Source organism: Balaenoptera acutorostrata, chromosome X (genome assembly GCF_949987535.1).
Source record: "Balaenoptera acutorostrata chromosome X, mBalAcu1.1, whole genome shotgun sequence".
In the NCBI taxonomy this organism is placed as follows: Eukaryota; Metazoa; Chordata; class Mammalia; order Artiodactyla; family Balaenopteridae; genus Balaenoptera; species Balaenoptera acutorostrata.
In genome coordinates this window covers 24,237,784-24,309,872 of record NC_080085.1, presented here as the reverse complement: position 1 = coordinate 24,309,872, position 72,089 = coordinate 24,237,784, and positions in this window count along the sequence as shown.

Below are 72,089 nucleotides of genomic sequence, written 5' to 3'. Positions count from 1 at the left end.
TTTTGACCTTGACACACAGCAGCTACATACCTCTATGTCATTTCTCCTAAGTTTCCTCTTCTTACAAACCCTTCTATCATCTTCTTCCTGACCACTTCATTATCAACTTTTGAGACCTAACTCAAGAATCATTTCCTCCAGGTAAACTTCTATAACTCCTGGAGGTCCGATTAAATAAACTCCTTTTGTTAACCTATAGGACTATTTAAATCCCTCTATCATAGCACTTACCAAGTTATAAAAAAATTCTTTAAGCATCTGTTTCTCCTACTACTATGTGTGTGCAATGAACTGAATGCTTGTGTCTCCCTAAAATTCATATGTTGAAATCCTAACCCCGTAGGTAATGGTATTAGGTGGTGGGACCTTTGGGAGGTAATTAGGTCATGAGAGTGGATCTCTTATGAGTGGGATTAGTGTACTTGTAACAGAGACCCCAGTGAACTCTCTAGCTCTCTTCCCACCATGTGAGAATAAAAGGAGAAGTCAGGAGTCTGAAACCTCACCAGAACCCAACCATACTGGTACCATGATCTCAGACTTCCATCCTCCAAGAGTGTAAGAAATAAATGTATGTTGTTTAAGACACCCAATTTATGATATTTTTGTTATAGCAGACCAAACTGATGAAGACAGTGTGGAAGAACAAATCTTCACATTGGTTTTGAATAGAAATCTATTGATTGCATGCTTTATTTACTTGTAGTTTGCAAGTCTGCAAATGGAACAGAGACTCAGGGGATTGAGGTTTTCTGACTAGCAGAAGGAGTTATATGAGAGAGAGAGAGAGAGAATAGACAAATTTAGATAGAAATAGTGGTGGATCAAATTAGTACACGGCCAGTGGCTTATTTTATGTGCTAAGTGATCAATTTACATTTCTAAAAGAAATATTTAATAATATAAGTAAACAATATTTCCTGCAACAAACATGATTTACAAGTTTACATGGATAAACTGTTACATTTATAAATCTTGCTTCTTTTTACTACCTATTATGCATAAGAAGAGGTTCTTGTAACTCAGACAATAGATTATGCATAGTTTGATCTTAAATAGATTTTTCTTACATAGTCCTTTCTTTACAGTATTCTGAGTTAATCAGAATATGTTATCTAAAATTTACTTCCTTATTTTTAATGAGATATGTTGTACCAATTCCAGCATTTTAAGTCAAACAATAAGTATAATTGTAATTCCCCTTTTCTTTAATTACCGGTATAAAATAAAAACAGTTTATAATTGTTAATGTCCAAAATAGGAAACATCTGAATATCAGGGATTATGTCAATCATTTCTATACATTCAGTACGTAGATAATACCTAGCCTATATCAGATACTCCATAAATATTGTTTACACAAGAGTGAATTGGATCAAATGATGGATCAATGATATCACTAATATATTAACACATCATATATGGGCTAATATGAGTAGATTATAATTTATTTAAGGCTTGAGTTTTGATCCAGTTATCTGAGAAAATAATCATTACAGACTAAAACATATTTTAATAAACTGTACACTGTAGCTTAGATTTGCAACAAATTTTAATAATATTGATTAGGGTCACGCACATGGTGGTTAGTGACATCAATTCTAAGAAGTGAGAGAATAAGTGTAACTGATCCCACGAAACACTTTTCGGGGGTTGGGGAACGAAAGATATATGCAGGTGTAATGAGGTCATTAATTTAGGATGATGTCTAAAATATTAAGTAGGATTGTTGATCTGTTCATTTCCTATCAAGCGTAATATCTTGCTATGATAATGAGAACATTATAGATATAGATGAAAGGGAAATAAGAGAAGCCTCCTACCGAGAGTGACAGTTGACAAGAATGGAGAAAGCAGAGATATCAACAACTACGTCAAAAAACATTACAATTGGGAGAATTCAGAAAGTAATTTAAACTCTGAAAAATTTAATAATGCCAGGGAATATTATTGATTTCTAGCATAATAAAATAAATCATTTTCATAATATTTTCTTCTGTCATTAATAAAAAGTAAAATTAGATTTAGTGTACCCAGTTATAAAGTAACTGAAAATCAAGAGAATGCACTGAAAATAGTTTATTTCTAGAAAATGTTGAAGACTTAATTATGCAATGAATTCATCAAATAATGTGTTATTTCTAAATTACATAATATAATGTCCTTCTAAAACAAATATAATACATAATAATTTAAAATAGATGCATAGTATAAAACACAGAAGACAAAGATAAAATGTATTTACCTGCTTTATCTTTTAAGGATATAAAATACGCACAACTCAAGTCTCACCTTTTATCTCCTTACCATTTCTGCCTCCAAAAGTAGCCCTTATATAGCAATTGGTATGTACCCATCCCATGCAGGTTTTTAAATTTTTCATAAGCATGAACATACATACAACCATAATAATTGTAGTAAATAAAATTGACATTTATTGAGCATAAATCTGTGAGAAGCACCATTCTATGTACTTTACAAGCATTAATTTATTTAAGCTATGTAAGTAACTCCTTATGAGATAAATTTTATTATTCCTATTTTATTTACTTATTGAAGTATAGTTAGCTTACAATATTATATTAGTTTCAGGTGTACAACATAGTGATTTGATATTTTAATACATTATAAAATGTTCACCACTATGAGTCTGGTTACCGTCTGTCACCACACAAAATATTACAATGTTATTGACTATATTCCCTATGCTGTACATTACATCCCCACGATTTATTTATTTTATAACTGGAAGTTTGTAATTCTTAATCCCCTTTACCTATTTCACCCACCATTATTCCTTTTTTAAGCATGAGGAAACTAAGATACAGAGAGGATAAATAAATTTACCCAAGGTGACAGGATGTAGTCTCAGGATTTGAACCAGATAGTCTCTATCTAGAGTCTGAAATTTTAACCATTAATTGCACTTATTTTTTAAATTAAAAATTTTATTTTGAGATAATTATAGGTTCATCTGTAGCTATAAGAAACAATATAGAGAGATCCTGTGTACCTTTTACCCATTTTTCCCCAATGGTAACACTTGTAGAACATTACTACTCTATCAAACAGGATACTGAAATGAATAAAGTCAAGATACAGAATAATTTTATCACCACAAGGATCCCTCATGATGACTTTTATAGCTACCACCTGCCTGTCCCTGGCCAATTGAAACCACCAGTCTCATCTTCATTTCTATAATTTTGTCATTTCAAGAATGTAATATAAATGGAATAATATAGTTTGTAATCTTTGGGGGGATTGCTTTTTGTTAATCAGCATCATTCCCTGGAGATCATCCAGTTGTTTTGCATATCAATATTTCATTCCTTTTCATGCTGAATAGTATTCCATGATATGGATTACCACAGTTTGTTTAACTATTCACCGCTTGAGGGACATCTGGGTTGTTTCTAGTTTTGGCTATTACAAATAAAGCTGCTATGAGCGGTTAATTAGTGTACAAGCTTTTGCGTAAACATAAGTTTTCACTGCTCTGGGATATGTATTGCTGGGTTGTACAGTAATTGCATGTTTAGTTTTATAAGAAACTGCCAAACTGTTTTCCAGAATGGCTGCACCATTTTTACATCCCCACCAGCAACCTATGAGTGATCTAGTTTCTCCACATCCTAACCAGCATTTGATGTTGTCATTATTTTTTATTTCAGCCATTCTGAGAGTTGTGTAGTGATATCTCATTGTGGTTTTAATTTGCATTCCCTTAATGGTTAATGAGGTTGAACATCTTTTCATGTAACTATTTGCCATCCATATATCCTCCTCAGTGAAACGTCACTTCATATCTTTTGCCCATTTTATGATTGGATCTATTGGCTTTTCGCTGTTGAGTTTTGCAAGTCTTTATATAGTATATATAGTATTCTAGATATTAGTCCTTTGTTGGATAGCTTGTCTTTTCGTCCTCTGAATAGGATATTTCATAGAGCAAAAGTTTTTAATTCTTATGAGACCCAATTTATCAGTCTTTCCTTTTATGGAACATGGTTTTGGTCTACAGTCTAAGAACTCTTAGCTAGACCTAGATTCCAAAGAATTTTTCCTATTTTTTTCCAAAGTTTTATAGTTTTCCTTTAACATTTCAGTATCTGTTTTTAAGTTAATTTTTGTGTAAGGTGTGAGGTTTAGGTCAAGATTCTTTGTTGTTATTGTTTTGCCCAGGGATGTCCATTTGCTATAGCACTATTTGTTGAAAAGGTTATGCTTCCTCCATTAAATTCCTTTTGCATATTTGTAAAACAAAAATCAGTTGGGCATATTATGTGAACTACCTCTGGGTCCTCTATTCTGTTCCTCTGATAATACAACACTGTCTTGATTACTGTAATTATATAGTAGGAGTTAATATTGGGTAGAAAGATTTCTCTCATTTTATTCTTTTTCATTGTTTTAGCTATTCGAAAGCCTATGCCTTTCCACATAAATTTTACCATAAGATTTTCTATATCTACAAAAATCCTTGTTGGGATTTTCATAGTAACCACACTAAACCTATAGATCAATTTGGGGAGAACTGACATCTTTACTATATTGAGTCCTCTAATCCATGAAGACAGTATGTATCCCCATTTATTGAAGTCTTCCTTGGTTTATTTCATTAGTAAGATATTGTAACTATTTTGTGAAGACAGTGATCATTTCTCCCCTCTGTCTCATCTGAACAACCTCAATGTCCATTATGCTGGTCACTCTGCAATCACCATGCTAAATAAAAACTGAAAGAGCACCTATAGCTGGCTGTTGCTAAAACTCAAAAAGATATCACATTTCATTAAGCTTCACACACACACACACACACACACACACACACACACACACACACACGGTACACTAAGAAATATCCAAACACCTATCCGGGGGATCATGGCCATTATGAAACACACAAACACTCTCCCATACACTCAGCAGGGAGGAGACCCTAACAAGGAGGGATCACAAGGGTAACAATGAGACTGGCATTTTATCTGCCCAGGCATTCTGGCGCTATTGACCAGGATGGATGCAGACTTCTCACAGGAATTTTCAGCATACATATTCTGTACATGATTTGTTAGATTTATACCTAAATATTTCATTTTCTTTGTTAATGTAAATAGTATTGTTTTTTTAATTTCGTTTTCCACATGTTGATAGCTAATATATAGATATGCAATTGATTTTTATGTGTTAATTTTGTATTCTAAAACATTGCTAATCTCACTTATCAGTTCTAGTCTTTTTTGTTTTTTCTTTTGGATTCTTTAATATTTTCAATATAGACAAGGATGTCATCTGCAAATAGTGAAAACTTTATTTCTTCCTTTCCAACCAATCTGTATGCCTTTTATTTATTAATTATCATCATCATCATCATGATGCTTTATTTCAGTGGTCAGAATGCCCAGTTCTATGTCCATTAAGAGTAGTGAGAGTGGGCATCCTTGTCTTGTTCCTGACATTAGGGGAAAAATAATGTCTTTCACCTTTAAAGATGACGTTAGCTGTAGGTTTTTTGTAGGTGCTCTTTATCAAATTGAAGAAGTTCCACTCTATTCTCAGTCTGCTGAGAGTTTTCATCATGAATAGATGTTGGATTTTGTCATATGCCTTATGTCAACTGGTATCATGATATGATGTTTATTCTTTAACCTGTTGAACTGTGGATTACATTCACTTTCAAATGTTGGACCAAAGTAGTTGCATCAATATGCATGTCCATTAATGTTGTTAACCAATACTAGGCCTTTCACACTTTATAGCTTTTGGCCTTCAGAGGGGAATGAAATTGTATCTAGTTGTATCAATTTGTGTTTTCCAAATTTCTGGTAAGAATATATTTTTATGTTAAATTCACGTTTCCTATTCTGTGAAATTCCTGTCTGTGTCCTTATCTGTATTAGGTTTTTGTTAATGATTTATAGGAGTTATTTGCTTTGGTACCCCTAACATATATATGATATTTTTGCATATAATATCTGTTGTATATGATATTATACTTCATAAATTCTGCTATAAGTGGCAAATTTTTTCAACATTATATTTCTGAGATTCAGCCATACTGAAACATTTGGCTTAATTTCACCTTTCACATTTTATGAAAATAACACATTCCATACATCCATTATCTTGTTAATAAGTATATACAGTAAGATTGTTTCTACTTTTTTCCATTTTTATGAATATTTTTCTACATGGGTTTTTTGGAATATTTGTAAGAGTTACTCTAGGAGAAAAATTATTGATTTATAGACTAAAGGCATTGTGATAGAGTACTAACATGTCTTCCCAAGATTCTTATCCCCTGGTATACACACACTTTCTCCCAGCTTCTCAATAAAACACTAATCTAGGTACTGGTGTGAAGAGATTTTGCAGATGTCAAATAGTCCCAAATCATTTGACCAAGTGTTGTCTTGAAATCAGTCAATTGAGCATGGTATAACTGACTGTGGTCTCTGCAATTTCTACCCCAGGGGTAGTAATTCTAAATTTTTGCCTCCTCATCTTTATTGTATCAGCCATTCCAACTGGTGTATCAGCCTCTAATCTTTCTTTAATAGGAGGTGCTTTGGTTTTCTGATTATTTATGACTGACACACTTTTTCTTGTAGTATTTATCTTTGTTTTTAAAATGTTCATATAATCTCTTATTCTTGCTTGAGATATGATGTGACTGTGTATTTCCATTGCTACAGAAAAAATAATTTCCATTTTCTTTACCTCTCTCTTGTACATCATATGCCATCTATTTTTAAATCGATAGCATACAAACAAAAAACAGCATATTTTTTTACAGGTACAGAAATAAAATGATTGTGAGAAGAATTCACTAGATATCACTCCTATTGTTACTAAAATGACATAGTACCTAATGTCAGGGAACATAACACTTTTCTTCACTGAATACCCTTATGTGTATCCTCAAGAATATTGGAAACAGAGAGAACTTGATCCACCTTGCTGGGGTGTATTACATTTAAAGTATACCTGAGTAGTTTTAAAGAAAAGACTGCAAAATTCTTCTATAAAGCAATTCATCTTCGAGTTCTTCCTCCTCCTTCTTTTTCTTCTCCTTCTTTATCTCTTCCCTTCACCTTCCCTTTCTTTTTCTTACGTGTCCCATCTTAATTATGCAAATATGAAGAAAGGAGGCGCCTGTTGCCTTGGGAGATGTATATATCTGCATTGTAATTAGCCTAGCAAAGAAGGCTCCTCTTAATATCCCTTGGTTGCAGAGTCTGTTTACTGGGAGGAGATGGATAAATGTGCCTGAGAGCCAATGAGTCACATGGGAGGAAAGGATTAAAACTCTTGCAACATCCCTTTGGAGGTCAAACATTATTAAAAACTCACTGATGTTTTGCGATGGTTCTAGACAAGATCTGCTGACATGAAAGGCCACCAAGCACAAGCTATGTGCTATGTAAAAATGGGTAAAGCAGTTGAAGATCTAGACCCTTTATTAAGAGGACTATTCAACTCAAGAAACAGAAACTGGGTTCCTGCTGATATAATCATTCGAGGATGCGAGCATTTGATTTGATTTCAAGTTCAAATAGCAAATCACACTTAAACTTTAAATAAAGCAGTGCGTGTAAAGTACCTCTGTAGTCTCTGACAGGAAGTGGCTACTCAGTAAATAACAGTTATTTATCCTATAACTCCTCCTCTACCCACACTGCGGGGAAGAAAGAGAATATGTGTCATTTGGTTGGAATTTGCAGATTTCTTTTGGGCTTCTGTTCACTGCAAAGTACAAACTCCCAGTTGATCCTCCCTTCATCTCTAGAAAGTCCTCTTACCATTATTATTATCAGGTCTTCTATAAAACTGCCACAATTCAAGTAACTTCGTGTCCTAGACCTCTTTTCTGTCCTCACAACATATGAAAGGACTTCCTGAGGCTGATCAACATTTATTGATCCAAATATTTGCTGTCTTCCAATAGCATTGAAATAAAATTATTCTTAATTATATGAATCCCAAAATTTTAAGATTGTATCCCATTACAGATGTACTTTATTGAATTTAAATAATCTAATTATCAAAATATTTATATATTAGGATTTCTAAATTCTTTAACACTAATAAATATTAACACTGTGGGAAATATTTCATCTTCTGATGTTGTTTATTAACAAACTTAGTTTGTGTGTGCATCACAGTAGTACACTTAATCAAGCCAAACTATTTTTATCCAAATAGATGGAGAAAATAATTAGGCCAACTCTTTTGCTTAGTAAATCTCCACTCCTTTCAAAAAATTATTCATAGAGATCCCCACCTTCTATATAATGCCAACATTATCAATGAAAAAAATAGTGCTATTTTTGAAATGGCAGTTATATAAACTTATCTTTCCACATTTTCTTAAAAGTGACCTACCTTTTAAAGATTCAAGGCATGTATTTTATTTCAAATAGCATGTGTTACTACTGTGAGTAACAATTTAATCTACTTGCCTACTCCTTCAAAACTTAAGTTCTTGATTTTTTTTAAACTCATCACATTTTTTTACAATCCCTTCTCCCTCTTCATAGACAGCATTCTTGATTTTTAATAGAAATTGCACATATTTAAGGTGTACAACATGATGTTTGATATACAACACATAGTGAAATGATTACTACAGTCAAGTTAATTAACACATCCAGCATTCTTGTTTTTACTTAAAAGCATCACAATTTTCAAAATGGTATTCCTCAACTTGTCATAGAGTGAAAACCTCCTTTTGGTTTAAGTTATGGGTGTTTTCTTACCTCATATTTTGTTCTGGAAATAGAGGAACAACTAACTTTAAATCTAAAACATATTTATAAATTTACATCAAGAATTTTAAAGTCTTTTTAATAGAATTATGGCATGTTTTATACTGTTTTGTTAACAATCACTTGCAAATAAGAGGCATTTGGCAATTGTTAAACTGAATTTTATTCTCCTTATTATCATATGTAGATCTATATCTAAGATGAACCCCAACAAAACATAGCGGCATCTTGGTACACTCAATAGGAATAAATACAATGAAATGTTTGCTCAGGTTATTAGCAAACACATGCTGATCTGTTTCCAAAAAAGCTTCAAATGTTGTATTTAAAAAATACTAGAGATATTTTATACTTTAGCTTAAAAAATAAAGACACTAGTGTATTGATAAATGGTAGTTTGTGCAATCACTTCTGATTTGGTATACTGGGGTAGAAATTTTCAGAAAAGTGAGAAATATCTTACTAAAAATGAGTATGTACTATGTATTTTGGAAAAGTACAGGTAGTTATTATATTGCTGTAGCCCTTCATTATGAAGATAACTATATGTTATTGCAGCCCAGACTATATTCGCAAGTTTGTAAAGAGATACCTAACTAGCTGTGTTCACAAAACTGCTACAAACCAAACACTCACAGCATTTCATTTCATTCTCAGTGCCAAATCAAAGATGAAGTACCTGGATAGGGTAAGCCTTTGTACAATTAAATGGGAACATTCAGGATGAAGGAGCATAATTGCCCAAGTTCACACAGTTTGAATATGCCAGATCAGGAAACAGAACTCACATCTTGTGAGTCCAGAGACATTTCTAACACTGTTTCTATATGACTGTTGCTTCTAGACTATCTGTATCCAGAACTATGTCCATAGATGATGTCCTCCTCCCCCTTCCTAGCTGCCGCTATACACATCCCTTCTTCACCTGTATTGAGCTAATTTGCTTTCATTTGAGGTAGGAAATGTGACTCTGACCCTTGACAGATTTAGAACAGATTTTTATTTCTATTCTTGTTTCACAGGGGTGAGATTTATGAATGCTATTTAAATATTTCTTAATTTAAATGTGCTAAAATAATATGAAGTTAGAAACTCTTTAAATGGGTGGTAATTCCAAGTATTCAAACACATTAGGAAATGTAGGCAAGGTCATTTTGCAAAGTTAAAAGTGCAAGAACTCAAAGTATCTAATTTAAAAATTAATTTATTCTTGTATCTGTAATGGAATTAGTTCTCCTCTTCCTTTTTTTCCTGTACTATTTTCTCTCCTCCTCTTACTTCACAGGCATATATTCAGATATCCAGCCCCTGTCAATGAGCCTCCTTAATTGAGCCAGGTGGTCTTGGAGGCAGAATTCCACCAGGAATACTAAAGGTAGTGCTTATGTGGATGCTCTTTAAAGCCCCAGAGGACATTTGGCAATGACTGAAGACGCTTTTGGTGTCATAACTAGAGTACAGGTGCTTCTGTCATCTAGGGGATAAAGACCAGGGATCCTGCTAAACATCCTTTATGCACAAGACACCCCCCAACATACACACACACACACACACACACACACACACCAAAGAATTATCTGACCCAAAATATCAATAGTGCTGAGACTGAGCAACTCTGACCTAGGTAGGCATGGGTCTCATTTTCTACTATGGAAATCTTGTAAAAAGTTTTTTATGATTAACCTCCTAGCAAGCTCTATCTAACTCACTGGCAGAGATTATATTTATGATTGATATGATCTAATGCACTATCCAGTATAGCAGTCACTAGCCACATGTGATTATTTACATTTAAATTAAATTTGTCATTGAATAAAGTGAAAATTTCAGTTTCTTGGTCATACTAGCCAGATTTTGAGTGCTCAATAACCACATGTGGCTAAAGGTTTCTTTATTAGAACATTTCCATCATTGTAGAAAGTTCTATTGCACAATGCTAATCTAGAGACTCCACATATGAACCACAGTGAAAGTGAAATATCTGATAGACACCATGAATGATATATCATGTGTGTGAAGGAAATGGGGGTGGGAAATGTTATCTATTCTGAAGTTTATATTTTTACTTTTAATGATCAGTCATGTACCTACAACAATATCTAGAGAGGTTAAGGACTGAGCAAGATAACCAAAAATAAAGTAAAATAAAAATAAATTTTTCTTGAGAACAATTGAGGCCACGCTCTAGAATTTTAACTATACACATATAATATGCAAATATGTGTTCAACAGCCTATACCATAGGTTTTAAACATCGATTTCCATTTCTTTTTCTATCAATGAAATAGGATAATAGTTAAGCAACTGTTTTCCTCTTCTGTGTCAAAAGCTGCCTTGGGCCTATCTCACACTATTTGCACTGGGATATATGTCTCTGCTTCATAGCTCTGATTGTGTAAACCTTACTGGGTTTGCTAAGAATAGACTGTAATCATAAAGTCTGTGTAATTTCCCTCTGAAAAATTATTGCATTCCTCTCATATGTTTGGTTTAACCCAGATTGTGGTCCTTAGTATAGCTGCAATATCTGATCTTATTCCACATAAAATTAGAAGGAAACAGAATTCTCTATGCTGTAAAAGAAAAATTGCACCAGATCGGTTCAACAGCCAAAGGAAAACATATTCAAGACTATTGCAATAGGGGAGAGAGATATAACTCAGCTTCACTGAAACAAAAAGCAGGAAAATTTTAAAGGCTGGGGTGAGCTAATGGAAAAACACTGGAGGATGTTGGAGGGAAGTGTGTCAGTGTGATTAGGCTATCTGTGTTTGCTAACTGGTGCTTATTTAAGTTAGTCTTCAACTATCACAGAGTCTGGGAAATATTTCTGATAATTACATTTCAAAGGGATGGCTCCCAGGTCTTTGAAAAAGACATTCCTAGGTTGTAGAAGACTTACATCTCAAAGAGACAGAGAAGAAAAATTATCATTGCCAGTTTTCTTAAGTAAATGTTCTACAAAAAGGAAGTCAGGGGTCTGTAGTTAGGAAGAAGCCTGGCTAAAGTTTAGTCAAGCTGAGGGGAATGTTAAGGCTGTCTTGGTCAGTGCACAACGAACTGTGACATTTTAACCCTAAGTTGCTGGGAAGAATAATTACTGATTTGAATTTAGGTCAGAAAATGGAATCTTTCGTTGAGCAATATCACACACCCCCTCATACAACACAATTTACACATTTTATCACCCTAAATGAGGCCTAGGACAGTGCTATTTAGTTTTGTTTTGTTTTCAGGTAAGCAGCTTCAAGAAAACCAGTAGTGAGTAATGGAAGGAAGAAAGAGTCTGAAACAGTAAGGGCAATTGTACCTAATTATCAACTTGATGACAAATTGAAATTATAATAGAGTTAATCACAGTTAAGGCATACAAAACTGGAGTTGGGCAGCCATTAAGGATCTGGTTTCAGACACGTCCCTGCACCACTGAGAACTTGAATTTTCTTTGAACTGTACCAGAACCAAGGACATCACCAGCCAGCTGCAACCTTATGGTCTCAAGGTTGCTTGTAACTAAGCAACCATTTCGGACCCCAACCAACCATTACTTAACAAGCACCCTTACTTCTTGCCAGCTCCAATTATAATTCTTGATAAACAACTTACATAAATAACTGTAACCTTGAGGATTTTGCCTTTATAAGCCTCCCCCATGTTGTAGTCGGGCAGAACACAATTCAAGTGCTTCTTGAAGCTGCGTCTCCCAAGCTGCAGTACTAACAAACCCCAAATAAACACTAAAAAAAAAAAATTCCAATCAGTTCTCTATTTCTGAAATTTTGTTTAACAAGCTGAACTGAATTAGGACACAAAATTCATTCATTTTCAGAGTTTCTAAGAGTATCTTCTAAGTCCATAGCTATACTATAGTGAATCAGATTTGAGGACAAAGTCTCCATTTCAGAAGCTCACAGAGTAGGAGAGATAAGCTCCTAGGCAAATTGGTCATCTCAAAGAGAATTTGCATGGGGCAGACGTGCAGAGTTTCCTGGTTTCTGAGCAATATTTTAATTTTAACCTCATAAGACTATTGTGTTACTCTTACCCCAAACAGTGTGGGTTCTAACTTCTCCTTCATCTCCAGAATAAGGCAAGTCTCCCAGTCTCATTTGTCCACAACATTGCCTTTGAAAGCATTTATCACAATTGCAAATATTTAATTATTGGTGTAATCACTTAGTTTTAAAATTACCTGCCCTAGTAGCCTGTGAACTCCAGGAGAGCATGGATACTCATAGCTTACTTTTCCATTGTTGTGTCTCTAGCCTCTAGCTTAGCACATGGCCAAGAGTAGGTATTAAATGATTATTTTCAATGTATTGACATTGTGTGATAAACTCTTTGCTTCTTAAGAAACTTAAAGGTAAATTCCTTTTACTCTTCATCAGGCTTCTTAAGGAAATTTTCTAAAATGTACTATTTGTTCCTTTAAAATAATATTGCATATACAAAACAATTCAGAGCACAATGAAGCATTTCATAAGTTGTGAGCACAGATTTGTCTCCATATGTTATATGTCATAATATATATGTTATTAATTTTCAAGATAGAGAGAAACCCAATCTCCCCACATACTTCAAAATAAACATTTTATAGATAAAAGTGGTATAACCGAAGTGCACCATGTCAGTTTTTAAAAATGTACAAAGAGTATGTGGCCAGTAGGGTTGGTGTGTATTTCCATTGATGGTCAGAAACAATTTTAGACTAAAAAAAAATGATGTAATCATGAAGAACAAAGGACACAAATGAGACACAATAAGGGCAATGAGATTATGCTGCTTAAATGTAACTCAAGTATATTGTATGCCTAATATATCTTAGATACTTTATAAATTACATTTAACAAAGTAAAATAAATTTTTTGTTAAGGAAATATTACCCTAAGAAGGTTAGCTAGAAAATAGCAACAGAAGCTAAAAGAATGGAAAAATGATAGTTTAAACCTTATCCCTAAAACCTAACTCCAGTATTTAAGTTTGAATTAGATGATTTTCCCAACTGAGATTTTCATGTATTTAGTAAGCTTGATTGGACTGATTCTAATTCATTTTCATACACAACGAGGGCTGCTCTTTAGAAACTCTACACTATGTAATGTTTCACATCACTTTTACATTTTTAAATAGTTCACTGCCAACCAACATTTGCTCATAAGGGTTCAATAAAAATGATGAGGATGCAAAGAATGAATGATATTTTAACCTTGTTCTTTTCTCTTCCCATTGGGCATATTACATTATCACAGTGTTCAAATCTGCATCAAATCTTATAATCCTGGATTATTTGTAAATGTTTTGGAGATAGTTGAATTTTTTGGAAAGAACATTTTAAATTAAATTTATGTATTTAATTTTCTGATAGACAATCAGAGGCTTTTGATCTAAAAATTATTCCTCAAATGCCTTGTAGAAAAAAGTGATTCAAGAATAAACTCATGCAGAAAATATTTTCTCATGCAGAAAATATTGCCCGAGCTTTACTGAGATATAACTGACACATTGTGTAAGTTTAAGGTGTACAATGAGATGATTGGATACATTTATATATTGTGAAATGATTACAATAAGGTTAGTTAACATATCCTTCACCTCACATAGTTACCATTTTTAAACTATTTTAGATGGCCAATTACTTTTCCAAGTTATATGTCAATATATGTAAAGAGAGAGATTTTCTCTGAAAAGTCCTACTTTTTGTTTAATATTTCTGTTATATAACATATTGTATTATATGTTGGGGTTAATTTTTTCCAAAACAAAAATGAATGTTTAATACTTTGTTCTTAAAAAATAAAGTATATAATATGTTGATTTTAAATTTTGAAGAAAACTGTGATATTCTTATAAATTAACCAACTACCTTCCCTCCCCCTCTCTCTCTTTTCCAGATGTCTCCCTTATCCAGATGTCTAGGACTTCCAACCAACTTCCAAAGGCTTTGCGTTTTTCTCATCTTAAAAAAATTCCCTATTATTACTTTGATTCCTATGATTGTATTTGCTTACTATATACCATTAAGTGTCGATCATGTTGTCTAGGGCTCAGCAAACTACCTCCCCTTGGACAAATCCAGCCCACCACCTGTTTTTGTTAATAAAATTTTATTGGAAGACAGCCACGCCCATTCATTTGCATGTTACCTTTGGCTGATTTTATACTACAAGGACAAAGGTGAATAGCTGTAACAAAGACCATATGGCCTGCAGAGCTTAAAGTATTTACTATCTGGCCCTTTGCAGCAAAAGTTTGCTGTCTCCTATCCATTGCCTGATATATAGCAGGTGCTGAATACATACTCATACCTTAATTACATTAATAGATGATGGATGGCAAATGATAGGGAGATGCAGGCTTTATGTAAGAGGAGACCACTTCCTTCATTCCGGGTGTTGAGATCCAAATTGGCTTCTGGAGTATGAGTGGGTTTTATTACGGTTAGAGAGAAAGAAAAATGTAACTCTTCACAGAAACAATAAATACTGTGACCAGGTGGTGAAGTGAAGTAAAAGATTTAGTTCTTGGCTGTTGTAAAAAACATATAATTTCATATCAGAAGAGTGTACTAATATCTGATTGCCTCCAATTCTCAAAAATTGGATGCTCAGTAAGAACACTAAGTGTAGTAGAGTTCACTATTACCTAATTTAAGAAATTTTCACAGCCTATTGTGTTTCTTATCTTGAGGTACTTTCATTGCTACTTCTACCTTTGCTGTGGAACTGCTAACTAGTCAAAAGTGAAAATAAACAGTCAATGAATTTCTTTCTACAGATTGCTATAAAATGCTTACAGTATAAGTTAGGAGTTTGGAATTAACATATACACACTACTATATGTAAAACAGATAACCAACAAGAACCTACTGTATAGCACAGGGAACTATATTCAATATTTTGTAATAACCTATGAGGGAAAAGAATCTGAAAAAAATAGATATATATGTATATATAACTGAATCACTTCGCTGTACACCTGAAATTAATATAACATTGTAAATCAACTATACTTCAATAAAAATAAGTAAATAATTTTTTTAAAAAAATGCTTAAAGTAGAAGAGCTTATAAGATTTAGGGTTTTTAGTTATCAGAATTATATTACAGTCCTTTGAAATATGGATAAATGAGAGCTGGCTTGAAAAAAATGTTTAATAGAAATTATGCAGCAGAAATCCAGAGAAGGAGAAAGACTATAGTTTCTTCAGTTAGTGAAACTTGATTTCTTAGATTTCTCAAGTAGTTACTGGACTATGGAATCTCCAGAGAAGTGACTGAACACCAGAAATTTTCATGGTTGATAGAAATACATTTTCTTTGGTCATATATGAAGCAATCTTGAGGATGGGCAAATATACTATATAAAGAGACTGTCAAACATTGTTGTTTAAATTATATTGCTTTTGTGGATTTAAAGTGGGTTTATAATTGTATATTATAATATATTTAGTATAAAATAGAATGTATAATTGGATCCTTCAAAATATAGAAATGATATTTATGTCTCATTTCTACTTTCAGAATTCCTTATTTCATTTTTTCCATTTAAATTATCTCTGTCATGCTGTTTTACATTCTTTTTATCTGCTGTTTTATTTATATTTATACTTGTTTATGAAGATAGAAAAATTCACAATAAAGGATGTGGTTGGCAATAAATAAGCTGTGAGACTGCATATTTTGTAACAGAGGAAGCCTGGGACATGAAACAGAAGCCCTGAGCGTTAAACTTTCCCTCTCTGTGGACACAGGGAGCTGCGGCATTATTCCTGAATAAAAGAAGACCTGGCTATGGAGCTGTGAGGACTTGAAAAATCTCTGTTTACAAGCACGGTGCCCAATTTGCAAGTTAAAGTGGAATATACCTGGACAATAAATTTAAGAAGCAAATCCACCTGCCATAAGGAGCATTGCTTTTCAACCAAGAGGCCAAAGAAAAGTAATAGTTGAGAAAGTCCCGATCTTAGAAATAGGCATTTTGAATAAAAATTATTAACACTGGAGAGGGAACTGCCATATAAAATGCTTGTATCAAACCATCTGGTTTGGTGGATGAGGAAATCTGGCATATCTAGTCATGAGGTATTTGCAGGACAAAAAGCAAAATATCAATCCATTGTTAGAATATCTTCCATCCTCCTCTTGAATGGTAGAATTCAAGAATGAAAAAGAGACCTTACAAATGAAGAAAAAGAGACTGAAATGTCAATAACAGCCTACAAAAGAACTGACTTTTCTTTTCTTTCCTTTTTCTTTCTTTTCCCCTTTCTTTCTTTCTCTCTCTCTCTTTCTGTTTTTTCATTTATCAATGTTTTATACAATCAACAAGCATTAGTGGCAATTATAATTTATTGTGATAAACACTGAAGATAAAAAGATAAAAAATAAAGCAATATAGTAAATGGATTAATAGAAATGTGCACATAGTATTATTGGGCACCTAGAGGAAGAATGTAACATCATTTAAGATGAGGAATTCAGGAAAGAAATAACCTCAATATTGAGTCATTGGTATGAGTATGAATATTGAATATTGAGTCACTGGTATGAGTATGAATTGGCTGTGGGAATAGGGACAGGAAAGAAGTGAGGTAGAGATTGAACAGAAGATATTCTTGGCAATTAGTGTGTTATAAGGAAAGTCTTTGAAAAGCAAAACTACACAGTGTATGAAGGAAACAAGTACCATTCTGGGTTATTGAAGCCAGAAATTTGAGGCAGGGAAATGGTCAGTGATAAGATAAAGGGTCAGGTCATAGAGAGCCTTGTATAAGTCTTTTAGAAATGTTGGCATCCATTCTATAAGTAACTAGGACCCATGGAAGCATTTTAAGCAGCTGAATTATTTGAAATATTGCTTTTTAAATAATGTTGGTGGCTTTTTACAGGGTTTCCACATTTTTAGTGGGCACCACTGAATATTGATTAGTCACCCAACAAGCAGATTTAGGCAGTTGTAATAGTGAGATGTTAGATTTAAACTTGAAATATTGAAGTTGTTATGAGAATGAATAGAAGGGAGCCTACTAAAAATATTTAGAGGGTAAAACTGACAGACTATTTTAACAAATTTGATGTCAGGGTTGAGAGAAAAAAGAGTTTTAAAAATGATACCTAGCTGGAATGGTTGGGTGGATGGTGGTATAACTAAGTAAGATATTAAACTATTTAGAAGGAAACAAAAATCTGGTTGAGGAAAGAATAGTGCAGTATTCTTATATGCTATATTTAAGGTGTCTGCAGACAGCTGGATTTAGTGTGTAACTCCAGGAGAGATCTGGACAGCATAATGGTAAGGATGAGACAATGACGATGACTGGGATCTCACACATAGAGCAGTGGGTGAAAGGTAGACCATTACAAATTTTCAATGTTGACAGATACATCCAGATTTGGAAAAACAATGGGTGAAGAATGGGAACCAATATTAGAGGCATAGGTCCAAGGAAGCAGACCATTGAAATAAGGAAACAAAACATTTGCGGCAATGTGTAGGTCAATCCAGGCTAGCTCCACCATGTCATGCTCTGCCCACTCCTAACCAAAACTTGGCTGACTCAGATGGAAGGTCCACTTTTCATTTCATTTCTCTTTACTTTCTCACTTCCACCTTGAATTTAATTCTTTGCTATATTCCCTTTGAGTTCCAAAAAAGCTCCAGATTTGAGCATTTTCATGCTTTCTCTCCCATAGGCTCAACTTTCCCTGTCCCCACACCCTTGTATGTATGCTTTTCAAAATTATGCCAATATCCTGGCAGTCTCATTGTAAGGTGATTTTGTTATTGCTTTTGTTGTTGCTTACTTGCCTTCACCATATTTGTGCCAAACAGTGTGATGAATGTTGAAGAAAGCAAAAATAAGAGGATGTTAATTCCAGTTCTTTGGGGGTTTATAATCTAGTTATTAAGATATGCTTAAAAATCACTATCATTTGCTGTAGGAATTTGAGGTAAGTGAAAAAAAATGTAATATAATATGATCCCAGTATTTTTAGTTTCCTTCCTTTTTCCCACTTTAGAAGTGTTAAAACTGAAACCCAGAAAGCTGATCTTGACTTTCCCAAGATCACGGTACTGGCTAATGTTTAAATGAATAGTTCTTTGGTGAACAAATGGATATTGTAGGGGCTGAAGATTCAGATTTAGGAGTTGACTGCAGGATTAACTATGCCCGCACAAAGTGCACGTTATCATAGAGAGCTATCTATTTAACTGCGTTTCTAGAAAAAGCATATTACTTAATGGAAAATTCAAAATACATGACATGTTCATTCCCATTCAGTATATCTTGCTACAATAATTCCATGTGCTTAGTAAAAAGAAAGAAAGCTCTCTAAAATCAGCAGGTCACAGTCTTTCCTTGTTGAAAACCTTACTCTTCTTTGTCATACTGGCTGATGTTCAGCTGCACACAAAGAAGCAGGTTGTTCCTGCTGGGCTTCACAAGGAGGAGGTGACAGAAGCCCAGGTATGAGCTCATAGCCATGGTCTCCGACATGGTAGGGTACAGCAGTCCCTCCATTCTGCACAGAGCCACATGTTAATTGTATATCTGTTGAAATGCTGCTCCTTCCAATCCTGATCTACAGAACACTGTGATGAGAGCTCTAGGGAAGCCCTGTTCCAGAACCGAGGAATTTTTGTGGCACTGATATAGGAAGATGAAAACATCTCATCCACAACTTCCATTAAGTTGGCTACAGTGACCAGGCCAGGAGACCTAGGCTTCTGGTGGGAGAACTCACAGATCTTTGTGGCATGCCTATAAATGTCCAGATAGCCATCATGGATCCCCAGAGAGAGCTACTACCTTCCTGGCTACCAAGCAGATGGCACCATCCTCAAAGGCTTTTAAATACTGAGTCAGGACACTAAAATACACTGTAATTGGCTGTTCAGTATAGCAATGGAAGGACATATTTGGAAGACACAGTCAGCTAGACATTGGTTCATAATGATTTGTTCTGGCAGATTCATTGTGCTGGCAAAGGTCGGGATCACAAACGGGGCCTCCTTGTGATTGGGCCAAAGAAATTGTATACTATATCTTATTTTGACTCCACAGTTTGAATTCATCCACAAGCAGCAAGACAGTCTCCAGAGATGGTTCAAAGCTATGTGATAGCAGTTTTACTAGGAACTACATACGTTGGCCTTTACACATTGGAATAGGAAGCTTCTCTAGAGGAAGGTTTCTGAACCCTGGCACTATTAACATTTTGGGCTGAATAATTATTTGTTGTTGGGAAACTGTCTTGTGCACTGTAGGATGTTTAGTAAGGTCATGATCTCTGCCTACTAGATGCCAGCAGTAACACGTCATCAGTTCTGACAACCAAAAATGTCTCCAGATATTTCCAAATGTCCCCTGGTGGAAACCACTGCTCCAGAATTTTATTGGTAAATATATTCGCATGGCTATGTTTTGTTTTTTCATTAAATCAACTCACACTTTAAGTTATTTAATAGATTTTATAATACTGATATTTAAAAAATGTTTTTGATTATCTACTTACATAATAATTCTTTATCCAAATTTAGCAAAAATATAAGTAAGAATTCCATGGATACCAAGTTTAACCAAAATTCCTTTGTCTAGAGAGGAAGGTATGAGCAAACACAGAAGGACCTAGGTAACAGCAGTGGCATTATGTAAAGAAGTGTGTGTTATTACATATATAACCATCACTAAAGTACTGTAGAAGAGCAGAAACCATTCAAAATTTACTAATTTCAACATGACTTTGAAAACTACTTAGTTTTTTAGAAATGTTGGAATTTTTTAAGACTGGAATTTACGAGTATCACCTTAACATTTTTCTTCTGCTTTCCTTTAATTTCTCATATACGTAGTGTCATTTCTTAATGGTGACAGAGGCTTTTGGTACAAACAAGCTTTTTACCAGGGAGTAGTATGTTTTTTTCTGCAAGATAACCAGCCTACATTTTGGCATTAGAATTTTCTAAAAATAATAAATATCTCACTTTTTCCCCCAAAGATTATCCCAATCCTAAATAAAATAAATTTACTAAGATGCTTAACATTTAACTGGCAATGGTCTCCAGAGCTGTTTCACTGGATAATTTTTCACTAGGATTTTTTTCAGAATCTCTGGTATCAGAGAAAGCTTATAGTAAAGGAACAGATAATTTTATTTTTAAAATATGCTTTAAAATTACTTAACCCTTTGGTGGGAATGTAAATTGATACAGCCACTATGGAGAACAGTATTGGGGTTCCTTAAAAAACTAAAAACAGAACTACCATATGACCCAGCAATCCCACTACTGGGCATATACCCTGAGAAAACCATAATTCAAAAAGAGCCATGTACCACAATGTTCATTGCAGCACTATTTACAATAGCCAGGACATGGAAGCAACCTAAGTGTCCATCGACAGATGAATCGATAAAGAAGACATAGCACATATATACAATGGAATATTACTCAGCCATTAAAAGAAACGAAATTGAGTTATTTGTAGTGAGGTGGATGGACCTAGAGTCTGTCATACAGAGTGAAGTAAGTCAGAAAGAGAAAAACAAATACCATATGCTAACACATATATACGGAATCTAAAAAAAAAAATGGTTATGAAGAACTTAGGGGCAGGACGTGAATAAAGACCCAGACCTACTAGAGAATGGACTTGAGGACATGGGGAGGGGGAAGGGTAAGCTGGGACAAAGTGAGAGAGTGGCATGGACATATATACACTACCAAATGTAAAATCAATAGCTAGTGGGAAGCAGCCACGTAGCACAGGGAGATCAGCTCAGTGCTTTGTGACCACCTAGAGGGGTGGGATAGGGAGGGTGGGAGGGAGACGCAAGAGGGAGGGGATATGGGGATATATGTATATGTATAGCTGATTCACTTTGTTATACAGCAGAAACTAACACACCATTGTAAAGCAATTATACTCCAATAAAGATGTTTAAAAAAAAAAAAAGATACACTTATGCTGCAACCAGGAAACATACTACTAGTTATTTACCTAAGTTATATGCAAACATGTATGTTTGCACAAAGCCTTGTACAAGAATGTACATAGAGCTTTATTCATAAAATCCAAAACTGGAAACACAGCTCAAGTGTTGATCAACAGGAGAATAAATAAACAAAGTGCAGTGTATTCATATAATGAACTACTTAGGACTACAAAGTAGTAAGTTCCTTGCACAGAAAGTGACATGAATGAATGTCAAAAACATGCTGAGTGAAAAAAGCCTTACACAAAAGAGTACATAGTGTATGAACAAATCATAGAAAGTCCTAGAACAAGCAGAGAAAAATTAATTTATGGTTGAAAAAAGTCAGAATAGTGGTTACCTCTGAAAGCAGGGATGAAGTGAAAATGGACTGGTAAGGAACATTTGAAAACTTTTCTGGGGTGATGACAATATTCTATATTGTGATAGGAGTTTGGGTTATTTGTCAAAGTTCATCAAAATGCCTGTTTAAGCTCATGCAGCTCAATATTAAAAAAACAAACAACCCAATCCAAAAATGGGCAGAAGACCTAAATAGACATTTCTCCAAAGAAGATATACAGATTGCCAACAGACACATGAAAGAATGCTCAACATCATTCATCATTAGAGAAATGCAAATCAAAAGTACAATGAGATATCATCTCACACCAGTCAGAATGGCCATCATCAAAAAATCTACAAACAATAAACTCTGGAGAGGGTGTGGAGAAAAGGGAACCCTCTTGCACTGTTGGTGGGAATGTAAATTGATACAGCCACTATGGAGAACAGTATGAACGTTCCTTAAAAAACTAAAAATAAGGGCTTCCCTGGTGGTGCAGTCGTTGAGAATCTGCCTGCTAATGCAGGGGACACGGGTTCGAGCCCTGGTCTGGGAAGATCCCACATGCCATGGAGCAACTAGGCCTGTGAGCCACAACTACTGAGCCTGCGCATCTGGAGCTTGTGCTCCGCAACAAGAGAGGCCACAATAGTGAGAGGCCCGTGCACCACGATGAAGAGTGGTCCCCGCTTGCCACAACTAGAGAAAGCCCTCACACAGAAACAAAGACCCAACACAGCCAAAAATTTAAAAAAAAAAAAAAAGGTAACAAATGTTCAAGTACAATTGGTGTCCTAAAAAACAAAAACAAAAACAAAAAAACTAAAGATAGAACTACCATATGACCCAGCAATCCCACTACTGGGCATATACCCTGAGAAAACCATAATTCAAAAAGAGTCATGTACCACAATGTTCATTGCAGCTCTATTTACAGTAGCCAGGACATGGAAGCAACCTAAGTGTCCATCAACAGATGAATGGGTAAAGAAGATGTGGCACATATATACAATGGAATATTACTCAGCCATAAAAAGGAATGAAACTGAGGTATTTGTAGTGAGGTGGATGGACCTAGAGACTGTCATACAGAGTGAAGTAAGTCAGAAAGAGAAAAGCAAATACCATATGTTAACACATATATATGGAATCTAAAAAAAAAAAAAATGGTCATGAAGAACCTAGGGGCAAGACAGGAATAAAGATGCAGACCTACTTGAGGATACGGGGAGGGGGGAAGGGTAAGCTGGGATAAAATGAGAGAGTGGCATGGACATATATACACTACTAAATGTAAAATCGATAGCTAGTGGGAAGCAGCCGCATAGCACAGGGAGATCAGTTCGGTGCTTTGTGACCACCTAGAGAGGTGGGATAGGGAGGGTGGGAGGGAGGGAGATGCAAGAGGGAAGAAATATGGGGACATATGTATATGTATAACTGATTCACTATGTTATAAAGCAGAAACTAACACACCATTGTAAAGCAATTATACTCCAATAAAAATGTTAAAAAAAATGCCTGCTTAAAATTTGTACATATTGTTATAAGTAGATTTTACCTCAAATTTAAAAAATTGTAAAAAAAATACTGACCTCTAGCTTACGAGTTGCATACTAAAATGTTTGTGACAAGTATACTGATGTGTGCAAATTATGATAAAACACCTACAAAAAATATGATGGGTAGAAGGATAGCTAGACAAAGAAACGTGATAAAACAGGTAGAGCAAAATGTTGTGTCGAGTATTGATGTTGGGTATACGAATGTTCACTGTAAAATTCTTTCACATTTTCTGCACGCTGGGGATATTCTATAATATATTTTATATATATTTATATATATATTTAACACCAGAAAGTGGCAACAACATTTTCTCTGGCTTTATGACTAGATCTGTGTTACCCACCATTTCTGCGGAGGCAGGAACACTGAAATCGTCAGTACGATGGAAGATTCCTGAGGAGGCTCTGAGGTAGCAACTACAAATGTTCTAGAAGGCAAAAGAGAAAAAGGAAAAAATCTTATTCAAAATGAGACTCTTAATCAAATGCAAAACATGAATAAATGGTTTTTTACAAAAGAAAACCATCAAAATTCACCATTGAAAATATTAGTGCAATAAATCCCACGAAGGAGGCTGCACAGCCCTAATGAAATATAATCAGGTACTCTAGATGGTGTTAACTGCTTCTAAGAAAAAGAAAGTATAATTAAAACATCAAATTGTCATTTTACAGTATAACATTTCCCTGATGGGACTCTGGATTGGTACATGCTATTTTAAGTATATAAAGAAAGGTAACAGAGAAACAAATACATACAATTATGACTTGGTCCTGGAATGCTCAGAAACAATTCAACTCAATGTATTAAATTAATGCATGCATTCATTCATTCAACAAATGTTTATTAAACACTTAGAACAATCCAGGTACTATCTCTGTAAAAAACAGTTAATTACAAGGCCCATGAAGAGTATACTTTTGACCTTATTTTTAGTGTTATCGATATAACTGACATACATCACTGTATAAGTTTAAGGTGTACAGCATAATGGTTTGACCTACATATATAGTGAAATGATTACCACGGTTAAGTTTAGTTAACATCAATCTTCTCATATATATACAATAAAAAGGAAAAGCAAAAAAGAAAAGAAAAAATATTTTCTTCTTGTGATGAGAACTCTTAGTTCCTCAGGGTTTACTCTCTTGAGAACTTCATCTTTACTCCTAAAGCATTAAGGGATGACAAGGGTAAGGCTAGAAATAAAAGCTTTATTGGGCATCCAGGGTTAGTGAATCGAGTTAGCAAAAATAATGTATGCAAACTACACTTATTAGATGTTCTTTCTCATTTTGTCTCTACTTGAGGCTAACAAGATATTGGGGTGAGCTCCTGGTTGCCAATGAATGTAAAACACATTTTTACTGGGAGACCTTAAGTTGGTGCTTTCTTATATGTGGTCAGGAAGAATTTTAGGGGTCGGGTATGTGATTTCTCAAATACTTAAAAAGCTATTATGTTGACAAAACCCAGAAATTTTATTAATTGAACTGAATTGTATTTAGCTGAGTTGTTGGTTAAAAATTCTAATCTATATGTTGAAAGAGACAAGTAATGCTATTTCCTCAATTAGCTTCAATACAGACCTCAGCATATCCACATCTTCTCCCCAAATAATACACGCATGTCAAAACTATTATTCATTTATCTATTCAAAAATAGTATTGATCAGCAACCATTTTCTCTGCTAAGGTTTCTCTGCTAACTGATAGGAACACACCTGTGGTCAAAATAGATATGATTCCTGACTTCATGGGGCTTATGCTCTTGAGAGGAAGATTGACAATAATTAAAGAGACAAAAAGCCAAGATAATTACGTGATCATTTCTCTATAATAAATAATGGAGTGCCTATTGAATCTAAGAGCCTTCTTACCTTGATTCAGAATTAATCCAGTGGGGGATTTTTGAAGTCCTTAATTTAAAGAAAAGTTTATGTCAACTCAATAGTACTCTTTACATCCTTGATGGAACTTAGTAACGTCATTTTTTCTAAGCATAATGGGCACTGAAATAGTATTTCACTGTGCTTTTAATTTGCATTTTATTGGGGCTTAATTCACATTTCCCCAGTAACTAGTGAGTTGTTTTTCTTTTTAATAAATACATTTATTTATTTATTTTTGGCTATGTTGGGTCTTCGTTTCTGTGCGATCACCGTCGCAGCCTCTCCCGTTGCAGAGCACAGGCTCCAGACGCACAGGCTCAGTAGTTGTGGCTCACGGGCCTAGTTGCTCCGTGACATGTGGGATATTCCCAGACCAGGGCTCGAACCCGTGTCCCCTGCATTGGCAGGCAGATTCTTAACCACCGCGCCACCAGGGAAGCCCTGTAACTAGTGAGTTTGAACATCATGTTTATTGACTGTTTGAGTTTCTATTCTGTGAACTCTCCCATCTTGTGGTTTATACTTAATTTTGTTTATGGACTTTTTGTACATTTTAAATTTTTTAATGTCAAAGAATTTTTTTCTCATCATGTTCATACACATAAATTTCGACCTTGTCCAATATTCTCAAATCTTACATATACAAACCCAGGTTATCAGTAGACAAAAGGTATTCCAGTCTTTAGAACCTATACATTTTAGAAAGTGGTCAGAGTTTTAAAATTTAAAACAAAATTTTCTACATAGCAAAATTTTATAATTTAGATAGATGGATAGATGATTGATGACAGATAGACAGATTTTTATCAAGTGTAATTGGTTTCAATTTACTCACCACAGAGACAGACAATGTGCAGTGTTGTATAGAAGACAAAATGTGGGAGGTTGAAGCTTGTGTTGGAGCCACTATGGAGAGACTTTTTTAAAGAGCAGATATTCCATTATTTGCTTTTACTTTTACATTTCAGCTCTGTAAATCCCCCCATCTGTCCCATATTTCAATAAATTTTGCTACACAACAGCCTTTTGTATGGATGAAGGAAATGAACAGAATTCTGTATCTAAGCTAGCATGATGTAGAACAGGGAAAGCGTGAATGACTCTTAAGATCATCATCATCTGGACCAATTTAGAGGGGAAATGGAATTTAGGGTCAGAAGTGAACATGAGAACCCAATCTGAGGAGCTTCACACAAATGGAAATTGGACTTTCTGCATACCACGGAATGGCGTCTTGAGCTAATGTTCATTATATTTAAAGGAACAGGGCAATTCTAGATTTGGTTTTCTATGTTTGGTTTTCTACTTCCAAGATGAGAGAAGAGAGACCCAAGTAATGCAGCAGAGAAGCTGAGTGTATTAAGACCATACAAATAAAGATTTTTTTGTATGTAGTTAGGCATGAAACCAATCCTTTCACCTTCTCTTAGTACAGTTTAATTTAATAAAGTTTTATTGAGAAAAGGGAGGAAATAGGTTGAATTCCACAGTTAATTTGGATTCCTAGACACACAAAATGAAAAACTTTAAAGCTGAGAATAGAGAACAAAATGTCAGTAAAGGGGAAATTATAATCAAAGGTGACGAAGAAGAAATTAAGTCCAAACCATCCCATCTACCACACACAACACAAATGAAAGTATACATAATATTGGGAGAAGAATGGGTTTGGAATTTGAGCTATTTTCTTTTAGACCTTGTGGGACACATAGATTGTGCTAACCCCATTCTCTTTAAGAAGCACAATATTCGCTAAAATTGCAACTGCCTATTGTATAACTCAATCTCAGTACTTCTCAAATCTGGTTTCATTTTAGAACCACATGGAAAGCTTTAAAAAATAAAAATATCGAGGCCCTATGACATACCAATTAAATAATACCCTCTGGGCTGCTTGGTCTTCTGCCCTGGTAGTTTTCAAGCTACCCAGGTGATTGTTAATATGTAAAAGTTGAGAACTACCACATCCTGAGTCTGTCAGGCTGAGCAAACCTGGGCAGGAACATAAGCATTCTAGCTATTTCTTTGCAGTTGGATATTTTGTAGACTTTCTGCACGAGCCACGTCCCAGAAGCAGAGCTCACTGGTAGCAATAAAAATGTGCCTGCATGTTCCATACCTAGTTAAAGTGAAATGCATTAGTGTAGAGCAATGTTTCTCAAACTTGGCTTTTCATAAGAATCATCTGAGGAACTTTTAAAAACTACATTAAGGGGCTCACCCACAACCTACTGAGTCAAAATCTTTAGGGATCTCCAGGAGAGGAGCCCAGAGCTTGCGTCTTTAACAAATATCCTAGGTAAATTTTACGGTGAGGCAAATTTGCTAAATACTGCTTTGGAAGAATCACTATTATTGATTAGGATATTGGACCTTCAGTATCTCTTGTCCTTCCAAGAAGGCATCCTGTTATCACATAGGAATATGGACGCAGTCTACCTTCCATAAAATCTGGTAACTTTCTGAGGCAGGGCTAAGACATACAGTCAAAAGGAAAGTGGGATGCCACATTTTGATTAGGCTTTAGCAATCTTCGCAGAACTGGGATAATAAGTATGACTAATTCTTTTAGGGGACCTATTCTAAAAAGAAAGACCAAGCTAATTTCATTTTTAGACACTACTTAAAACTTTATGTATATACTTAACGATTTGTGCACTCTCTGTACCAATTAATAGTTAAAAAACAACAGTGCCAGGAAACCCCAACAATTATCAATTTTTCCTAATTTCCCAAAATAAAAGTAGGGTGATTTGCATAGTCACACATCCAGAAATCTTCTTTCAATGCTGAAGTTTTAAATAGGTCTAACTTCAGATTAATATGTGAGACCTGAGCTGGTGAGGAAACGATGCTGAACACCCAATTGGGAATCCTCCCCTAAATGAGTAATTACAACTAGCCAATGGGCAGACTCACCTGGGGCAGTTTTAAATATACAGACCCCTGAGCTATGAAAGGATAAACAAAACTCAACAGTAACAAGAACAAAAAAACTAAAATTAAAAAGGCAAAAACGATATTACAAATTTACTACAGAAATTTTCAAGCATACACAAAGTTAGAGAAACTAGTATACTAAACCCAGTCCCGTGATTAGTACTAGCCCACTTTTTGATCTTCTCCAAAATTTTGGGAGGTAGAAATTTATAAATACCGGACTTTATGTCGTTTTACAAATAAATACTTTGCTATAATGCATAAATGATAGATATTTTGATTTTTAACATAATGATTATGCTATTTTTATACATATCAGAATTTACAATAGTTTCTTAATGCTATCTAAATAACCAGACAATATTCATATGCTCTGATTCTCTCAAAGAATATTTTTACAGTTAGTTAGTTTTTTTCTTTTTAATTAGGTTCCAAACAAGATCTGCTTATCATGTTTGGCTCTTTTGTCCTTTAAATCTCTTTTATTCTGTAAGAGCTGCGTATCCCTACTCCTTTTTCCCCTTGCAATTGATTTTCTGGAAAAACTAGGTCATTTGTCCTATAAAGCTTCTTACATTTTTTTTTTTTAGTTCCATGCTTTCTGGTAGTATCATTTAACTTGTTCCTTAAAGCCATGTATTTCCTATAAACTCTAAATTAAATCTAGAGGCTGATTTGATTTAGATTCAATTTTTTTAAGCAAGAATACTTCATTACATCACATCATGAGACACATGATGTCTGGTTGTACTACTTATAGTGATGTTAAGATTGATCTTAGTGGGTCCAGGTGAAGCAATGAAGGAAATAATGTGAGAATGTATTCCATTATAAATGTGGAATGTATTCCATCTCATTCCATTATAAAAGTGAGTTAAATAATAGAGGAGGAATAGATTTCTTTGGAGATTTGCAATTCATCACCTTCCCCTCCTTTGTCATGGGTCTAGTAATGGGAACTTCCATACGGACACTCAATTGTGTAGTTCTGAGATATGGAGAACCTGTGCTTGATTCCTGCTTGAGAATGCTTAAAGTGTCTCTAACCACAGGATTTGTGTGGCTGTGTTGGGATCAGCCTATAATCTTTGGGAGCATGAAATGTTCAAGAGAGTCCTGTGGACTAGATATAAGAAAGAACCAATATGACATTGTATTGAGTCCTGTTCAGAGGTAGCATTACATTATCCCACTGAATAAAATGGGCAAGGTGAGGACAAAACAAAATTATATTGTGCTCACATCCCCTGAGTTGTGTGTTCTATATTCTAGTAACACATGAAGATACAGATTGAATAGAAATATAGCTATTGAAGATGACTGCAGATGAGTAAGTGGAGAGACATTTCTCAGAAATTTGGCTGTGATGGGGCCAGAATAATGGAGTGTTCACTGGAGGAAAATGCAAGGAGGATTTTATTTAATGTAATAAAGAGATCAGGAGACTATCCAATAGGGCCATCTAGAGGGAGGCAGACACCACCATCAAGTAATGGGATGTAATTTCGATACTAGGGCTTCGAAAAGAGCTGCAAGTGATGATCTGGGAGAGAAATCCACTTGGATCAAGGGAAATGCAGGAGTGACCCCTAATAATAGGAATTTCCAAAGAATTCAGGAACTTGTCCCAAGAGAGAAGTTAAAGTTAAAAGGTAGGCAACCTGGTGATAACCTTTTGGGATACATACAGAGTATTAGCAGCCATCATTCTGGAAGGCTGCACAGTGGAATCACTTGATCCACAACCCAGAATAATTCAATCAGAATCTCTGGGGGCAACCCAGATACTGGTATTTTATTAAAGATCCCCAGTGGTTCCAATAGGCAGTGAAGTTTGAGAACCACCATCATAACTGATATGCTCACTTTCAAGGAGAATCAAGTTTCACTAAAGGTAAAGACATGATACAGTGATTTCAGAGGATGGAGTAGAAAGCGCAAAAGAGGAAGGCTGCAGTGGGGAAAAGTTTCAAAGATCATAATAAGCATAACAGCATGGGGAGGATGGCAGGCTTCAAGTTTGGGCTTTGGGGTACCATAATCTTAGACTCTAATTCAGGCTCTACCACCTTTTAGCTTTGAGATCTTGAGCAAATTACATGCCTTCGTTCAAATTAAATTTCTTCATTTGTAAAATGATTTTATTACTAGAACCTATCTTGTTTGTTTTATCTATTTATTGTTTGTCATCTCTCACTGAAATGTCAACTCCTCTAGAATAGGAACCTTACCTGTCTTGTTCAAAACTGAATTCCCAGTCCCTAGATCAGTGCTTGAACATGCAGTAGATGTTTATTACATGTTTTTGAATGTATGAATGGAAATACTTTATATTTTTTATTGTTTACGTATGATGCACACTTTTTTCTAAGCAGTTTACACCCATCATTTTCTTCAATTCATAAAACAACCCCAGGAGATCAGTACTATGATAATTTCTGATTTTCAGACAAAGACAGTTAAGCAGAGGTCAGCTAATTAGTAGACAGTACACATGACATGATGCATATAAAGAATTTAGCTAATCTAAAAAATTCTCACTAAATGCCAGCTAATAATGAGAAAAGGATAAAAGGCATAGTGGAATTAACTGCTGCTAAGATTCCGAGAGGAACTCAGCTGTTAGGTTTTGTCCATAAAGTCTTATGCATGGGAACTGAACATTAGGATATCAAAAGCAAGATGATGTTTAGAAGTATGCAACCTTTGTTTACATTCTAGATGAAGCATGAGTTAAAAAGGCATTTCATGCTTCTCCAAAGCTAGCCGAAGGTGATGTGGTAGCAAGTCCTATATACCAAGAGAGAGATTATTGCCCACCTTGGATTTTGGCTCAACCTCTTGTATCTATTATTGAAGAACCAGTGGGTCTCTGTAAAAATTTACTTTTGATTATTATTACGTAAGGGGAAGCATTGAAGGAAGTGATTTTTTGAGTCAAGAAATATAATATTCTTTGGAAAAGGTTGTAATAGGCAGTTTTTCTCCTGTTAATAGAGTACAAAAAAAATGCTACACAAAACTCAAGTCTACCGGTCCTTACAGAAGGTGTGATGTGAACTCTCAGTACTTTCTAGCTGTAATATTACTAACTACAGGAGTGAAAGGTATTTCTCTCCTCAAACCCATCTTAAATCTAGCCATTCTGTTGAGATTGTCAATAATGCAGAGAATTATCCCTTAGAACATTTTCATGGGCAGAATTTATTAAGTGGATAATAAATAATAAATAAATTATTTATTTATTATTATTTATTTAATAATTTATTCATATTATTTTTAAAGTGTCAAACTTCATTGTAAATCACAGCCTATTTTATTCTGAATTGTAACATTTTCCTTACTGTGCCTTTAACTTGACAATTTAGTCAGATGATCTCTTTGCAGTTCATCTATGTAATCACAGCATAACAGATGACCATTAGAGGATCAGAGCTGAAATGTACGGGAATGCACAAGCAATCTCTAGACAGGATTAAAACCAAATTGCCTACCAACTTGGTACCAATAGGGAGAGCTTTGCTTTATGCACTGCCCAGTAAACTGCTGCCCTATTTAGCAAAGGAAGTATGTAAAACTAAATTAAAAATCATGTGTCCACTCATACAATCCCTTAGCTTCTGTAAGATTTCTATTTCTTGAAATAATGTAAATAAAATGACAGTGTAGCAGAAATGAATAATTAATGTTATCACAGCCTCATAGCATGTTATTTAAAATTTAATCCTCTAAAAGCAAACATATTTTTCTAATGTGAATTTTTTCATTAGCCTATAAACAACATACCATAATTCTACTAAAATATCCTTACATACATACATCATTTCTAAAGCTACACGGAAATACGTAGCACCTTAAAATAAAGTTGGTTGGAACAGTCTTGTTTAACAAAGCACAGCAACACTTCTGACGACTAAAGAGGAATGGGGTAGATTTAATTATTGTTCCTAATTCTTTACTCCCTCCCTCAACAGAATTCTGCACACATTCCCTTTGCTGTGCAACTTTGTAGAGCCTATTAACAGAATAGGTGGATTTTACATCTCTGCCCTATTAACTTTGAGCTTCACCGTATGACTAGCTTTGGACAATAAACAGTAGATATGAAGCAAGTGGAAGCTTTAACTGGGCTGGTGTGGTCTGGCTTGGCCTCTTGTCCTTCTCTGCACGTGCCACAAAAATAACTGCTCCTCTCAGGAAGAAAGACTTGTGGAGCAGACCTAGACCCAACCCACAGCCTGAAACAAAGCCACCCTGACTGACCTGCAAACTTGTCAGCAAGAAAAAAGAATGTTTATCGTTTCAAACCACTGAGATTTGGAGTTATTTGCTTTGCAGCATCATTGTACAGAGACCTGAGGGATACAAGGAGAAATGAGGAAACTGAGGCTCAGAGGATGAAAAAGGCCTTTCTCAAGGTTATATAGCAAGTCACAAGACACTCAAGGTAAAACCTAGTTAGTCTCATTTAATCCAAGTACTTTATCACCTTGACTAATATATTATATTTTTGCTAGGTACAGTAACTTACTTTCCTATATATATATCTGCATATATATGGCATCCACAAATTACAACTAACTTAAAGTTTGGGGAAGAAAGAAAAGTTAAAATTTGAATATCCATTGAAAAGAACAGAGGCAGCTCTGAGTATACCAGAACTCAGAAACTCTGGGTTAGCTATCCACATAGTGTTTTACCATGTATTTGATCACTGCTCTGCTCTTTATTTTCTCTGAACCTCAGTTCGTTTAATTGCTAAAAAGAGTTAACATGATTTTTTCAGAGGGTCTGTGAAAAAAAGATATTTTAAGTAATGGCCTTGTAAGTGACAGGCAAATGGTATGTAGTCAATATTTTGTATTAAATATAATTTTATTTTTAACATCTTAAGATATTGTGTGAGTTAAAATATTTTATTGCTCATTTATACTTAGAACGTTGTTGATTTCGGTACATCATAGTTGATCACGTCTTCCTCTCTAGAGCTTGTAATCTAAGGCATGTGTCATCAATTTAGAAGTGAATAAAATTTTATATTCCCAAATATCCATCTACTGCTAACAGACAGAGAAAAAATTCTCTTAGGAAGCATTATTGAAAATGCTTCGATATTACAAAACAATTGTGTAGAATGGAGAACAAATGACAAAATATGCCTTAAAAAACAAATTGTAAAGAATTTATCCTTTAAAGCATTTTCAGAGTTTTGCTATTCCTGGAATCAATACTAGAAGTAGTAGAAATGCAACTGTTCTTTAACAATTTCTGAAAGGAAAATTTTCTTTACTGTATTTAAGTATAATTAATAGAAAACATCACAAAAAGGTTGTTTTTCATGGTCAACAAAGTTGATAAAACTCAAAATGAAATACTTTCACAGCTATTTAAAGGAATCTTCTGCTGAGATGTAAATTAATAATTGATACAAATTTTTAACCTGTAGACTACAATACAAATGTCTTTCTTAAAGTTAAAGTAAAATTTATGGAACCTCATTATTATGTAGAATATTTAGAGTTGGTTACTATTACTTTCAATATACCTGGAAATTAGAAATAATCAGTAGTGGATATTTTCCTAATACGGTATATATAATTATATTATCAATGTTTGGAAGCATTTGGAAAAGTCCTGGAGATTCTCAGAGGTCTTAAGTTTTCTTTAATGTTTGCACTTAACTTGAACTAGCTTAATAAAACATGGAAACCTACAAAATTATCAAAGTGTTCCTTTTCTCTGTATAATAATTTTGGAATGAGTCAGATTATTAAAAAGAAAGATATATAACCACAATTTTTAAAATTAATATTTAAAAAACAATTAATTTTGGCAAAAAGAAAAAGGTAGCATAGCTGAAGCACTTTGAGGAACATTTTAAAATGAAAACTTCCCTTTATTCTGGAAAGCCATATATATATACATATATGTTTGTGGCTTATGTCCTCCTCTTCATCCTTGTCTCTTACCCCTCCTTGACATATAATGTAGCTTCCAGCCACATGGAACCAGTTGTGGTTCCTACATTTTTCATGCTGGTTAGTGCATATGTGTCATTGCACATGCCATTGATTCTGCCCAGACTACCTTTGCTTCTCACTTTGACGATTCATTTCAAGGAGCACATCTTCTGAAAAGCTGCCCTGTCCCTGACCCCCACTCACGGTTATGTGCTCCTTTTTGTGCACTTATTGAATCCTATATTCTCATTAAAGCAGTTCTCTCTCACACACACACACACTGTATTATTATTTTCCTATCTCTTCTCTAGACAACTACTCTCCAAACTTCTACGATTACTCACTCCAAAACTTTAAAAATATCTGAACATGCACTTCCAATAAATGTGTGCATTATGATGTGTATGTGTTTGCATGTATACTTAACTTATTGATAAACATATTTCTTGACAATATTTCATTCATAAATACGCTTACTACTGATAATCCATACATCAAATTCTTCCAAGGCTTATTTTAAATAAACAATGAATATAGAGAGAAATTTTTAACATATTCCTTTAGTTTAGAGAATCAACTTGGTCTCTCCTGAGGTAAAGCACTCCACTTTATAGGTTACTCCTCTAGATTATTATTTCCTTGAAAGCAGATCCTTAAAACAACTATCTGTAACCCCAGAACTTGTGCTTGATAATATCAAATGTGCAGCCCTCATTAAATGCTATCCATAGGTTGATACCCACTGGGTTGATTTCAAGTGTCTAATTCATGGAACTAAGAATTATAGAAACAGATGGGAAACTTAAGACCACCAAACAGAATATCCTTATTGTGTAGATAAATAAACTAAAACTCAGACAGGTCAAGTGATTTACCCAGTATTACACATTCAGTGATTGATGGCCAACTGGAGCCTAGGCTCCCATTTCCAAGTCTCCCAATTCCAGTAGGATGCTCTTGCTATGATCTCCTTATAATGGTAAAGGAATTTGAGGAGAGGAGGCATTTTATACCACCTTTCCTCTCACACTTCTAACCTACATGAAAGAGCTTGATATTTCAGAAATAGACCAAATACACTGGGAATAACCCCTTGAGTTAACTAGATTTTCTCTTTCAACTGGTTATTCTGGTTCACTAAAGCTGTCAGTCTAATCTGGAAGCTGTTGAATCTGACAGTTTCAAAGCCTAACTTAGAATATAGTCATCTCTAGACAATTGCTGTCCAATAGAACTTTCCCTGATGATGTAAATGGTCAATATCTGTGCTATCTAATACACAGTATGTACTTGAAATGTGACTATAATGACTGAAGAATCAAATATTTAATTTAATTTTTATTTTAATTAATTTGACTCTAAATAGCCACATGTGGCTAATACCTACTCTATTGGAGGGTGCAGCTCTAGACTCAGAAAATAAAATGTCAAACGTAAATGTAGAAAAAGTACTTTTGTGGAAATGAAGTCTTTCCAGTCTAGTGTCCGCAAGAAAACTAGCATATTTTTGAGGCAGCTTGAGAACTTAGCATCCAGGCAAAGATGAAAGAGAGTAGTGAGTAGGCAAGAGAAAGAAGCAGTGAGTACATGATATGCAAGCGAGAATAACCAGCTGGAATGTTCTTTTTCCTTTCAGAAAATATTTTTGAATCATACTTCTCAAACTTAAATGTGCATATGAATCACCTGGGGAGAGTCTTTTAAAAATACAGATTCTAGTTCAGTAAGTCTGAGGTGAGGTCTGAGATTCTACATTTCTAACAACTTCCAGGAAATGATGATGATGGTGTGTGGACCACAGTTCAAGTAGTAAGAATTTAGACAAAAGGTAAGAGCTCTGGGGGAAAAAATATTATTTGGTGAACAAAGGGTAAAAAGGCATTCAAAGGTAATCATAAACCATATAAAACTGGCTTTAGAAGAGCATCCCATACAAATTCAAATTGAATTCTCTCCACAAACCAATAAATGACTTTCAATTCCCAACATTACATAATCAAATTTCACCTTCTATGAGATGTAACTGCTGCAGAGAAATCCTTTGTCATGTATCCTTGTGTCACTGTGGTCCATAAAAACATTCTTAAAGGGAGAAAGGGGAAGAAAATCGATTGTTCCCTGAAAGGAATTATACTGGAGCTCACTGAAGGAAAATTCCCAAGAAATATTTCAATGTAGAGATAACCAGGGTCATGTCTATGACTGGGAAAAGGATAAAAGTATAAATCATTAATGACTTGTAGAGTTTGAATGACAATGGTAAGGCTTCTTGCTTGATATGAACTGAATATAGCCACATGACTTTCACAGTTTGGGGTATTTTCACAGACATATACTGGTGTGTGTGTGGGGGAATCTAAACTTATTATTTCTAGTAACAACCTAGACAGACACACCCATTGGTTTGACTGACTGTTCCTATCAAGAACTTTAGGGAACAAAACTAGGTGCAAGCAGTAGATAACTAGCAAAAATGGCTAAGAAGCTTGGGGCTAGGGCAAAAGACAAGGGGCTGGACTAGATTAAAAAATTTCAAACAATGTTGACTCCAACCAAGTTCAGATTTGCCTTCATTCATATTTACGACTGAGCCCACAAACAAGCAGTTAAATTTGAGGGGATGCAGACACCAAATTTCCGTGTATCCATATTTATTTTTGGTAGCAAATCTGGAGTTTGAAAATCTATGTACCCCACAAGGAGTGAGGAATCTGTCAGGTTTTAAGAAAGAAAGAAACCATGGGCTTAATGCACTTTATACATTGGGTTTAGAGAGGGACCATATCAACATTCAAAGGTCTACATATTACTAGGGAAATTATTTGATGTTCCATAGTTACATAATATCATGTTCTAATCCTTACTCCTTTGTCAGGTCCACAGCTGTCCTAGAAAGACAACAGGACAGCTAAATCTTCTGATGGTCATATCTTCTTGTGCTTTACAGTAAGAAAAGAAATGATTAACAAACCAATCATTTGTCATCATAATGTTGAAAGATGCTGATGACTTCCCCATCTTCAAGTCTGTTAGTGTTTATATCTTTACTGAATTTAAGCTACCAAAGTGATTATCTTTCAATAGTCAGAGACACTGCAGTGATAGAGGTCACAATGTGTGCAATGGTATAGACATGTTCAAAAACAGTGTGTTATTTCCCTTTTCACTCAACCACTCAGCACAGATTTGTATGTATCATTTAGGATGCTTGGAGTTGTTTGCAGTATCTACAGTTTAATATCCCAAGTCAGTTCTCAAAATGAGGTCATCTGTAGAACTGCTAAAGGATGTTATTTAGCTAGTAAACCTGTAAGTATGCAGAGAAAGATTTCCTATTTCTGCTATGGGTTAGTAGAAAATGAATTGTTTTGTAGTTGTAAAAGGTCTGAATTACAGATGCAAAGATATTTGGGGAAGAGTTGTAACTTTACTATTTTTTCCTTATAAATATATAATTGGCATTCTGCAATTTGATAGGATCAATTTCAAGATGTTAAGTTTACTTTGCTCTTTTTCATACTAATATATGATGCTCCTGAATTTTTACATTGCCAGAAGTAAATACAATTAAAAAGAAAAACAAAATGTCATCTATCACAATAAAGTGTTTTTCTTTGGCAGAAGCAATTTGCATATCTTCATTCTAAGTCCCTTTCCTTGCCTTCAGTCCCAAGAAGAGAAAAATCAAGCAATACAGAGATGTCAGAAATTAATTCACTCTTTTATTAAATATCCAATAATAGAAAGTTTTAAATAAATTACACGGTAAATATAATATAGCAAAATAAATTTTAAACCCTTCCCTCTCTCTCACTTGCTCTCTCTCTCTGTGTGTGTGTGTGTGTGTATGTGTGTGAGAGAGAGAGAGAGAGTGTTCATATACACAGAAATAGATAATGGATAGATGTAAAAAAATATAGACATTATTTACCTATCGATCCAGTGTTTTGTCCTATGTGCTCTTATAGCTCTTCAAAACTAATGTTTAGTCATGTTCTTGTCAAGCAATGAGAATGTTGACTATCCCGGAAATTTTGTTTGTTAGTTTGTCGTCTAAAGTAAGAAGGTAACATGGAGTGGCAAAGAAGATGTTTGAAGCATAGGAAAAGCAAAAGCGCAAAGAGAAAAAAATATTTGTATTATATACAAAATTTTAGAGCTGAAAAGTAATCATTTTCATATACATAAAATTCGTTGTGTCTCAATGAAAAAGGAAACCAAAATTTCTGAACAAACTAAATAGTCCCATTCTTCCAACATAAATGATCTCTTCATACTTAAGGATTATTTTAAGATCTCTGATTACTGTGGACAACAAGATTAAATAAAATATTAATTCTATTCTATTCTACCACTTCCAAACTCTGTAACCTTTGTGGACAGCAAAGGGCATCTATTATTATTATGGCTTCTTATCCACCCAATAATCATATATTTCTTCCCACTTATCTTGGAGGAAATTCATTTCATACTAGAAAAATACTTTACTTGCCATCATCAGGCCACAGAATGCCTAACAGAGAGATTACTATGTGAAACTGGTTTATGTGTGAGGAAAGGATTCACTTTTACTGGTGACTCTCTATGGCTTAAAGAAAGTATCTATTTTCTAACACCTACTGCTTTATCTGACACATAACAGGAATTACAGAGGAGTCCAAAATGCTTTTATATTTTACAATTTAAATGACTATTACAAACATCACTCCCACCTCTTCACCTTTGCGGTACCAATTTGATTTATACGGCTAGTTTAGGAAAGCTAAAGCTAAACTGATCCTCATTCTTTGTCCAGAATATATAACTACATTTTAAGAAGTTGGAAAAACTGCAAACATCAGTCATACACATTAAAAGATAAGAGAGATATGGTAAGTTGCATGAATGAAATCAATGTTTTTGTTCCTACTTTAATAGGCCAATTGGAATTATAATTAGAGAGTACACAGGAGTTCCACCAGAATTAAGGACCTGTCAGAATTTTCACTCAATTTTCATCTTTTCCAGGGGTTAACATTTAGATACTAAAAGAAAATAATCCTTCAGACACATAGTAAATATTCAAAGAGATTTTAAATGACATGTTCTCCTTGACAAATTTGGTTGGTGCCACATTGATCATTTTTAACTTGTAGATAAGTGAGATCAACTTCTGCATTAAAGGTTTTTCTTTCTTCTTAAGTGTGGCTAACACTGCCCTCCCTAGGTAATTCCAAAAGTATTCACAGAAAAATATCTCAAATTTATGATTCATTTTGGTAAATATTTTGTATTTCATAACTAATATATAACCATTATAAAGTACAATATGGAAATATAGACAAAACATATAAGTTTAGTTTTGTTTCCATTTTCCTCATTTTTTATTTGATCATTATCTAGCTTTAATTTGGTACTATATAAACAGATTAAAAATAGAAACTCAATTATTTGCTCCTTGCTGAATGCATATTCTTTACAATGTAACTTTGATGTTTCCCCCATTAGAAGATGCAATTTATTATCCCAACTCTAGAATCTGGGCTGGTTTCCTGACTTACTCCTGACTCATGGAATGTGGTGGAAATTACACAGTGCTATTTCCAAGCCTAAGCCTCAAAGAAGCCTTTTGTGCCTCTGCTCTTTCTCTTGGAACCCTGCCCCAGTCACAAGAACAAATCAGAACTAGCCTTCTGGAGAATATGGAACAGAGACATGTCACCCTAGCCAAGGCCATTGTAAGCCAGACAGCCCTCAGCTAATCTGCCAGCTGATCACAAGTCCATGAGAGTTTAAACCAGAACTTTCCAGCTTAGCCCAGCCTAAACTGATGGCCTTACAGAATTGTGATCTAAGTAAATCGTTCTTGTTTTAAGCCACTAAATTGGAGTGATTTATTATGCAGCAAAAGCTAACTGATACAGATATAAATATTCAAAACAAAGTGCACACAATTTTTTTTAACATCTTTATTGGAGTATAATTGCTTTACAATGGTGTGTTAGCTTCTGCTTTATAACAAAGTGAATCAGATATACATATACATATATCCCCAAATCTCCTCCCCCTTGCACCTCCCTCCCACCCTCGCTATCCCACCACTCTAGGTGGTCACAAAGCACCGAGCTGACCTCCCTGTGCTAAGCGGCTGCTTCCCATTAGCTATCTATTTTACATTTGGTAGTGTATACATGTCCATGCCACTCTCTCACGTCATCCCAGCTTACCCTTCCCTGTTCCCGTGCCCTCAAGTCCATTCTCTACGTCTGCTTCTTTATTCCTGTCCTGCCCCTAGGTTCTTCATAAGGATTTTTTTTTTAGATTCCATATATATGTGTTAGCACATGGTATTTGTTTCTCTCTTTCTGACTTACTTCCCTCTGTATGACAGACTCTAGGTCCATCCACCTCACTACAAATAACTCAATTTCGTTTCTTTTTATGGCTGAGTAATATTCCATTGTATATATGTGCCACATTTTCTTTATCCATTCATCTGTCGATGGACACTTAGATAGCTTCCATGTCCTGGCTATTGTAAATAGAGCTGCAATGAACATTATGGTACATGACTCTTTTTGAATTATGGTTTTCTCAGGGTATATGCCCAGGAGTGGGATTGCTGGGTCGTATGGTAGTTCTATTTTTAATTTTTTAAGGAACCTCCATACTGTCCTCCATAGGGGCTGTATCAATTTACATTCCCATCAACAGTGCAAGAGGGTTCCCTTTTCTCCACACCCTCTCCAGCATTTATTGTTTGTAGATTTTTTGATGATGGCCATTCTGACTGGTGTGAGGTGATACTTCATTGTAGTTTTGATTTGCATTTCTCTAATGATTACTGATGTCCTTTCATGTGTTTGTTGGCAATCTGTATATCTTCTTTGGAGGAATGTCTGTTTAGCTCTTCTGCCCATTTTTGGATGGGCTTGTTTGTTTGTTTTGATATTTAGCTGTATGAGCTGCTTGTAAATTTTGGAGATTAATCCTTTGTCAGTTGCTTCATTTGCAAATATTTTCTCCCATGCTGAGGGTTGTCTTTTCGTCTTGTTTATGGTTTCCTTTGTTGTTCAAAAGCTTTTAAGTTTCATTAGGTCCCATTTGTTTATATTTTTTTTTATTTCCATTTCTCTAGGTGGTGGGTCAAAAAGGATCTTGCTGTGATTTATGTCATAGAGTGTTCTGCCTATGTTTTCCTGTAAGAGTTTGATAGTGTCTGGCCTTACATTTAGGTCTTTAATCCATTTTGAGTTTATTTTTGTGTATGGTGTTAGGGAGTGTTCTAATTTCATTCTTTTACATGTAGCTGTCCAGGTTTTCCAGCACCAGTTTTTGAAGAGGCTGTCTTTTCTCCATTGTATCTTGCCTCCTTTACCAAAAATAAGGTGACCATAGGTGCGTGGGTTTATCTCTGGGCTTTCTATCCTGTTCCATTTATCTATATTTCTGTTTTTGTGCCAATACCATACTGTCTTGATTACTGTAGCTTTGTAGTATATAGTCTGAAGTCCAGGAGCCTGAATTCTCCAGCTCCGTTCTTCTTTCTCAAGATTGCTTTGGCTATTCGGGGTCTTTTGTGTTTCCATATAAATTGTGAAATTTTTTGTTCTCGTTCTGTGAAAAATGCCATTGGTAGTTTGATAGGGATTGCATTGAATCTGTAGATTGCTTTGGGTAGTATAGTCATTTTCACAATGTTGACTCTTCCAATCCAAGAATATGGTATATCTCCCCATCTGTTTGTATCATCTTTAATTTCTTTCATCAGTGTCTTATAGTTTTCTGCATACAGGTCTTTTGTCTCCTTAGGTAGGTTTATTCCTAGGTATTTTATTCTTTTTGTTGCAGTGGTAAATGGGAGTGATTCCTTAATTTCTCTTTCAGATTTTTCATCACTAATGTATAGGAATACAAGAGATTTCTGGGCACTAATTTTGTATCTTGTTACTTTACCAAATTCAATGATTAGCTCTAGTAGTTTTCTGTTGGCATCTTTAGGATGCTCTATGTATAGTATCATGTCATCTGCAAACAGTGACAGCTTTACTTCTTCTTTTCTGATTTGGATTCCTCTTATTTCTTTTTCTTCTCTGACTGCTGTGGCTGAAACTTCCAAAACTACGTTGAATAATAGTGGTGAGAGTGGACAACCTTGTCTTGTTCCTGATCTTAGAGGAAATGGTTTCAGTTTTTAGCCATTGCAAACGATGTTGGCTGTGGGTTTGTCATATATGGCCTTTATTATGTTGAGGTTAAGTTCCCACTCTGCCTACTTTCTGGAGGGTTTTTATCATAAATGGGTGTTGAATTTTGTCAAAAGCTTTTTCTGCATCTACTGAGATTATCATATGGTTTTTCTTTTTCAGTTTGTTAATATGGTGTATCACATTGACTGATTTGCGTATATTGAAGAATCCTTGCATTCCTGGGATAAACCCCACTTGATCATGGTGTATGATCCTTTTAGTGTGCAGTTGGATTCTGTTTGCTAGTATTTTGTTGAGGATTTTTGCATCTATGTTCATCAGTGATATTGGCCTGTAGTTTTCTTTCTTTGGGACATCTTTGTTTTTGGTATCTGGGTGATGGTGGCCTCATAGAATGAGTTTGGGAGTGTTCCTCCCTCTGCTATATTTTGGAGGAGTTTGAGAAGGATAGGTGTTAACTCTTCTCTGAATGTTTGATAGAATTCGCCTGTGAAGCCATCTGGTCCTGGGCTTTTGTTTGTTGGAAGATTTTTAATCACAGTCTCAATTTCAGTGCTTGTGATTGGTCTGTTTATATTTTCTATTTCTTTCTGGTTCAGTCTCAGAAGGTTGTGCTTTTCTAAGAATTTGTCCATTTCTTCCAGGTTGTCCATTTTATTGGCATATAGTTGCTTGTAGTAATCTCTCATGATCCTTTGTATTTCTGCAGTGTCAGTTGTTACTTCCCCTTTTTCATTTCTAATTCTATTGATTTGAGTCTTCTCCCTTTTTTCTTGTTGAGTCTGGCTAGTGGTTTATCAATTTTGTTTATCTTCTCGAAGAACCAGCTTTTAGTTTTATTGACCTTTGCTATTGTTTCCTTCATTTCTTTTTCATTTATTTCTGAGCTTTATGATTTCTTTCCTTCTGCTAACTTTGGGGATTTTTTTGTTCTTCTTTCTCTGACTGCTTTAGGTGTAAGGTTAGGTTGTTTATTTGAGATCTTTCTTGTTTCTTGAGGTAGGATTGTATTGCTATAAACTTCCCTCTTAGAACTGCTTTTGCTGCATTCCATAGGTTTTGGGTGATCGTGTTTTCATTGTCATTTGTTTCTAGGTATTTTTTGATTTCCTCTTTGATTTCTTCAGTGATCTCTTGGTTATTTAGTAGTGTATTGTTTAGCCTCCATGTGTTTGTATTTTTTACAGATATTTTCCTGTAATTGATATCTAGTCTCATAGTGTTGTGGTCAGAAAAGATACTTGATATGATTTCAATTGTCTTAAATTTACCAAGGCTTGTTTTGGGGCCCAATATATGATCTATCCTGGAGAATGTTCCATAAGCACTTGAGAAGAAAGTGTATTCTGTTGTTTTTGGATGGAATGTCCTATAAATATCAATTAAGCCCATCTTGTTTAATGTATCATTTAAAGCTTGTGTTTCCTTATTTATTTTCATTTTGGATGATCTGTCCATTGGTGAAAGTGGGGTGTTAAAGTCCCCTACTATGATTGTGTTACTGTCGATTTCCCCTTTTATGGCCATTAACATTTGCCTTAGGTATTGAGGTGCTCCTATGTTGGGTGTGTAAACATTTACAATTGTTATATCTTCTTCTTGGATTGATCCCTTGATCATTATGTAGTGTCCTTCTTTGTCTCTTGTAATAGTCTTTATTTTAAACTCTATTTTGTCTGATATGAGAATTGCTACTCCAGCTTTCTTTAGATTTCCATTTGCATGGAATATCTTTTTCCATCCCCTCACTTTAAGTCTGTATGTGTCCCTAGGTCTGAAATCGGTCTCTTGTAGACAGCATATATACAGGTCTTCTTTGTGTATCCATTCAGCCAGTCGATGTCTTTTGGTGGGAGCATTTAATCCATTTACATTTAAGGTAATTATCGATATGTATGTTCCTATTACCATTTTCTTAATTGTTTTCGGTTTGGTATTGTAGGTCTTTTCCTTGTTTTTTATCTCCTGCCTAGAGAAGTTCCTTTAGCATTTGTTGTAAAGCTGGTTTGGTGGTGCTGAATTCTCTTAGCTTTTGTTTATATGTAAAAGTTTTAATTTCTCCGTCCAATCTGAATGAGATCCTTGCTGAATAGAGTAATCTTGGTTGTAGGTTTTTCCCTTTCATCACTTTAAATATGTCTTGCCACTCCCTTCTGGCTTGCAGAGTTTCTGCTGAAAGATCAGCAGTTAACCTTATGGGGATTCCCTTGTATGTTATTTGTTGTTTTTTCCTTGATGCTTTTAATATTGTTTCTTGCTACTTAATTTTTGATAGTATGATTAATATGTGTCTTGGCATGTTTCTCCTTGGATTTATCCTGTATGGGACTCTCTGCACTTCCTGGACTTGATTGAATATATCCTTTCCCATGTTACGGAAGTTTTCAACTATAATCACTTCAAATATTTCCTCAGTCCCTTTCTTTTTCTCTTCTTCTTCTGGGACCCCTATAATTCGAATGTTGGTGTGTTTAATATTGTCCCAGAGGTCTCTGAGACTGTCCTCAATTCTTTTCATTCTTTTTTCTTTATTCTGCTCTGCAGTAGTTATTTCCATTATTTTATCTTCCAGGTCACTTATCCATTCTTCTGCCCCAGTTATTTTGCTATTGATTCCTTGTAGACAATTTTTAATTTCATTTATTGTGTTGTTCATCATTGTTTGCTCTTTAGTTCTTCTAGGTCCTTGTTAAACGTTTCTTGTATTTTCTCCATTCTACTTCCAAGATTTTGGATCATCTTTACTATCATTACTCTGAATTCTTTTGCAGGTAGATTGCCTATTTCCTCTTCATTTGTTTGGTCTGGTGGGTTTTTACCTTGCTCCTTCATCTGCTGTGTATTTCTCTGTCTTCTCATTTTGCTTAACTTACTGTGTTTGGGGTCTCCTTTTTGCAGGCTGCAGGTTCGTAGTTCCTGTTGTTTTTGGTGTCTGCCCCCAGTGGCTAAGTTTGGTTCATCGGGTTGTGTAGGCTTCCTGGTGGAGGGGACTTGTGCCTGTGTTCTGGTGGATAAGGCTGGATCCTGTCTTTCTGGTGAGCAGGAATGCGCCCGGTGGTGTGTTTTGGGGTGTCTGTGACCTTATTATGATTTTAGGCAGCCTTTCTGCTAGTGGGTGGGGTTGTGTTCCTGTTTTGCTAGTTGTTTGGCATAGGGTGTCTAGCACTGTAGCTTGCTGGTCTTTGAGTGGAGCTGGGTCTTAGCATTGAAATGGAGAACTCTGGGAGAGCTTTCACCGTTTGATAGTTCATGGAGCCGGGAGGTCTCTGGTGGACCAGTGTCCTGAACTCGGCTCTCCAACCTCAGAGGCACAGGCCTGACACCCAGCCAGAGCACCAAGACCCTGTCAGCCACATGGCTTTCTTCCTACGCTTCTGCTCCCAGAACTCCAGTATTCTCTCCAGCAGCCACTGTACCATTCAGCATTCTAAGCACTGTGATAATCTCCTTACAAAAACCTGAAGAGTGATCATCATTACCTTAGAATTCAAAAGAAAATGCCTCTACTTGCATTTTTGAAACCACTAGTATTTTAACAGATGAAATTTCTTGTCAAGGAGGATGGGGGTGCTTTTGGATCAAATAGTCTTTAAATCAACTCAAATCACAGATACATACAAAACTGCTGAAAATCTTCTGGTTATTATATCACTTATCAGAATATGTTGAAGCTGTTTTTCAAAACCAAATATAGTCATATTAAAATTGCCTATAAAATAGTCCAAAACATATCAGCTTTCCCTCTAAAAATTCATGAGAGTTTAAAAATAAAAACACTGAATATGCCATGTTAAACTGAAGATCCCTTATGATTAATCTCTATTTTTTGCTACAAGTTTATAAACATGCCAATAATTCCTGCACTACATTAAAAAAATCTTTCTTATGAACTGCCATGGTGACAAGGATACAAAAGTCCACATTTTAAAAACATGAATTTGAATTTCTCCTTAACACTGACATAAAAACAAGCATTGACTAGGGTTGCATCAATCCTTCCCAACGTCTCAAAAAATATGTGCATTGTTACAATAAAAACAGTTCACCAACTGTTTATGTAAAAATTATTTGATGAAAAACAAGCATGGCCATATGGCACTGTAGCTCTGCTGTGGGAGCATGAAGAACAATTTTGTAGGCTGTAGTACATAATGGTTATGCTAAGTAGGGTGTCAACTATTGCAGACACATTACATTAATAGTTAATCTGTCCTTTTATCCTCTAAGTACTTACATTTCTTAACAACTTGTAGTTTGGAAACAAGTTTAACAACTCACTTATTAAGAATTAAAATTTGGGGAATGACAAAATATTTGATGTAATGTGGACATACACAATATTCATTCACTAATTAAAGATATTGCTTACATAATACATTAATTGGATGATAAGAATGTGATAGAGGAGCTGGTTTTCATTTCTAACTAGAGGTTCCAGAAATATGAATGCATTGAAGGTACTATGCCATTGATTTAGAAAAAGAAAATAATTAGAAAATGTACTTCATTTAAGAACCAAATCACATACACACTTGCATTCTTAGAGTGTAAGAATTGTACCTTACTCACCTTTATATTTTTTGCAATATCTATTGCTGTGTCATGTACATTGTAACCATGTAGTACATATTTGCTGACTAGAACACTCAGAAAAAAATGAATTATAAATGCCGCTGGCAGACCCTCGAATCCTTAACTTTATTTAGAATTTCTTGAATACTTCAGGGAATAATCCTCATCCATTACGGTGGCACAGCGGTTAAGACTTCTGACTCCCAATGCAGGAGGCCGGGGTTTGATCCCTAGTCAGGGAACTAGAGCCCACATGCATGCCACAACTAAGAGTTCACATGCCACAACTAAGACCCAGAACAACCAAAAAAAAAAACTTTTTTTTTAAATGCCTAAAGGATCTGAGTAGATATTTCTCTAAAGAAGATACACAAAAGGCCAATAAGTGCATGAAAAGATGTTCAACATTATTGGCCATCAGGGAGATGAAAGTCAAAAATCACAATGAGGGGAATTCCCTGGCGGTCCAGTGGTTAGGACTGCCGAGGGCCCAGGTTGGATCCGTGGTCAGGGAACTAAGGTCCCACAAGCCGCGCTGCACCCTTCCCACAAAATATCACAATGAGATATCACTTTACACCCACTAGAATGGCTGTAATCAACAAGGTAAATAACAAATGTTGGGATGGCTGTTTAGAAATTGGAACTCTCATGTACTGCTGGTGGGAATGTTAAACGGTGCAGCTGCTTTGGGGACAGTCTGACAGTTCCTCAAAAGGTTAAACACAGAGTTACTGTATGACCCAGCAATTTCGGTCCTAGGTATATACCCAAGAGAAATGAAAACATATTCCACACAAAAACTTATACACAAATATTCATAGCAGTATTATATAGATTGCATAATAGAATGATGTTTATTAGCATATGAAACTCCAGTATTTTGCCCTCACATTAACTCTCCTTTTTGAGTTGCTTACATATTGGGGGCTAGAGTCAACTGAAAGACAAAAGTGAATGGCCTGACTCCCATTAGCAAATCAGACTACTTAATTTAAGATCCTGGAAAAGAAGGTGGAAACCAAAATGGAGAAGAAAACAGCCAGGTTAGAATCCAGTCATTCACATTTGTATGTTTTGGTCTATACCCTGAAAAAAGATGTTTGTTGACATGTGGCTGTGTCATTAATAACTTTAAAATGTCAACTGAGTGTCATGGTGACATTAATAACTGAGAAAGAAACCACAGCAGATATAGTTCTGTAAGAAAAATGTTGCAGACATACCACCTATTTCTAAAATGCTTATCCTCTGTGGTTTTCATAGTTCATTTGATACACGAATGCCGAGTTTAAACTCATGATCTATGTGGTCCCCCCCACCGCGTATGAATTCCAAGACAAAGATGTTACTCTTTTATTTCAGAGACTTAGAACTCCACATTAAAGTATTTCGGATTCGCCACGACTTCCTTGTTTACAAATGGGAAGCACATTGATGTGCAGGTGATTATATCAAGGGGCATTGGAAGAAGGCTACAAACTCTGGTATGGATAGCTGGTATTGGTTCATGGAATATAACAACTATAACTAATAAGGGTGTTTTATGAAAGTAACTTGAAAGTTATTCAAGGGGACAAGTTTTTAAGTTGTTATAGACACAAATAGTGAGATCTCATAGCTTAATATTTGAATGATGGGACAATTAAATACTGGAATCACAGAACTTTCAAGACTTCAGTCAATGACAGTCACAATGGAGCAAAGCTCATAAAATTGGAAGAGACTCTAAGATACAACATTATTATCCCTCTATGATATTCATGTTTAAGAAAGACTAAACTTTTTAGGTGACCTTGTTTCACATGCTACACAAAAATCTATCAAAAAGACTATTTTCTGGGAGCGCACACCTTTTTATTGATTTTTACTATGGCGTGATTAAAGTAACTGATTTTTATCAATTTAAAATATTTTTTTTACAACAAGAGAGTCTGCTGCTCATTTGTTCACTATGAGATGTAGTGTTTTTAATAAAATGTTAGATACATATATAAGATTTCAAGGTACACACAATATTTGAGAATGCAACAGTATGAATATTGAGAGATATGCTCACCCAGAATGGGTATGGGTAGAATGAAGTAATGGGTGATGACAATTGGTCAACTAAAATACTAATTTGTGAAATAAAAATCAACTGGTATTAGGAGATAAGAATACATTTAAGGGGGAGTTCAGATGTCTTGATTTGTGGATAAATATTATATATATATTTTAAAAATTCATTATAAGCTATTCAGATATTAAAATTAAGCATGCTTACTTTTAAAAGTAAGGGATTGCGCTCTCCTGGGCTGGGCCTAAGCCGCGCCAAACGAGGGACCGACGTTCCTGGCGAATGGGACCTCTCTTCTCATTCTGTCCGCGGGCCCCTCCTCTCTCTTTTCACACCCCCATCCCGCAACCCGCCTGTTGAGGGGTGTGTGGAAGGCAGGGGTGTGGCCTCCCGCCCTTACCCTCGGTCTCCGGCCCCCTGCCTCGCGTTGTTTGCAGGCCGCGGTCCTCCGACGCAGCAGACGCTCTCGCTTCACGTCCTTCGCATGCGCCTTGCGAGCGCTCCTCCCCGCGTTAGAGGGGGCGGTCCCGCCGCCGCGCTGCGTGCCCCTGTCGGCGCGTGAGCGTGCCTTGCCTGGACCTCAGTGGTACCCTTGGAGCGCTCCAGGTCGTCCCTCAGGTGCCTGAGGCCGAGCGGTGGTGTCGTTCCCCTTTCCCAGCGTGCTCCTCGGGTCCTGGCCACGGTGGTGTGTCCTGTGAGCGGCTCTCTTCGGGGGGTCGAGAAGGTAAGGGAGACGTGCCTGTCCTGCCCCACCTCGGTGAGGCCAGGTGCCGCCTCATCGTGGTCGTCCTCTCACGGTGCACTGTGGGGGACTGACTTTGGCCAGGCGAATGCCACGTGTGCCCCCTTGTGGGGGGGTCGCACGCGGGCTTGGGTGCGATAGTGGTGGGCCGGGGCCTGCTACAGGGGGGCTGTCACGCTTCTCAGGCGTGCTCCTCCCTTCAAGAGCCCGATGGACGAGCCTGGGGGCAGCAGAGGTTGTGCGCCGGCCGTGGCAGCCAAGCTCCTGTGGGCCGTGTGCTTACCCATACCGCAGACCCCTCCCCCCGCCCAGTCGAGGACTTGGCGGCTTGTGGAGCGCCTCCGTGCGCCCGAAGGGGTAGACGATGGGTGGGGGATGATGCACCCTCGGTGAGAAAGCCTTCTCTAGCGATCCGAGAGGGAGCCTTGGGGTACTGGACCCCCCAGCCGCTGCGCCTCCCAAGCGTGCAGTGGCCACCGTGGCGACTGCCAGAGCACGTGGGCAGAGCCCCTCGCCTTCGCGGGAGGGGTGCGCCGCCCCGCGGTGGGGCCGAGCGCCCCTCTTTGCAAAACAAAAAAAGAAAGTAAGGGATTACCCAAAGAAGAAGTAAAAATCGCCCATAATTTCATATCGAGAGATAGTCTATAAAGATATATTTTAAAAGTTTATTCACGGTATTTTAAATTTTCTGTAATATTTGTGGAAAACACTTTCTGCGTCTGTATTTTTGCTTTGTTCATTTAATTTACATACAGAATTTTAATTTTTTGTAGTTAAAGCTATCATATTTATCATTCATATAAGATTTCTGAATTTGGAGTCATATTATAAAGGTTGTTTTCTCTCCCAAATGATCTTTAATATTCTTCTATTTTTTTAACCCTTAAATTTCTAATATATTTACCAGGCAAAATCATAAACAGCTGGTCTGCAATTTTTCTTGGATTTTTTTTATTCATGCAGTGAAGTTTTTGTTGTTTCTATTGCTTTAGTTGTTAATGTGTGTGTTTAGAAACTTATTATTGAAATTCAGTGTACATAAAAACAAAAAAAGTGAACTGATCATAGATACAGCTCAGTGTATTTTCAAAAACTGAACACATCCATGTAACTGTCATCCAGATCAAGAAAAAGAACCACAGCAGAGACAGTACTGTGAAAAAAAATGTTGCAGAAATGCCATCTGTTCCTAAAATTCAGAAGTCCCCAACATACCTCCTTCCAGTTGCTACTCCTTCCAAAACATAACTACTATCCTAATTTTTTAAAGTTCTAAGAGATAAATTTGCCAGTTTTTGAGCTTTATATAAATTGAAGCAGTGAAAATAACTGCTTTTCATATGATTGTTGACCATTTGGATATTCTCTTTTATAAAGTGCTTATTGAAGTCTTTTGTCTATTTTTCTATTGGGTTGTCTGTCTCTTTTTCTTATTGTTTCATAGCAGTTCTCTCTGTAGTTTGGACATAAGGACTTTGTTAGAAGTTTGTGCTGAACTTATCTTTTCCTATTTCTTGGCTTGCTTTTTCATTCTCTTAATAGTGTATGTTGTTACCAAAAGTATGGCAATCTTAATGTACCCTATTTTATCACTTTTTAAAATTTTTGATTATTGTTTTTTGTGTCCTATTTAAGAAATTGTTGTCTATTCCATGGTTATGAAGATATTCTACCACATATTCTTCTAAGCACGATGTGTGTATTTTTCACTGAAGTATAATTGACGTATTGTTTTAACTCTCACAGTTAGATATGCAATTCATCTGCAACTAGGTTTTTTATTATGTGAGGTAGAAATCAAGTTTTTTCCCCCCTCATAAATACTCAGTTGATCCAGTACCTTTTACAAATAGGCACTTCTTTTTTAATGCATTCAGTTGTCATAAATCAAGTGCTCATATATATGTGAATCTATTTCAAAAATCTCTGGTCTTTTCTATTGGCCTATTTTACTCTTCTTTTATAAATACCATATTGTCTTAATTACTGTGGTTTTTTAATCATTGCTGATATCTGGTAGTGTAAGTAATGAAATTTTGCTCTTCTTCAAGATTGCCTTGGCTGTACTTGGCTCTTCATGTTTCTATACACATTTAGAGTCAGCTTGTCAATTTCCATTTTTAAAAAATGGCAGAAATTTTGATTGGTAGTGCATTGATTCAGTAGGAGGAGACTTGACATCTTTAAAGCATTCCGTTCTCCAGTCAATGAATAATTATTTAGATCTTCTTTAATTTCTCTCAGCTATATTTTGTAAGGGCATCTTGCTCACATTTGTTAAATTTACTTCTGGATATTTTATTTTTTTAGATGACTTAGTAAATGTTTTTATTAATCTCATTTTTATTTGTTTATTTAAAGGATAATATAGGAATACAAATAATTTCTTTATCTTCAACTTGTGTCCCAGCCTTGATGATTTTACTTACTACTTGTAAATATTTTGTCTATAGATTCTTTAAAGTTTTATGTAAAACCTTTTATGGTTATTAATTGCAATTAATGACCATTTAATTCTTTCATTTGAATCCTTAGGTCTTTTTTTATTGAAGTACAGTTTATTGACAATATTGTGTTAGTTTCAGGTGTACAGCAAAGTGATTCAGTTATATATATATTTTTTCAGATCATTTTCCATTATAGATTATTACAAGATGTTGAATATAGTTCCCTGTGTTATACAGTATCTTCTTCTTGCTTATCTATTTTATATACAGTAGTTTGTATCTGTTAATCCCATACTCCTAATTTATCCCTCCCCCATCCCTTTTCTCTTTGGTAACCATAAGTTTTATTTGTATGTCTGTGATTCTGTTTCTGTTTTGTGTATAGATTCATATGTATTATTTTTTAGATTCCACATATAAGTGATATCATATAATATTTGTCTTTGTCTGACTTATTTCATTTAGTATGATATACTCTAGGTCCATCCATGTTGCTGCAAATGGCAATATTTCATTCTTTTTTTATGGCTGAATAATATTCCATTGTATATGTATACCACATCTTCTTAAACCAATCGTCTGTTGATGGGCACTTGAGTTATTTCCATGTCCTGACTATTGTAAATAGTGCTGCTGTGAACATTGGAGTGCATGTATTTTTTTCAACTTATTGTTTTCTCCAGATATATGCCCAGGAGTGGGATTGCTGGATCATATGGTAGCTCTAGTTTTAGTTTTTTCAGGAACCTCCATACTGTTCTCCATAGTGGCTGCACCAATTTACATTCCCACCAACAGTGTAAGAGGGTTTCCTTTTCTCCACACCCTCTCCAGCGTTTATGATTTGAAGACATTTTGATGATAGCCATTCTGATCAGTGTGAGGTGATATCTCATTGTGGTTTTGATTTGCATTTCTCTAGTGATTAGTGATGTTGAGCATCTTTTCATATGCCTGTTAGCCATCTGTATGTCTTCTTTGGAAAAATGTCTGTTCAGATCTTCTGCCCATTTGCTAATTCTTGCAACCCTAGTTATGAAGGGAGTATGTAATAAAATGGTGGCAGATGGGCCGGGTTTGAAGAGTTTTGTGCACCATGATATGGAGTACTGAAGTTACTCCATAGGGACAAATACTTCTAAGTAGAGTTACAACAAAGTAGGCTTCCAAAGAAGAGTGAAAGGGGGACCTGGAGCCATTAAGCAGCCACGCCTTAGTAATAGCATGAACAGAGCCCATTTTGCTTTCCAAATATCTCACCTGTAACACATATTTGGTGGCTGGCATCACCTCTAACATAGCTGGGGTGTGATGGATATTTCCTTTGCACGTTGCCAGCATCTCTCTGCTTACTTTTTACCTCAGAGCATTCTCCAAAACTGGGAGTACTTTTTCTGGGATTTCCCCCTTTTCTGTTTCACTGACCCTATTCTTTCACTCCTGCTTCTGAGGATCAACATTCCTGCTTTCAATTTCTTGTCTTGGGTTCTGTTCCTGAGTTCACTTAAACTAAGACATTATCCTTCTCCATTTCTTTGAAAAAAGCAGAGATGAATAGTCCTTGATTTATTTGCAAGCTACCTGTTCTACTTAATGAAGTTTGAGTGTTCCCTAGAAGCAGAGCTTAGTGCAGCTAGACTGGAAGTCTTTAGTAGTCATTGTACAAGATGAAATGATCCCACGTTTTATCGTTCATATGTGAAAAAAAACTTGATAGGGTCTTCCTAAAGTTGGCAATAATTCTTTTGAATCCTTATGTCTTAATGTATGTATATATGTATGTGTCCTTATGTTATTTTGGTTTTGTTTTGTCTTGTTTTTAAATGGCATTCTTTCTGCCTCAGGATTTTTTTTAATTGAAGTATAGTTGATTGACAATATTGTGCTAGTTTCAGGTGTACATCAAAGTGATTCAGTTATATATCTATTTATATATTTTTCGGATTATTTTCCATTATAGATCATTATAAGATATTGAATATAGTTCCCTGTGTTATATAGTAACTCCTTGTTACTTCTCTATTTTATGTATAGCAGTTTGTATCTGTTAATCCCATACTCCTAATTAACTGTTCTATGCTAGTCTAATATGTAATACTCCATCTTACTTCTTTCCCTATCTCCCTGGAGGTTTTGATTTATTTATTCATTATTGATAGTTTTATTTAATTACATTGTGATTAGTGACTATAATTTACATTATTTAAATTTTTGGAATTTCCTTAAAGTTACTTTGTGGTCTAGTATATGGTCAATGATTTTAAATGTTCCCTGTGTGCCTGAAAAAAATGCGTGTGATGAATTTATTGGATAAAATGTTCTTTATATATTCTGTACATCAAATTTAAAACTGTTAAGATGTCCTGCATTTTATGGATGTTTTACCTGCTTGATCTATCTGTTCAGAGAGGCATACTAGATATAAGTATATTAAGGATTTCTATGTATAGGATCATGTTATTATCAAACAGTAACAGTTTTACTTCTTCCCTTCCAATCTGGATGCCTTTTATTTTTTTTCTTTTCTGACTTACGGTGGCTAGACTTCCAATTGTATGTTAAATAGCAGTAGCAAGAGTGGGCATCCTTGTCTTGTTCCTGATCCTAGAGAAAAAGCTTTCAGTTAGTTACCATTGACTGTGATGTTAGCTTTGGATCTGTCATAAATGGCCTTTATTATGTTCTCTCTATACCCACTTTATTGAGAGTTTTTAATCACAAATGGATGTTGAATTTTGCCAAATGCTTTTTCTCCATCTATTGAGATGATCATGTGATTTTTATCCTTCGTTTTGTTAATGTGGTGTATCACTTTGATTGATTTGCGTATATTGAACCCTGGAATAAATCCCACTTGATCATGATGTATGCTCTTTTTTATGCATTATTAAATTCATTTATTTAGTATTTTTGCATCTATGTTCATCAAAGATATTGGCCTGTAATTTTTTTTTTTAATAAAACCTTTATTTATTTATTTATTTATTTATTTTTGGCTGTGTTGGGTCTTCGTTTCTGTGCGAGGGCTTTCTCTAGTTGCGGCAAGCAGGGGCCGCTCTTCATCGCGGTGCACGGGCCTCTCACTATCGCGGCCTCTCTTGTTGCAGAGCACAGGCTCCAGACGCGCAGGCTCAGTAGTTGTGGGTCACGGGCCTAGTTGCTCCGCGGCATGTGGGATCCTCCCAGACCAGGGCTCGAACCCGTGTTCCCTGTATTGGCAGGCGGATTCTTAACCACTGCGCCACCAGGGAAGCCCCTGTAATTTTGTTTTTTTGTGGTGTCTTTGGTTTTGGTATCAGGGTAATGTTGGCTTCATAGAATGAGTTTGGAAGCGTTCCCTTCTCTGATTTTTTGGCAAGTTTGAGAAGGATAGGTGTTGACTCTTCTTTAAATGTTTGGTAGAATTCCCCTGTAGAGCTGTCTGGTCCTGTACTTTTGTTTGTTGGGAGTTTTTTGATTAATGATTCAATTTCAATACTAGTAATTGGTCTGTTCAGAGTTACTGTCAATTTCTCCCTTTATGCCTGTTAATATTTGCTTTGTATATTTAGGTGCTCCTATATTAGGTAAATATATGTTTACAAATGATATATCCTCTTCTTGGATTGACCTCTTTATAGTTATATAATTCTCTTCTTTGTCTGTTGTTATAGACTTTAAAAAAATCTACTTTGTCTGATATGAGTATTGCTACCCCAACTTTCTTTTTATTTCCATTTTCATGGAATATCTTTTTCCATTCTTTCACTTTCAGTCTCTCTGTGTCTTCACCTCTGAAATGATTCTCTTGTAGTAGCATATAGATGGGTCTTTTTAAAATTCAGTCAGCCACCCTATGTCTTTTGATTGGAGCATTTAGTCCATTTACATTTAAAATGATTATTGGTAGGTATGTACGTATTGACATTTTGTTACTTGTTTTCTGGTTGTGTTTTTTTTTTTTTTTAATAACATTTTTTTTTCTTCTTTTTTTTTAAGTTAATGGAAGGGTTGAGATTGGGGCTCAGGACTTTTTTTTTTTTTAATTAATTAATTTATTTATTTAAGGCTGTGTTGGGTCTTCGTTTCTGTGTGAGGGCTTTCTCTAGTTGCGGCAAGTGGGGGCCACTCTTCATCGCGGTGCGCGGGCCTCTCATTATCGTGGCCTCTCTTGTTGCGGAGCACAGGCTCCAGATGCACAGGCTCAGTAATTGTGGCTCACGGGCCTAGTTGCTCCGCGGCGTGTGGGATCTTCCCAGACCAGGGCTCGAACCTGTGTCCCCTGCATTGGCAGGCAAATTCTCAACCACTGCGCCACCAGGGAAGCCCTCTGGTTGTGTTTTTAGTTCTCTGTTTTTTCCTTCTTTTTTTAGTCTCTTCCCTTGTGGCTTGATGATTTTCTTTAATATTATGTTTGTGTTCCTTTTTAATTTTTTGTATGTATTGTAGGTTTTTGATACGTGGTTACCATGAGGTTCATATATACCAACGTATAAACATACTTACTTGTCTTAAACTGATAGTTATTTAAGTTCAAACATTCTCAAACTTCTACCTTTTTTACCACACCCCCATATTTTATATTTTGGTGTCATATTTTACATCTTTATGTGTATCCCTGAACTGTTTATTGTAGTTATATTTGATGTACAATTTTTGGTTTTATACTATCTTATTTAACTGGTTGACCAACTGCCTTTACCATATATTTATCTTTACCAGTGAGATTTTTTTCCTTCAAACATTTTCTTATTTCTTGTTATGGCCTTTTCTTTTACACTTAAAGGAGACCTTTTATCATTTCTTGCAAGGCTGGTTTAGTGGTGCTGAACTTTTTTAGTTTTTGCCTGTCTGGAAAACTCTTTATCTTTCCTTCAATTTTGAATGACAGCCTTGCTGGGTAGAGTATACTTGGTTGTAGGTTTTTTTCTTTTCAGCATTTTAAATATATCATGCGACTCCCTTCTGGCTTGCTTGCAAAGTTTCTGCTGAAAAATCAGCTGATGGCCTTATGGGGGTTCCACATACATGTGACTCTTTGTTTTTCTCTTGTTGCTTTTAAAATTCTCTCTTTAACTTTTGCCATTTTGTTATATTTTGGTGTGGGTTCATCTTATATGGGATTCTCTGTGCTTCCTGGAACTGGATATCTGTTTCCTTCTTCAGGTTAAGGATGTTTTCAGCCATAATTTCATCAAATAAGTTTTCTACCCTTTTCTCTCTCTCTTCTCCTTCTGAGACCCCTATAATGTGAGTGTTAGTATGCTTGATATTATGTGAGAGGTCCGTTAAACAATCGTAATTAAACATTTTTTTTTTCTTTTGGCTGCTCTGATTGGGTGATTTCCACTATTCTGTCTTCCAGGTTGCTTATGCATTCTTCTGTATCACCAAATCTGCTGTTAATTCCTTCTAGTGTATTTTTCGTTTCAGTTATTTATATTTTATAGTTCTTTGTTGAAATTTTTATTATGTTCCTCTATTCTTTTCCCGAGTTCAGTGAGCATTTGTATTGCTATTGCTTTGAATTCTTTATCAGGTAAATTACTTACCTCAGTTTCATTAGGGTTTCTTTTTATCTGGGGTTTCATCTTCTTTTGTTTGGAACCTACTCCTCTATCTTCTTTTTGTTTGACTTTCTCTGTGTGAAATTAGGTGAAACAATTGTTTATCTAATTGTCTTGATAGTGTATCCTTGTGTGGAAGCATCCCTATGTAGTCTTGGTGTGTCCAGTGGATTTGGCGGGAGAGCTGAATTTGAAGTCAGCACTGGCCACATCTTCTCCTCGGGTGCATTGTCAGCTGCCATCTTGGTGGAGTGTAAGGCTGGAGTTAGAGAGGCCTGAGCCTGAGCCAGGTATGTGTGGTTGTTTCTCCCAGGCTCAATGGCAGGCATCACCCAAATGAGGTTGGGGCCAGGGTCCGAGGGGCTAGAGCTGCAAATCTGAGCTAGCTCCCTGGTGCAATGGTGGTCCCTGCCTTGGTTGGGGTTGGAGCTGTACCCCAGGAAGTAGAGCCACAAATCTGAGCTAGCTCCACTTCTCCCCTGTACAGATAACAGTCTCTGCCTTGGTCAGGAGCAGTGCCAGAGCAGGAGGGGATGGAGCAGAAGCTTGGTACAGTATAGGGGCATTCTGAGGTGGTCCTGGTAGGCCAACTGGAGCATCAGGCAGTTTTCAATCTGCTGCTTTCACACTAAGACTGAGAGCAAGTCTGTGCACATGCAGAGTCTCTATTTCCTACAGCCCTCCAGTAAACCCCAGTGGTTTTCAAACCAGCCAGGGGGGCTCATCTTCCCAGTTCTGGACCCCAGGGCTAGGCTACCACATATGGAGTTTGAATCCCTCACTTCTTAGGAAGGATTCCCGAGCCTGTGATATCCTCCTCCTCTTCTGGTTCAACTGCCAGGGGTGTGGATCCCGACTAGATCTTTTCTCCTCCCCTCCTTCCAGACTCTGTGTGGTTCTTTCTTTATAACCTTGGTTGTAGAAGAGCCATTCTGCTAGCCTTCAGGTTGTTTTCAGAGAGAGTTGCTCTATATGTAGTTGTAGTTTTGATGTGTTCATGCGGGGAGATAAATTCAGGGTCTTCCTAGTCTGCCATTTTGATCGTTCCTCTCCTGGAATTCATCTTTTGGTCACGTAGTCTCTGAGCCTATCATAGGCATTATTTGCCTTTCAGCTGCTAGCAAAGGAGAGCATGTAGTATTGCAAGTACTGCTTTCACCTATTTGGATTTCTGTCTTCTCCAGGATATTGGCTCTCTATTTCCTCATCATCTTGTAGGCCTTCTGATTGTATTTTTTTTCTTGTCCACATCTTTTAGTTATGCTTATTGGGGTGCAGGTTATGGATTATGCAATCTATCATTTCAGTCAACTTTAGGGGGCTCTTTTAGTCATGATCTTATAATATTGACACATGAGTGTTGGCAAAGAGTGTATGTTCCACCTCTAATTAGGCTTCCCCTGCATGTAAATTTTCTAGGGCAAAAACTATGTATGAAACTTTCTCTGGAAAGCACAGAAATTGGTGCAAGTTTAGCAAGGATTATTTATTCAATAATATGTAAGAAAGCTCTTTGTAAGTTTCTGAGCCATTAAATTGTGTTTCCTTTCTTTTTGGCTGTGAAAAGATTTATTATTGTTAGGTTAATCCTCTTAAATGTAAATATTGAAATATATAACAATAAAAAGGCTAAGCAAAAAGCTTAAACACACTTGGCTGCAGCAGGATAGATGGTTATTCATGTCTACCTCTAGAAAACCATACTCTAAACCAACTGGGAAAAAAAAAAAAACTGACATACTGGAAATACTGCACCATGCTGCATTTCTTAGCTGATCATTTAATTACTTTAATTCAACAACTTTTACTAAATATCTATATGTGGCAGGCACCATCTTATGTACTGGGGATATAGAACATGCTGTCCCTATTCTCAAAGACACCAAAGTCCCATGGTAGCAACTGTCTAATAGATACTTGTGCAACAGTGTGGTGAGTTATCTGGTAGAGACAATGATATTAAGTTCTCAGAGTCCTGGGGGTAAAAGGATTGATTGACAGCATCACAGCTTTGAAAAATTAGTGTGTCTTTCCCCTCATCCCAGCTAAGGATGTGCATAAAAGCCAATTCCATGTGCAATTCCTCCTTTCTTCTCCCCTCTGTTTCCCAAGAGAGAGTGGCATCATTCCTAGGTTTCCTCCACTACTGCATCTTTATTTTTGAATAGAATCCCTAAATGATTCCAATAAAAAAAGCCATGGGAAGAAATGACATGTACAAATATGGAAAAAAGAGGTGAAAGTAAACAAATATATATTTTTTGAAAAACCATCAAAGAATAATGCATCAAGGAGATGCAGCTCTTGTTTCTTTTCTGTGACAATCTTACAGTCTTCAAAATAACTTTCAAATACATTTATGAAACAATTCAAATTTTATTTCCTTTTATCCATTATGAAAATTTACATGCTGATCCCATTTAAAACTTTACTGATAACTGTAATTCTTGATATTGAGTTTATTGTTATAATAAACAATATCTTGAATTCAAATTCTCTAAAAAATTGAACCTTCATGTAAAAGTGAGTTTTTTGAAATAAACTAACTCATGGCATTACTTCAACTCAAAAGTTTATAAAGTATGTTGTTTGAATAACTTTAATTAATTTTAATGAGATTTAGTGCTAGACAAGTTGGATATATTAGCAAAAGGCTTTGATTATTTAAATAACGATAAAAGGCCAACATGTTAAGGACAGTACAGATTCAAAACAAATCTACTTCAACAAATAAAGGAATATGAAACCAAATTATCTGTAATCCTTCACTGAAACAAAAAAAAAGAAAAGTAATAAAATGAGTTCACTTAGATCAATGCTGGTCCTCCAACTAGTCATGTATTCTAACATATTAATTTCCTTCCATTCTTCTTCTGAAAGTATTAGCAAATGAATCTCATTTTAAAATATACTTGTATTTGTTAATTTCAGTCTGCCTTCCCAATAAAATATGAAAATGAGCTTTTAAAATATTAACATGATTAATCTAAGACAAGTATATTAAAAATATAGGTTTATATATTAAAAAGTACAAAAACAGTATGGTTGAGAGTTACTTTATTTTCATCATATCATACTTCTGTGTTTACTTATATATCCTGAGGACTTTTGATGAAAATATACTTTTAAAGTACGAAAGCTTTTCTAATACTCATAACCTCATAAAATGTTCTTCTGCGACCACTAATTATGTATTATTTATCAAAGGTAAATAAATTAAGCTCAGTGATTTTCTGGTATATATGAAGCAATCCACTTTATACATCTAGGCTGAGAATTAAGATATACAAATCAATATATATGAACTTGTGAATCTCCCTTTTTATAGTTATTTCATTTACTAGATATTAGAGTGCTTTTTTAGTTGGAAGATAGAAGTATTAGATATAAAGAGGAGCAGAAGGAAATGTTAATGTCTTCATTTTCAACTTATACTTTACTTGTTTCTTATAATGATGACTTTAAAAAAAATTCTTTTTTTTAAATTTTTTTTTGGCTGCATTGGGTCTTCATTGCTGCTCGCAGGCTTTCTCTAGTTGCAGCGAGCGGAGGCTACTCTTCATTGCAGTGGTTTCCCTTGTTGCGGAGCATGGATTCTAGGCATGGGGGCTTCAGTAGTTGTGGCACACAGGCTCAGTGGTTGTGGCTCAGGGGCTCTAGAGCGCAGGCTCAGTAGTTGTGGCGCACGGGCTTAGTTGCTCCACGGCATGTGGGATCTTCCTGGACCAGGGCTCGAATCTGTGTCCCCTGCATTGGTAGGCGGATTCTTAACCACTGCGCTACCAGGGATGTCTTTATAATGATGACTTTTGAATGATTTCTGCTCCATCTCCTGTGTAGCTGATTATTAAATAATAGTTTTAATTTAAAATATATATATCAGCTAGGGACCAGGCATAGAGAGAATTTAAGCTATGGAGTTCAATAGAGGGAATTTAATACTGGGAATATAATGTTCAAAAAGTGTTAGAAGAACTGAAAGGGCAAACAAGGGACTACGAGGCAGTCTGGCTATTAGCCAGGAGGATTACTATCACTGTTAGCAGTTTACCATTGCTAAACTTAGTGCTAGAGAGGCAAGGATAGGAAACGGTGGCACAAAGGAATGGGAGTAAGGACCTTCTGATAGGAACTGGGACTTAGGATGGAGGAGAGTTGCTGGAAGTTACAACGACAAGGAGATGCAGCCACACCAAGATAGCAATCTGAAGCAGAGAGGTGGGAGAAATACCCTAGAATCTGGTTTCCACTCTCCACTCACCCTCAAATATTCTGCTTCTGGCTCCCATGGGCAGAACTCAGTTAGTCACTAATTGGTAAGGGAGCATGGGCTATGTAGTCGTGGGGCTCAGTCGCCTGAGACACAGAGTACAGCAGGAGAAAGAAGGACGTGACTCTTAGAGCATATTGGCCAATAAACAGATCAATATGTTCTAAATAGTTAGTACCTCTAATGTTATTCTTTTCTAGCATAACATCACATTCTAAAATTTGTACAAGGTTGGAAAATAATCAGACTACAGATGACAGACTCAATACATATAGGGGTTCAAGGTAGTGGGGGAAGTCTTGAAAATATAAAAATGAAACAATGCACCAAAAAGGTATTTGAAAAAGGAAATATTAACTCTACTTAAAAATGAACAAATGGAAAATATAATGATTCTTGCTTAACACAATGATGAATACCTTTGTATTATCTATATTATAAAACAATGAATTTGCATATAACTCTGAAATTTGACAAAAGTGATGTTGCTACCATGTTTCTTGGAATTGCACTGCTAGTCCTGGCATATGGAATAATGTGGGAAAACAAAATGAGATATAGCTATTGTAAAGTAGTGAAGAAAATTACCATTATTTGCAAAAGATATTATCTGCATAAAAACTCAGAAAATTGTCTAAAAAAGTTACCACAACTTAAAATGCATTTTATTATTAAGAATAAAAAGTAAATATTGTGAAAAATTCTATGTATTATCAAAAGTAACATAGAAATATAATGAAAAATATACTCCATTCATAACAATAACAAAAAGTTGGTAATACTCTGGTATAAAAAATGGATGTGAACTTCATGAAAATTTCTATACACTTTATACTTCATGAGTAAATAGAGACTCATATCAGGCTTGTGATGGTTAACTTTAACTGGTCAACTTGACTGGCCACAGGGTACCCAGATTAAATATAATTTCTGGGATGTCTGTGACACTGTTTCCTGATGAGATTAGCATTTGAATTGGAAGACTCAGTAAAGTAATTGCCCTGTCCAACATGAGTGAGCATCATCCAATCCGATGAAGGCTTCACTAGAACAAAAAAAGGTAGAGGAAGGAGGAATTCAGCTTTTTACACTTCCCCCCATCACCTTACCTTACTGCTTGAACTAGGACATCCCATCTCATCTTCTCTGGCTCGTAGACTGGGATTTATACCATCTGCTCCCCTGGTTCTGAGGCTTAAGACTCAGACTGAATTACACTACCAGTTTCCCTGAGTCTCCAGTTTGCAGATGGCAGATCATGGGAGTTCTCAACCTCCAGAATCATATGAGCCAATTCCTCATAGTAAATTTTCTCTCTCTCTCTATCTCTATACATACACACATATAATTATTTATTTACATATTATATATTATTTATAAATGTATATATTTTATATATAATTATATACTTATACATATTATATATAAACCATAATAAAATTGTCAATTAAGAAAATAGCCTATTTTTAGATGAGGGTTATTGGTAGATAGAAAGCTGATGGTTCCTATTAATAGCAGATTCAGAAGTGCTGAAAGTGAAACTAACACCAGAAGTAAGCAGATCTTCTCAAGGAAACAGCAGGAGGATTAAGCTGAGAGTCAACAAATATCAAAGCCAGACTGAGCTGTGGGTCAATTGTCAAGATAATTATTTTAAGGAACTTTATTGAGAACACTTGGGATGTGTGCTCTTCTGTCTATAGCTCATAAACACAACAGCTGGCTATAGTAATTTTGTCCTCAGAATGAAGTTCAACAAGTTTTTTGGGATAAAATAGTCTGTTTTGGGACAAGGTTACTAGTAAGTGTAATGTGGCTTAGGAATAAAGCTAAGCTGAAGTTGAGACAATCCTCAAAGGAATATGAAATGAAAATGTTGGATGAAAGGGAGAGAAAATATTAGATATTTTCATTCCCAGAGTAAAACTCCTTGGTTTAGCAGTTATGAAGACTTTGGGCATACTTGCTTGCCTGCTCACCATCCATTCAAAGGTCATTAACTGCCATAGACTATAACTTGTTTACTTACACAGATCAGTGGTCAGCCTTAATTATGGGAAGGTCCTATTGGCGAAACACAACCACCACCATTGTGGAATCCAGCATGCTGTGTACCAATGCCAATTAATGCTGTACTTCATTTATGAATATTAATAGATCAACACACATGACAATACATTTGAGGAAAACACGAACTGTGAAGGAGATGGACAGAGAAGAACAAAGAGAATAACAGAATTAACAGATTAAAAATTTCAGAGAAAAAAATAATTCAAAGAAGAGAAAATAAATTAAACTTAATTCATATCCTGAGAGACAACTTAGATGAATATTGCTTCCATAAAACAAGAATAATTGGCCATGAAAACAAAAAAAATCTGAGATGTAGACTACATTCTTGGAAATGTAAAATTCAGTGGATTGACTAAATTACAAATGTATATAATTTATGTTTGAATTGCAGATCTAGAAATTCTCTCAAAATAAATGAGATAAAGTCAAGGAAAAGTGTGAGACTTGGTGCACAGATTCAGGTAACCCCAGAAAAAAGAGGAACTAATCAACTGACAAAAAAGTTCTTGAACTATGGAAAGACATAAATTTTCAGATTTAGATGGTCCATTCACTGCCCAGCAGGATAAATAAAATAAGACTACACTTAGCAAATTTCATCATCAACATGAAAATAAAAATCCTACAGATTTCAAAGAGAAAAAGAAATTTTGTTTACAAAGAAAGGAGAACTGTAAGGAGGTACTATTCTCATCAAAAGTGTAAGCTGTTCAAAAGAAAGAAAGAATATATTTAAATTTTTATGAAAAATAAATATTTTGAAACTAGAATTCTGTATCCAGTCATATCATTAATCAGCCATGCCTGTCAAATAAATATATTTTCAGGTACTTAAGAACAGATAAATCTAATACCTATGAAAAATTATAAAACACACTACGTTAGAGTATGATCTAGAAAATTAAAGAAAATTAGAAATAAATGAAAATCCATTATATGTTTATATATAACATACATTTTTTTTCCTTTCAGCAGGAAACAATAATGATTCGAGGGCTAGTCAGTTGTACTACTTAATTCTGTGATAATAAACATTTGAGTAGTTGACTGGAAAGTACTGTTTTTTGCTTTTCATGCTTTAATATCAACACATAGAGAAAATCTTTAAGAATTATAGGGAAATGAGTATAAATACTATAAATGTCACATTAAAAATATATGATGCACAAAAATTGGGAAGTATGGAAAAAAGAGATGCAAAGAAGGAAACACGTTAATTCTAATTTCCTCTTTTAATAACAGGCATTTATTTTCTAGAGGTGAGGTATTATGTAAATCAAGTACATTGTTTAAATTTTTAAAAACACCCATCAGAAGAACTAAAAAGAATACTGTGAATACAGGTAGGGGGGAAAATAAATGCAATACACCCTCTACTTTCCTAGAGAAGAGATAATAAAACTGTATACATTTTGTATTTGGTAAAGAAAACAATTTTTGAAGTTATAATGGTAATTACTGTAAGAGGTAAACTAAAAAACCATTAACCGTGGATGACTCTAAATTGTGCATAAGGGGGTGTGTGTGTGTGTGTGTGTGTGTGTGTGTGTGGTATGAGAAAGAAGACTTTTTAAAAAAAAATCTAGTCTCTTCTGTAATATTTTCTTCAATATGTACATGTAGTTTCTTCATAATAAAGCATAATTTGATAAGGTTTGAACTTACTAATAATGTGTCAAAAAACTGTCTTATTTAAACTGTATGATACCAGTTCCATGATGAACAAATGGACTATACGGAAAAAAGAGAAGTTCCTGATAGAGTCTAACAGTGTGTCAGGGAAAGGAAGTGTTATTAAGTAAAAATTGCCAGGATACTTAGAAAAGCAATAAATATAGAGGTATTCCTTATGAAACAAATGTGAATATATTTTTAGTGTGGGGAAAGATTTTCTATGTATGAACACAATAGTTGGTGACAGAATGGTAAATATTGTTAAATGTCGTTTTTTTTAAAAAAAACATAAACAAAAATAGAGAGCAAATATAAACACATAAAATATATTTTTATCAAAATGAGTAAAGGATGCTGTCATTATTAAAGAACACTTATAAAGCAAAAGAAACTTACTTTCATATAAATAATTGGGACATGAACTGACAATTTATAAAAGAATATAGATGACCAAGTAAATATATGAAAAAATATTCAATCTCAGTAATGCCCACATATATTTTTTAATTCCATTTAGGATCATTGGATTGGGAAATTTTAAAATTATAAACATATTTTTGGCAATCAGCATTCTTTTCACTTTCTTGTAGGGGTGTATATAAGGATAACCTTCCTGAAAATCCATTTTAAATGAATTTTTAAGAGCCTTAACAAAGGCATTTCTCATCAGTCCTGTGAAATACAAAGAAATGAAGTCAAAAGCATGCACAAAATGGCCATTATACTATTATACTCTTTATAATAGCAAGATAGTAGAAATAGCTTCTCCAAGAAATGAAAATGTTTAAATAAATTAAGAAAAATCTATTTTCTTAAGAAAGTGGAAACTGAAGCAAGGATTAAGTTGCTTAAGTTTCACTCAGGAGGTGTCAGCCCAGTGTATTGGGGGTGAGGAAAAAAAGGAAATGAGTTAAGATCCAAAGCAATGTCAAGCAGTGCATTGCTGCATTTGCTACTGCTTCAAATAAGCCACAGAGACAGAGGAGATCATTCTGGAGGCATGTTTACTTAGCATATAAGACCCTTCTGGAAGGGTAGTCAGTCCTGGGAGTGGACCACCAAAGAAAGAAAGGAGGGATACTTATCTGCCCTGCTGTCTTCCGTTTCTTATTTCCTGCTGGTCAAAGTCCACCTCAGGGTGTCTAATCCCCCTCTAATTTGGTGAACACTCTGGAAGCTGGATTCTGCTCTTCACAATGTATTGTTTCATCCAAGTTCAAAAAGGGGATGAACGATCTGGAATGGCTTGGCCACCAGCCAGGAAAGTGAAAGAAGGAGATGGTCAAGGAAATATGAAAAGGCACACAAGGCTGGAGTCCCAGTAAAATCTAGATGGGTAATGATCATGGAATCCTTACAATCAAATTTTCTAAAAATAAAGAATGGCAGGGCTTCCCTGGTGGCGCAGTGGTTAAGAAACCGCCTGCCAATGCAGGGGACACGGGTTCGAGCCCTGGTCCGGGAAGATCCCACATGCCGCGGAGCAACTAAGCCCATGAGCCACAACTACTGAGCCTGTGCGTCTGGACCCTGTGCTCCGCAACAAGAGAGGCCGCGGCAGGGAGAGGCCCGCGCACCGCGATGAAGAGTGGCCCCCGCTTGCCGCAACTGGAGAAAGCCCTTGTACAGAAACGAAGACCCAACACAACCAAAAATAAATTAAAAAAAAAAAAAAAAAAAAAAGAATGGCACAGAAATGTTCATGGAATTATGTTAAATTTTAGAAAAGAGGGGGAAAATGGCTCTAAGTATGTTAGGAACCCAAGATCATGAGATAGATATATGAATATATAGAGAGATATTCTGATGGATATATCAATAATCAAGAAGCAAATTTACTAACAATATGTTGCTTCCTGTGTAAGGTGACTTTTAGCTTAAGATTATTTTTCCAAATAGTGCCTGCAGTGTTCAAAAATTTTACCATGACTTTGTATTACTTTTATAGTTAGAGTTAACCTGAAGCATATATTTAAAAAAATACAACTAAAGTAGTTACAATGGGATCTGACTTTGCTAAATTTTAATAATCTTTCAATATACATATTAAATTTCAGGAAACTTCAGACACCAGAATAAAGACTCCATGGGGATGCATAAAATACAGAGTTTAAAAACCAGTTGATGAGACAGATGTTCCTTTTCCATCGTGTCAGATGAAAATAACATTATACCTTTTTTAGGAAGCATTTTTTTGAGTAAAGCTCTCTAAATAAGTCATCTATGTAAGTTTGGCATAATAGATAAAATAAGAAATTATTTCACATTTGTGGTCTCAAGAACCTTTAAAAACACAAAATAAGATCATTTGTCAGTTGTAGTTATGCTTTTAGTAAAATAATCTCTGGTACTTTAGATTATGTTAAAGAACTGGACAAAATTCAAGGGCATTGAATGAAGGTGTATCATGACATAATTTACTTTTAGATGATGAATGGAAAAGGAGACCAAACATTTTAGCGTTTTTATAGTTTAACCAATTCTATATTCTTCCACCTTTATCTTGATCAGATTTACACAAAACAAAGCTTTTAAAGCAAAACAAAAGCTAGCCTTTTGCTTAGATGTTTTTTGAATTAGATAGAATAATAATTTTTGAATGTCAGTAAAATTTTCTAAAGGCTGGTTACAGGTGTTTATTTTGTTTTGTTTTCAATTTGTTTGATTTGTTTTCTGAAATTTCACCAGCACACCAAGAGCCCTAGATGATGCTTCTGAAGCAGGGGGAAATGAATGGGTAACAAAAAGAGAGATCATAATAATAACAGCAAATATGTGAAGAAAACTTCATAATTGTCAGCTATAGTTCTCAGTGCTTCACACACATTAGTAACTCATTTAAGATGGAGAAAATTCTGTGAAGTGAATATTATTATTGTCATTCCCGTTTTACAGAGAAACAGCTAGTGAGTGGAAGATGCAGGATTTGAACTAAAAAGATTGGCTCCAAAGGCTACTCTACTAACCATTATAACACCTACTACCTTTCACTGTCATTTGACAGTTGCTGGAAAATCAAAATTATACATTTCATAGAAAATATTCTGCCATGAAGAATCTCTTCCACTTTGCTCTGGTGCAGATGCCTGATTATTGCTGACTGTTTATGTTACAGATATCTACAGAGCTGAGATCTTACATCTGCTTTATGGTCCTTCTTTCTATGAAGTACTGCCCAAACCATGAAAAAGAAGTAATGATGTTGATTTGCCTCATTGCTCTGTTTTATTTCTTAGTACACTTTTCGTAGGTAATGCTACTAAATATTATAACCTTTTAGTCTTTTATTGTATTTTACCATTCCAAGATTTAATGCCAGAACATATGACATTGATGTAGGCAAATTTGGCAATAACATGTTTACAGTTTACAGAGTTTGAATTTTCAATTTACTATTCATTTTAGAGAAAGAAAACTTATAATTTATCATGTTTTTTCTAAAGTCATACATTTTACTACCAATACATGCAAACCATCTAAGAAAGTATGTAACTTTTACTTATGCAATAAATAAAATTATAAATTTATAATTCTAAATTATCATGAAATTATAAATCTATCAATGGTTAAGTGTAGTGATAATTTCAGAAACAAATGCTTGGTAATTCCTTTTAATTTAAATACAGAGAGGAAGATAAAATAAGACTGAAATAAAGTGATAGAAGTAAAATAATAGTTCCAGAGACTGGCATGACACTCACATCTTCAATATAATCTGACTGGACAACTGAAAAAAAATTAGGTAATATCAAATAAAACCAATAACAAGTGTAGAGGGAAAGACAGGACCAATCGTACATTTTGCTTTAACAGAGACAGGAAGTCCTTATGATTGCTTACTCAACTTTCTAAGTTTTAAAATAAAATGATATACATGTAGACAAAAATAATACAGGAAGTACCCCCAAAAGACCCCAAGTAAAGTAAGTCAATGAATAGTGTTTGTATTCCTAAAATTAAGATTAATGACAGTAGCACTGGAAAAAGCAAACATTGGATTTGTCAAATTAAAAGATAAACTTCTTGAAGAATCAAACTTGACAGCTTGGTATACCAGAATGAAAAAAAAAACAGAGAAAATTTCATTCTTTCATTTTATATTTAGAATATTGAATATTTTTAGATACTCATTATCATAGTACTACTTCTTGATAAAAATAGCACAGGATATTGATTATTGCCTTATTGTTGGGTATTTAGATTTTCGTCAAGTTTTCTTTTATTATACTAGGATAAACTTCTTTGAACCTAGGTCTTTTTCCATATCTCAGATCATGTCTTTAGGACACAGTCCAAGAGGTTTACTGAGATACTTAATATAGATGGTATAAAAGTAATTTCCAGTGGCCAGTTAGAGGAGTAAGCTGTGACATATTTATCATTTTTTGAACAACACAACTTAATCATGCAAAAAAGTTTATCTGGTATTCTGATTGTCTCTCCAGTTGAGTCATTTAACTTGGAAAACCTCTACATTGTTGAATTTGCAATTTCCATTTGAAATATCTTCACAAACACTTTTCTATGACATTAGCGATGACTACACTGACTTGAAAGATTCTTCTTTTTATAAAAAAAATGTTTTTAAAGGGTTTTTAATTACATTTTTTATAGAACATGTCTGTCACCTGCCAGGCAATGTGATTAAAAGCAGGAAAAATTGCTTATTTGCTTGATATAGAGCACAGCATATTCTAAGCTAAATACATGTTTGTGACCAAATTCATGTGCTATAAACTGCTAGCCTTAAGAATAAAATTATGTACTTTATTTTTATTTTATCCTATTTTTATTAAATTTAGAATGTAAATGAGACCTGGTTATACTTCAGTATGTATGTCTTGAAATTAAGCTGTCAGTCCTAAAAGTAGTGACACTGCACTGTTTATGAAAAACATGATACTCTGGTTAAAAGAAACAAAGCTAAGCAACAAGAACAAAAAGAAAAACTCTCAAAGGCCATCAAATTGTTGAGAATAAAATCCAAAGCTCTTATCCAGCCTACAACACTGCCCCTAGCTACATGAGCTGCCTCCTGGACCTCTTAAGTCCGTCTCCTGTCACTCTTGCCTGTGCTCCTTCTTCCCACTACCTTTATCTTTCTCACCATCCCTCTATCACTTGTTCCCTCTTATCAGGAACTTCCCCCCAGATAGTCACATGGCATACTCCCTTAATTTCTTTCAGAGCTCCTTTTAAAAGCCCTTCCCTGACTACCCCCTTCATTTTCTAGCCCTTCACCTGCCTTTTACTTTTTTTCTAAAGCATTCCTCTATACCTGACATTATAAAACGTGTATGCTTCTTTATTGTCCTCCTTCTCAATGAAATCTAAGCTTTATTAGGAGAGAGACTTTTTTTGCAAACCAGTGCACTCCCATCACCTGGAACATCATGTGTCACATAATAGGTTCTCAATATATACCAGAGGAGTAATACGATGCATTCACTGCTGGGGGCCAAAAGTGGTGTAGTAGAATCTTTATATTCTCCATGTGAAGTTAGTTAATACTCAAACTTTAATTGTGATATGGAAAAAAAATCAGCAAGGTATTGCATAGATTAATGTATGTAATCAAGTGATAATAATTTTTTAAATCGATGGCATGTATTTAATATAATATCCTATAATAGATGACATCTTTTGTATGTTGGAAAACATACAGTTAGGTTATTTATTAAATTTTAACTAGTTATTTCCCTGATAATTATCCTCTACTTCCTATACCACTCTCTCCCCCTACCTACCCCATTTGAATGCCTAAGTTCATTGCTTCAGGGGAGGGAGGAATGAGTAAGCAGAAAAGAGAATTCGAGTTTCTTCTGGATGTGCACACCCCAAATCTAAAGCCCTTAGGTAGAGGACATATTGAGCATTGATGAAAATGGGAAAAAATCATAAGAATGAGGAACATTTCTTCATTTTCTTGATATTCTCTACACAAAATATCTTCCAAGTTTGAGGGTGGGGAAAAAACAATAGAGTGATACTCAAAATATAGCATAACAAGTATGAGTCTGCTGTCAACATATCAGGCACATTTGTTGGGTCTTCAGTGGCTTTACCACAA